This window comes from Macadamia integrifolia, chromosome 8 (assembly GCF_013358625.1).
Source record: "Macadamia integrifolia cultivar HAES 741 chromosome 8, SCU_Mint_v3, whole genome shotgun sequence".
NCBI lineage: Eukaryota > Viridiplantae > Streptophyta > Magnoliopsida > Proteales > Proteaceae > Macadamia > Macadamia integrifolia.
Genome location: NC_056564.1, coordinates 23,242,435 through 23,314,523, shown reverse-complemented (window position 1 = coordinate 23,314,523; position 72,089 = coordinate 23,242,435). Strand labels below are relative to the sequence as shown.

General features: G+C 40.9%; 2 protein-coding genes across 12 annotated transcripts in view; one reads left to right on the top strand and one right to left on the bottom strand.

The window, feature by feature from the left end:
• Nucleotides 1-13,664, bottom strand: part of LOC122086970 (probable enoyl-CoA hydratase 2, mitochondrial) — a 14,792-nt gene extending 1,128 nt beyond the window's left edge. For 2 of the 6 annotated variants that reach the window (XM_042655898.1, XM_042655899.1), the window contains exons 1-4: nucleotides 12,780-13,664; nucleotides 4,786-4,860; nucleotides 3,214-3,304; nucleotides 3,031-3,082 (exon numbers count right to left, since the gene is read on the bottom strand). In XM_042655898.1, the coding sequence (XP_042511832.1) occupies nucleotides 3,031-3,082; nucleotides 3,214-3,304; nucleotides 4,786-4,860; nucleotides 12,780-12,893 (332 nt within the window). In that variant the 5' untranslated portion in view covers nucleotides 12,894-13,664. Of the gene's footprint in view, nucleotides 1,121-3,030; nucleotides 3,083-3,213; nucleotides 3,305-4,785; nucleotides 4,861-5,410; nucleotides 5,529-12,779 lie in introns of all 6 variants that reach the window. The other 4 variants (XM_042655902.1, XM_042655901.1, XM_042655900.1 and 1 more) reach the window with 4 other exon arrangements.
• Nucleotides 13,665-28,681: 15,017 nt separating this feature from the next.
• Nucleotides 28,682-66,455, top strand: LOC122085820 (nuclear transcription factor Y subunit C-1-like). 6 transcript variants are annotated; one of them, XR_006142234.1, is made up of 4 exons: nucleotides 28,683-29,598; nucleotides 30,065-30,112; nucleotides 61,982-62,072; nucleotides 62,236-66,455. XR_006142234.1 is itself a non-coding variant. In XM_042654412.1 (3 exons), exons 1-2 carry the CDS (start codon nucleotides 28,958-28,960, stop codon nucleotides 30,087-30,089), a joined length of 666 nt encoding a protein of 221 aa, XP_042510346.1. In that variant the 5' UTR covers nucleotides 28,683-28,957; the 3' UTR covers nucleotides 30,090-30,112; nucleotides 61,982-62,219. The 6 variants fall into 6 exon arrangements, 3 of the variants coding, with proteins under 3 accessions (XP_042510344.1, XP_042510346.1, XP_042510347.1); XR_006142233.1 differs by having other exon boundaries at nucleotides 61,982-62,128; XM_042654412.1 differs by lacking the exon at nucleotides 62,236-66,455 and having other exon boundaries at nucleotides 61,982-62,219.
• Nucleotides 66,456-72,089: the final 5,634 nt, after the last annotated feature.

Here is a 72,089-nt window from a genome sequence, read left to right as displayed (position 1 = left end):
AATATATGCATTTATGTATTTAGGTAGCAATGCACGGCTTAAACAACTGTCAGGCCTTGAAATTGACCACCGACTCATTGAACTTAGTGTTAGGGATTTTGGGTGAATTCTCCTACCTAATTGAGAGACATCATGTCCAGAGATGAACAGACTGACAATGTTCAAAATCAAGTGATACTTCAGGGAGAAAAATGAAAAGCATTGAAGGTCCTGAGACCACACTGTCCAGACCATCCGTTTGTTAGGCCAAACCTAAGATAGGTCTCAAGCCAAGTATTTCACATCACATGATAGTGTTAAGAGTATAACTAATACTCAGAAATTTGTATGGACATCAAAGCGCACATTGATAGTCAAAGATAGAGAGCATTTCTCATGGAACATGCGGACCAACACAAGTTCCCTATTGATCTTATAGCAGACAATTCTCAGAGGGCATTTCATGACATATCTTCCCCAGGTCAGCATCTTTTAGAGGGAAGGGAAGAGAAATCAAATCAAACTGGCCCGGGCTGGGCTGAGTTTTTGAAAAGCCAGATCCAGCCCATGGTCCCCAGGGCTCAGCCCAGGCACGGCCCTGCAGGGTTTGGGACAGGTCGGGCTTGACCCAACTTTCGTCATTTTTATGTTGTTTTTTTAACAAAAAATGGGAAAAATTTTTTTTTACCCTATATATATTGGTAACATTTTTACCCTAGATATTTATGTCTAATATATCAACACAAACATGCATATTAAATTTAAATTACGATACTTAATCCATGACCTCAGCTCAGGCCCCGACCCAGATTGACCCCTAAAGATTACCTTCTGATTTATATCTCGAGCAATTTCAAGAGCCCTCTGATAAGCCCAACCAGCAGGAACACAACAACTGACAAGACCTGTCTCAGATTGCACCTTCATCGTTCATGATATAGCCAATGATTAAATAGCACAGTTTTGGACTCATGGAACAAATCATACCCATTGAAATCGCATCTGTGCCATTAATCTTCCGACCAGTGAATATGAGTTCTTTGCAAATGTGATCTTCCAACTAGCCTAGGAAGGCGTTGAGTCCCACCAGCACTCCAGATAACCAGATATGTGTGATAGGATGATGGCTTCAGCATGAATGCTTCCAACAGAATATAATCATAACTCTAAGAAATTGAAGAAACCATACGGGAATCCAATAATACCATTCTCATCTTCAAGAAAATCAAAACTGCCCTTGTAAGTTACAAGAGCTCATAGAGCACCAGTTTTTGAAAAGCCAACGAACCTAAGAATTGAGAATCAATGCATAACTAAATGCATAATTGACAAATAAATTGACCAAGAGAAAAGCTAAAAGCATATAGCCCATTGATGTATATCCCCATCATGGGCTTCAATACCACAGGAGGAAGAAGAAGCCAGCAAACCAGCCTTTGGGCTGAGTTTGACCCATCCCTATGCTGAGTTCGGTCCAGCATAGGAAGCCCTTAATTTCCTATTTTAGTAGTTGGTTTTTAGGAAGTCCTTAGTAGTTGCTATTTTGTTTCTTAAATTAGAAGATGGATGTAGTTTCTATTTTGGAATGAATGAAATTGCTGCAGCTATTGCTTGGTCCCTCTCCTGAGAAAGGGGAAGACAAACAACTAGGATAGCTGTGGGTGAGATACCTAGGCTGAGATAGCCATTATCCCATCCACAACAACCCATCTTCTTCTTCTCTTTTTCTCTATTATTTAGTTTCTCTTATTTTTGCTTGTGAGAGAGAGACTAATGTAGAACTCAAATCACAAGTAATCCTAATCCCAGACAGGATCTGAAATTATGGCTGAATAGAGAAGATGCCCTCCTATAGGTTCGGTTCTAGCTCTCAAACACTCTCACAACAATCAATTAAAAGGAAAATAAGAGAAGAAAGAGAATTTGGTGGAGGATTGAGAAGGGGAAAGAAGAACTAGTGAATGTGCATCTCACCCAACTGCATCCCACAGCACAACATAAGCCATCTATTCTTTTTCATTAATAAATTCGTGTTCAATATTGTAGTCCCTTAAAAGCTTATATAGAAGACTCAAAACTGACTCAAACATTAAAAAGGAAATGCCTAACCCAATCCTTAACTAATTGGGAAACCTAATCTGATTAGGAAATTGAAATAACAAAAGAAATATACTCAAAACAGGACTATAACTAAACTAATGAATTAAATCCCGTTTTTCTACTTTCTACCCATATTTTAGGCCCCATTAAAGTGGACCATTACAAGGAAACCTCTGTGATCAAAGGCAAAACACATACATAACCCTACTTAAGGCTTATTTGCAATAAAATAAGCCCATTAAGTGACTTACCTACAACATTGACTTGTGAGCATTTTGAAGCATAGATTGAAGGTCCAACAGAGCCAAGTTGCAGAACAAGGATCTGCTACAGAATCAGCCATCGATTCTCAGAAGTTAAGGTGTTGGGCAGAATCAATTTCTGTCCAGTATTTTGGAGAATATTTGAAGGATTTAAGGACCATCCTAAGGAGGACAATCAACCAGTGCTTTAGCCACTGCAGAAGCGGTCAACTCCCACCGCAGGGTTCTCCCTGTTCTGGCCGAAACCCAGTTCTGTCTGGGAATTGTCTTCTGCTGTCGGATTTGGTTTCTGGGTTATTACGTGCTGCTGCAAGTAATTTTCTGCGTAAGTCCTGGTTCTCTTGGGACAGGTTTGGTCATCTAAATTTCAGGTTTTTGTTTCTCTTTTTTTTTCTGATCCTAATTTCTGGTTTCTGTTAAGGCTAACTTGAGGGATCAGATTTGAATTGGTCTGCGCTTTAACATATTGGGAGTTTGTTTACCTAGTGTAAACCTACTTTTACATTACCTATGAATCACAATCAATGGACAGGGCATTAGATCATGACCAAATATTACATTCCACTGTACTGAGGCATCTCCCAATATGATGAGAAGACTCAACTGGTATATTACTAGTTAATTTTCAAACAGTTCCTAGGAAAACCAACATACTTTTCCAAACTTTGGTGAAAAATTGAGTACATACCCAGGTATTATAGCAAGCCCAGTCTCTGGCATGGAAAATACTGCCTCTTCTCCTATCAACCTCAAAAATTATCTATCAGCCCATACTAACAGATACAAATCCAACAGATTTCTTTTTCTTAATAAGTACAAATTTAATAAATCCAACATAGTTGACAGGAAATACTGTTCAATCAAGGGATACCACATATTCGTAGATCACATGAGAGTGCCATTTCCAGTCCTCCGCCTGGTGCTGCTCCTTCAATTATGGCAATTGTAGGAACATGAAGTGCCTGAACACAATGGAATGGCCAAAAGCGATCAAGTATGAGGAAGAAAAAAAAAATGTGAAAGAAACAACGAGTTGAAGCCACTAATATTGAGATATACTGGAAGTCCTAGAAATATGCATTTGCATATATCTGTGTGAGACTAAAGCTGAATGGAGGGCAAGGATCTTTGTAGTGAACTCCATTTAGTTGGGAATTGGGATAAGGCTAAGTTGTTGTTGTTGGCCTTGTTGTATATATCTGTGTGAGAATGTGTGTTGCTTCTATGTGTGTGTGTGTGTGTGTGTGTGTGTGTGTGAGAGAGAGAGAGAGAGAGAGAGATCATACTTGAGGGAATAAAAAATGACACTAGCATCAAAGGAGACCATGGTTTCAACAATTGGTATTGGATTGTCAAATCCTTACCAATATCAATCTTGAATCATAGACAGTATCCATCCAAAATGATCAATCCGTACCAATCTTTAAATCCTTTAAGCGAGACTGGAGGCTTTTCCTTTGGCAGTATCCAGACAGTTACTTTGTAGCCTCTTTAAAGGCCTCACAAAGTATGGTCAACCTTCTTTTAATACCAAAATCTCTTGAATTTTATTAAAAAAATGGCATTGGCAGATGATGTATGGCATCAGAATGGAGCTGCATAATTGGAAAACTTGGCTCGACTCAGTATAAAATTGATACTTTAAAGCATTTCTTGTAAGGAAGGAAGCTGGATGATTGAAGTGTTATAAAAATTTCCTCAATTCAGCCAACTAAACTTAAGAAATTAAATCAGAGGCTGCCAAACTTTCTCTAGTCAGCCTAGTCTCAGGGGAAAAAGGCATTTCAGTAACTCAACAGTGATTTTTGAATCAAAACCCCAAATTTAAGGCCTACGATCATCATTTTCCATGCCTCCTCTCATAAGCTCTCTCACTTGGATTATTGTCAAACCTCTCCCACATTGTCGTGCCATTGATACTTCCCTAAAAACTACAATCATTAACACTTTTTGGTGGCTACTAGCCTTGGAACTTTTTGTGACTTTTTTGCCGTGAATATAGCTTGGTGATGTCCAAGCAGATAAAATGATTACTTTTATTTTTTCCAATCCTTCCCCTTCGCCCTACCACCGGAAAAAGTTATTCCATTCTTGTTAAGGATACATATTTTTATAACTGTGTGGGTCCCACTGCACAGGAAGATATGATCAGTATGTTGTGAATGATTGTGCAGTGCTGGCACTTCCCAGAGCGAAAGTTTGACTTGACATGTCCTGGCTTGCAAGGTGACTCACCAAGTCACCCGTACTGAAGTCAGACAAGTAATACCGAGTCCAGGTTTTCCAACTAGGAAGACAAAACCTAAGAAATTTCCAATAATTGGTTCATGCTTACCTATATTTGCAACTTCCCCCACTCCCACCCCAGAAAATATTTGCAAAAGAGATTGAGAGAGAGAAAGAGAGAGAAGCACATAGAAATAAAATTCCATGTAGAGCTAACCTCTAGAGATGAAAATGTTGATCGCAAAGAGTTCACAAAGAACTGGACCTCAGATGCATTCATCGTCTTGCATTCCTGCCAATTTCATATAAAAATAGTTTTAAGAAAATGTAACTGGTATTGTACAAGACACTCGAAAACAGGTTGAGAAAAAGACAAGAAATAAATAAACAAGTCCATAATTACAATGCAAATATGGTTCAAATTCCACACTGACCTCATGTCCAATGTGCTATATCAATAGTTTAGTTAGTTTTCCAGTACTGAGATTTTTTTATTGTCACTTTTGTATTAGTCCCTCCAAAGGAGAATGTAGGAGTAGATTACAAGAAACTAACTCCCACAATTTATATACTCCAAACATGACAAATAGGGTCAGGAAACAAAAGAATGAGGCCATCAAATAAGCCCCCAAGGATACAATAGCAATGCAGGAGCAAAACCAGCCCAAAACCCAACCCGATAGAAGAGAGAAAGGCCTGTAATATGGTTAGAGAGAGAGAGAGGTGCGGCCAGATCTATTAGACTCCAATTAAGCTGCACTCTTGGGCGTAAGTAGCCCTTAGGGAGTATACAAAAACCTACAAAATTGAGACTTTTGACGGACGGTTGATGAGATATTTACCTTCTTGATTTTCAGACCTAGGAGAGAGAATCTGAAGATTTTTGCAAGAACAGCAACTGGGTGATCTGAACAGCTTCAAGAAGAGGATTGGGTAATCCTATCGTGCCTTCTGAACAACCTTAACAGTAGCTCTTTGATTAGATTCACAATAGAGGAGAAGAGAGAGATCACATAAAAAAAGAGGGGGGGGGGGAGAAGAATCACACAACCCTCAGGCTCTCAAACATTCAAATTGAATTCATCTTTTTTCAAATCTGTCTATTGAAAGTACATATGCTTCTCTATATGTAGAGGGCTGAACAGGAATCATAACATAACTAGGAGCTAGCCTTCAAGTAGGACTAGACAATACCTAATAGGAGTTGGACTCCAAATAGGACTAGGACTAAGACTAGAACTCCAACATGGAGTAGGACTAATTAACTAGTCATTCACTAATAGGGAAACCTAAACTGACTCAAACTGAAATAACAAAGGAAATAGATTCAAAACAGGACTCTAACTAAGCTAATGACTTAAATCCCGTTTTCCTACTTTCTACCCATATTTTAGGCCCATTACAAAGAAAACCCATAGGATCAAAGGCCCAACACATACATAACCCAACCCGAGGCTTATTTGCAATAAAATAAGCCCATTAAGTGACTTATCTACATCAGGAGATCTATCACAAGAGTACACTTCCTAGACAGGGTGCTAGAACGCTCCCTGGTCTCTCACAGCTCTAGCGCCAGGGTGGGGGCCAATGAGAGGGCGCACAAGGCATCAACAAAGGGTAGTTTTCTTGGGGGTTTCATAGGGGTGGGGGCATGGTTTTGAGTATCGGTACGTATTGTATTGCACTGTATCGGCCCTTACGGCTACGATACTACCGATACAATACATGAAAAATTTCAAATCCTTTTACATCTGTATGTATCCTACAATACATACCGATACACACCAATACGATACGATACGATATGCACTGATACTATGGAAAATAAAAAATCAAGGTGAAATATACGTTTCAGTGCGTATATATATACCGATACCGTATGATACGTACCGGTACGGTGTGGTGCATTATGGTCATATAATGGCCAAGATGGGTCATTTAAAAAAAAAAACACGATTTTTTAAGGGGTTTTTGTTCTAAAGTTGCTGCCAGCCATTTTTCTCTCTAACTAAAGTGGAAATCAAGGTTGGAAACAAGGATTTTACATTTATGGGACAACTACAAACCTTGGATTCTTAGTGCAATACTCTTAATTTAGTGTTTATCCATAATACATGCTGTCTATAGCTTTTTTTAACAATTTTTTTTTAATACAAAAGTATATAAAAAAGTGTTTCCTATCCATTTATGTGCGTATCTTTAGCGTATCATAGCGTATTTCTGATATGATACGATACCCTCTGATACGTACCTTAATTTTGGCCGACTGATAAGGCGACCAATACCCAATACTTTAATCTTTGGGTGGGGGCATCATTTCTCTGCCCTCTATGTTTGGGCGCAGTGGCCACATGACTAGGGAGCATTCATTTCCCCTAAATTGTTTTAATAATCATTATTACAAAAAAAAAAAAGAGGAACAAAGAGCCCCTAAATAAAAGAGAAGGAAACAAACGATACAGAATAACAATACATACAAAGCAAAACCTAATCCTCAAAGAGAGGTGATGTAGATAAGTCACTTGGGCTTATTTTATTGCAAATAAGCCTCGGGTTGTGTTATGTATGTGTTGGGCCTTTGATCCGATGGGTTTTCTTTAAAATGTGCCACTTTAATAGGCCTAAAATATGGGTAGAAGGTAGGAAAACGGGATTTTATTCATTAGTTTAATTAGTTGCTATGTAATTCAATAAAGGCCCATTAGGCCATTAGTTGGTTGTAAAGTCCTATATGGACTATTAGTTAGTTAGTCCTACTCCATGTTGGAGTCATAAAGTTAAGTCCTACTCCTATTTTGAATTCCTAGTTGTAGTAGGAGTGTCTAGTCCTATTGGAAAACTAGCTCCTAGTTGTAGTAGGAATGTCTAGTCCTATTGGGAAACTAGCTCCTAGTATTAGTATGATTGTAAACTTCCCCTCTATAAATAGAGAGGCATATGTCCCATTATTGGGGAGATTTGAATGAAAGAAAGTTTGCATTTATGAAAGAAAGTTTTCAACTAGATGCTTAGAGCAGCTGAGATAGCTGTGGGTGAGAAGCCCAGGCTAAGATAGCCACTTCCTTTATTCTCTTTCACCCTTCTCAACCCTCATCTGTTTTATTCTTCTTTTTTTATTTTATTTGTTGTAACATTCAAGAGGAACAGTTCAGATTCTGATAAAAGTCTCAAAAAATAAGAACCGATCAGCAACCTAGTGGGAATAGGAGAGAGATCGATCTCCTCTCTTTCTCTCTTCTGTACTCTGTTCAGCCAGGTCTTCAATCAGGGTATTCTAGGCCTCATAAGGGTCCCACAATCCTTACCTAGTCACTGTTGGAAGCATTCAGCTACTGTTCTTGAAGGTTCTTCTCAATTTTCTCTCCTAGGTCAGAAGATCAAGAAAGCTTGTAACTTCACAACCAGCCGTCAGAATCCTTTCAACTTTGGGGGTTTTTGTACCCTCCCTAGGGACTATCTACACCCAAGAGTGCAACTCAATCGGACTCCTACAGCCCTGGCCGCACCTCTCTCTCTCTCCAGCTCTATAACAGGTCTTTCTCTTTCCTATCGGGTTAGGTTTTGGGCTGGTTTTGCTCTTATATGGGTATTGTATTCTTGGGGATTTATTTGATGGTATTATTTCTTTGTTTCTTACTCCTATTTGTATTGTTTAGGGTTATAAACTGTGGAGTTAGTTACTTGTAATCTACTCCTGCATTAAGTGGTATTAGAGCTACGGTTGAAGAAAGCTCCAACAATCTATCAGGGCCTAACCGAAGATGGTTCCATCAGTTCGTTACTTCGCTGGACAAAGGGATACATTCTACATCCTTGATTGGTTAGATTCTCTGGAGGAATATTTTGACTACTATTACTTGACAGAGACACAAAAGCTTCAAGTTGTTTGTTTCCGGTAGATTGGTCATGCTAGAGATTGGGGGAGAGTCCATGAAAAGCGACTCCGAGTTGAGGACATGAGCCTAAGACTTGGGAAGAGATGAAGTACGAGTTAGTGACACAATACCTCCCTGTATATTTCCAAAGAAGGCTCTTCCCTCCACAAGATTCTCATCAGAATACATCCACTGCTGCCCAATCTAATGATCAGCCACGTTATTTTCATGGGGAATTCCTTGAATGGATGTATGAATTAGACATGTACTTTGACAACTATAACTTAACGGAGACACAAAAACGCCAATATGCATGTTCCCAGATGAGTGATTATGTTCGAATGCAATGGAAAGTCTGTGAAAGGCAACTTCAAGCTCAAGAATATAAACTTAAAACGTGGGACGAGATGCAGTATGAGTTGGCAAGCATGTACCTATCTGAGCATGAACGAAACATATACTTCCTTCCACCAGATGTCCAAAAGCCACCCACACTTGACAATAGCACGAAGGAATCATCGGCCTCTATTGCAAAGGAGCAACAAGAGAAGACACCTCTGACCAGTGAACTAGAGTCAAAAGTTAAGGTTAGTGTTAAAATTTTTCCAACCATTCCTATTGTTGAGGAAGAACTAGTCATTGATGTTCCCATCAACGAGACTCATGTGGGAGAAGTAGAAAGCAACAAGGTTGCCACAATGGACAATGAGATTGAGACTAGGGAACTTGACACTACAACAACTGTGATGATTGTGAATAGCCAAGAGGAAGATCCTAAGGAGTTCAAGAATGAAGTTATGTTTGAACCATCAATGGAACCGATTAGGAACCACTAGGTAGATGAATCAAAAGAAGCTTTATGTTGCATTGAAGTTAGAAGAGATCAAAGGTGCATATGTAGATGACCCTATGGATACATCCGAAGATGTTGAAGTTGAGCATGTGGAGTTTGTCATCCTATTAAAGTATCTTGAAGATCGAGTTCCTCACATTTTAGACTACATCTTTATAATCAAAGAGCTACCTGAATTTTTCTACGGCTTGAAGAGGGACGTGCAACATGATATAATCACCCTCACACTCTACAAAATTCGAGGACGAATTTTTTCTAAGAGGGCGAGTTGATGTAGATAAGTCACTTGGGCTTATTTTATTGTAAATAAGCCTTGGGTTGTGTTATGTATGTGTTGGGCCTTTGATCCCATGGGTTTTTTTTGAAATGTGCCACTTTAATAGGCCTAAAATATGGGTAGAAGGTAAAAAAAACGGGATTTTATTCATTAGTTTAATTAGTTGCTATTTAATTCAATAAAGGCCCATTAGGCCATTAGTTGATTGTAAAGTCCTATATGGACTATTAGTTAGTTAGTCCTACTCCATGTTGGAGTCATAAAGTCAAGTCCTAGTTCTATTTTGAATTCCTAGTTGTAGTAGGAGTGTCTAATCCTATTTAAAAACTAGCTCCTAGTTGTAGTAGGAGTGTCTAGCCCTATTAAGAAACTAGCTCCTAGTATTAGTATGATTGTAAACTTCCCCTCTATAAATAGAGAGGCATATGTCCCATTATTGGGGAGATTTGAATGAAAGAAAGTTTGCATTTATGAAAGAAAGTTTGCAACTAGATGCTTAGAGCAGCTGAGATAGCTGTGGGTGAGAAGCCCAGGCTGAGATAGCCACTTCCTTTATTCTCTTTCACCCTTCTCAACCCTCATCTGTTTTATTCTTCTTTTTTTATTTTATTTGTTGTAACATTCAAGAGGTATAGTTCAGATTTTGATAAAAGTCTCAAAAAATAGAACCGATCAGCAATCCTAGTGGGAATAGGAGAGAGATCGATCTCCTCTCTTTCTCTCTTCTATACTCTGTTCAGCCAGGTCTTCAATCAGGGTATTCCAGGCCTCATAATGGTCCCACAATCCTTACCTAGTCACTGTTGGAAGCATTCAACTACTGTTCTTGAAGGTTCTTCCTAGTTTTCTCTCCTAGGTCAGAAAATCAAGAAAGATTGTAACTTCACAACCAGCCGTCAGAATCCTCTCAACTTTGGGGGTTTTTGTACCCTCCCTAGGACTATCTACGCCCAAGAGTGCAACTCAATCGGACTCCTACAGCTCTGGTCGCACCTCTCTCTCTCTCCAGCTCTATAACAGGTCTTTCTCTCTCCTATCGGGTTAGGTTTTGGGCTGGTTTTGCTCCTATATGGGTATTGTATCCTTGGGGATTTATTTGATGGTATTATTTCTTTGTTTCTTACTCCTATTTGTATTGTTTGGGGTTATAAACTGCAGAGTTAGTTACTTGTAATCTACTCTTGCATTAAGAGGAAGAGAATTGCAGAAGGGAGAGAGACAAAGCCCAACACACAACAATATGCATATTCCTTAGGGAATCAACACAACAAGAGGAGACCTTAGATAGCTTGCTCCTTACATCAAAGGAGATGTTGTCCCAAATCTGTTGGAACGATCTGGAACTTGAGGACCATTTCTAGAGATTACGCTCCATCCATATATGTCTGCTAATGACACCAAGGAAAGTTTTCCCACCACATCACACGAACAAATTACCGGTAAAGGACATATCCACCCAGAACCATTCCCACGTGAATCAAAGTGAATGGAAGAATCCTTCGTCTCCTTGGCCAACATTTTTCCAAGAGCCCCTTGCAAAAAGAAGAGGAAAAGGGGCACACAAAAAGAGATGGTCCACATCTTCTATAGGGTTCCTGCAGAGACAGCAGGAAGGAGAGACATGAATTTGACACTGAATCAAAAAATATTGTGTTGGAAGGCAATTGGAAAGGGCCCACCGAATAGTGAAGTTGTGACGAGGGATGTGGCTCTCGCGCTGGACTAACTTGCACCAAGGGGACGAGAGGCCACAAGATCTAATGAAGTCCCAAGCCACTTTGGAGCTGAATAGGCTCGAAATGGAGACCAAACTACATTATCTCCTCAACCATGAGACCATCTGGCCAAGGTTTAAAGTATAATATCGAATCATATCTACCATGAGGCCTTCTGGCCTAATGGCTCAATTCTGTTTACAGTTGCTAATTTCTCCATAACAATGGTTCATTTCAGTTTTGGAATCTATTTCTGAACATTTCAATAAAAAAAAATTAGTTCAAACAAACAACAAATTAAAAACCAAATCCATTAGATTTGACAAAGAAAATATTTTTTTCGGGAAAATAATAAATTATATTACGAAAGGAGAGGAAAGAATATACAAGGCCGTAAACAGGGAAAAGAAAAGAAACAATGAGGAGGAAGAGGAGGCGCAGAACACCAAGCCCAGGGGCACCCGAACAATCTAGAGGCAGCAAAGGGAGGGGGGGAAGAGTGGAAGACCCCAGGAGACAACAATGAGTCTATCCCATAGTTGTCACGGCGCCAAGGCGAACCAAGGCGAACCAAGGCGGTGGAGGGTTGTCTAAGCGCTTAGGCGAGAAGGCGCCCGCCTTTAGGCGAACTAGGCGAACAAGTGTTATTTTTTATTTTTTCAATTTTTTAACATTATTTAGTAAGTTATATATACCTTGTATCATAAAAAATCAAGATTAAGCCACATCAAGTCATTAAAAATCAACATTTAGCCACATCAAATCATAAAAAATTAACATTAAGTCATATTAAGTTATAAAAAATCAACATTTAGAAAAATGCTCTAATTCTATAATAAGTTTGACTGGTCAAATGATTTTATTTTTACACGAGACTTTTTGTATTAGTTATAATATAAAACCAGCTTTCTAACAAGTCTAAAATTACTTAAATCTGAGTTGCAATGACAAAGTAATGCTTTAGTCAAACTTATTTTTAAGTGCGCGAATACTGTTAAAATCGCCTGAATGAAAATAATTTTATGAATATCAAAACAAAATATTTTTTTACCGAACTTTTGGTTTTTAGCAATATTTTAACATGATAGAATTTATAAAATTTTCATAATTGAGAAAAACCCTAGCATTTAAAAGTTGAAAATCGTCCATATAACCAAAATCCAGTTTTTGTTCTTGGACTGGGGGGTTGACTTTTTATCCTTTTGGAATTTGATTTTTAAACTATTTTTATTGAATTCAAATAGGGGGTATTTTCTTATTTATGAATAATATCTTAAGTAAATGAAATAACAAATATTATTTCATTTACTTGAATGTTATTTGGCATAAATAAGTGCCGAAACAGAAGGCAACATGCAGTGCAACAAGGCGGCTGTCGTCTAGGCGTGGAAGACCCCAGGAGACAACTATGGTCTATCCTCTGGGTATCCATGCCGGAAGGGGAGGGGAGCATAGCTAGCTTAAAGTGAATTATAGACAATAGCACTTTACCTTCAAATCAGCAACGGTACAAAACACTCTTGGAACTAAGCTGCAGATCATTGCAACATTAGCAGAAGTGTCTTTATTTATGGCTTCAAGAATGAGCTGTAAGCCTCTTAGCATATCCTTGCCAATGGCATTTCTGGCTTCAGGTCAATCCAATTTCACCTCAATAATTCCTGAAAGACAAAAGTGATTTTCTATTAGAAACTGCATGGTGATAAAGACTACAGGATTTTAATCACACAAAATTTCCGGTGAGCAAATGATAATGACAACTGAATGCAACACATTTAGCAGAATGAATCAATGAAAGATATTATATGATATGAAAATTTTTAACAGTTCAAAGAGAAAACTTGCAAGAATGATATATTGTAAGGATGCAGTGCAAGATGTGATCTACATACAAAGGCACAAATAATATCTCCATACATCCATACATAACATAAATACATACTTACATTTGTACTTGTATGTCTATTTACATATACTACTCATGATAACTTATTAGAGTCAGGATTCCTATACCAGACTGAGGAGGAATAATGTAATAGAGTGAAACTAATAGTTAAAATCATTTGGAAAGATAGTATATTTCCAGAAAATATGGTTTGACGATTCAAATCTAATTAGAACTGAAAACAAATGCCAGTTAAGTTATTTGTGCTTTAAATTTTAAACATAAGTGCAGATAGGCATGTTTAGAAATCTAAAACCTCACATTTTCCACAAAATGGTGAATTCAAGTAAATCAAGTAAAAGTTAAAATGTTGAGATTCTTTCCGAAAGTAACAGAACAATGATGTGTGATGGTGCCCTTTCCAAATAATTCACACTGTAGATTCTCTTTCCCACCAAAATGATGTCTTCATCATTAATTGCTCATGCTCTCACAGCTGGGTAGGATAGTCTTCTAGAATTCAAAAACATATATACCAATAAAAAAATCAAGAGAAAAAAAAAAAGGTTTACCTTACCCAGTGCACGAGGCTCCCGCCACTACAGGGTTTGGGGAGGATCATGATGTACGTAGGCTTACCCTTGCTTGGCATAGAGGCTGTTTCCCAACAAAAACATACATACTAGGGGTGTAAGTTGGCCCTGTCGGCCAAGACCTGCCCTGAGCCCGAACAGGGCCAGGGCTGAGGCCTTGGGCTGAGCCCGGCCCGCCCCAGCCTGACCTTATATCTTCTTCCTCCTTTCTTCTTTTATTTTGCTTTCAGAAGATTGGTTCTTTTCTAGCTCTATGAACATGTCTGTCAGTTCAGTAATTGTTTTCCACTACTTTAAATCCTTATGCTGCAGGGTCCTGAGTTCGCCACTATTGTCAATTCCGTAACATCCAAGAAAGTGGCTGCTTAATTATTTTTGTAGTTTCAGCACCTAGGAAGGTCTAATAACCACAATCTATGACCAAGCTGTATTCAACATGGTTAATTCAACTCTCCTTACTATTAAAAAATAATAATGATAAATAAAAAAAAAAATTGATTGTGCCCAGTTTTCTCCTTCATGGGAAAAGCAGATTGCTTTAGCTTTTATGTTGTAAATTTTATCTTTGTGTTATATATACTATACTAATTTCTTGGTTGAAATTGAATTAATAAAAGATGATTTAGTGGCATGGCATGATGAAAGTCCAGTGCTGGTCTCATTCAGTTTCAGATTCCTGAAGCTAAATTCAATGTTTCACGGCCGAGGCGGGTCAGGGAAGGATATTTCAGGCCCTGAGTCAGGGTCATCTGGGCCAGGCCGGGCCTAGGCCCAGATAAAGGGACTCAAGCTTGGGTTGGGGTTTTCAGAAGCCTGGCACAACCTGACCCTGTTGCAGCCCTAATACGTATTAATGCAAACAAATATTCTATGAATCATAATTCTCAAAACAAAATTGATTCTGAAAAGCACAATTTACTGTTGGAAACTGTGTCTAAATAAAGAGCAATCATCAGACTTGAAGGTAGTTCAATATTGGATAATATTTGAAGATTTTAAATAAGCAAAATACATCTTTATTGACAAGTGTCTTTCAGTTGAAAAGTAGTCGCTTCGAAGCTAGAAATTAAAGTTTTTCTAAGAGAAAACCTCAAAAAAGAAAAGAAAATATGAGCCTAATTTGCCACTAACATCAAATAACAAAATCATGTAAGCCACAGTGACAGAATAGGATTATAGAAAATACTTAACAGACTCATACCTAGAAAATTGCAAATTAGTTATTTTCAAACCAGACAGTAGAATAAAGATGGGAAATAAAACAATTTAATGGTGTCACTTTAACGGTTGTACCAATAGCCTTCAAATAGAGTAATCCAGCCAGAACTCTTAAAGTAAAATTCAACTGATACCATATTACTATTAATAACTAGGAGTTAGAATAGAATTCAACCGATACGGCAACACCATTAATAACTAGGGCCAAGTCTAATTTAGCAAGCTGACTCCAAGTAGTTAAAGAAAGAGTTGGTTGAGTTTGAGCTCAGCAATCAAAGTTCTAATTTGACCACAACCTTCAAAAATGTAAGAGGCCTATCACAAATGAATGGCTTACTTAGTGAAACTGCCATATGTGAATGTTAAAACTAAAACCTGAACACATACCAAGTGAAGTAACAAACCAGGTAATGATAGTTTAAATGTCAAAATGTCATTTAATTTCATCCAAGTTTGAACTGAAAATGTCATTTATAGAGATAATTTTTGTTTCAATAGGTCACATTTAGTTCAGACAAGGCTTCGTTAAGATGAATTGAGTATTTTATGCTGATAGGTGGTAACCGAACTCCCACTATTATAATGAGTAGAGCTGTTAAAAGAACTGGAGACACAAACTTTTGGTGAAAATATGGTAAAAGCAATGTGATGCCACATCAATTTACAAGGAAGCATTGTCAAGGTGCCGCATTGGCATCCAAGCGGTTTTTTTTGTGTGTCTAGGTGACTATCGTTAGTGCATAGCGTTGGTTTAATCTTGGGCTCAAAATGGTATTGAAACAGATTTGGCACTGATTTATGCCAAATATCATTTAAGTATCATTTACTTAAGATATTACTCATCAAGAAGCAAAACACCCCAACTGAATCTAATAAAAATTGTTAACATTTCAGATTCCAAAAAGATAAAAGTCAATCCCCCAATTCAAAGACAAAACTGAATTTTCGGTTGTAGGGGTGTTTTTCAACTTTTAAACGAAAAATGAATTTCAGTTGTAGAGGTGATTTTCAACTTACAAATGCTAGGGTTTTTCTCAAATCTAAAAATTTCACAAATCTTATTGTAATAGAACATAACTAAAAACAAAAAGGGAGGCAAAATAATATAATTTTAATGTCTAAAATTTAATTTCCATTTAGAGCAATTTTAAACAGCATTCATGCACACCAAACAACGTTTGACCAGAACATAACTCCTTCAGTATTAATCAAATTTAAGCCATTTTGGATTTATTGGAAAGCTGGTTTTGTGCTCTACCTAATACAAAAAGCCACATGCAAAAATAAAATCATTCGACCTATCAAACTTATTAGATAACAAGAACATTTCTCTAAATATTGATTTTTGATGACTTTATGTGACTTAATGTTGATTTTTGATGAGTTTAAGTGGTTTATGTTGATATTTGATGACTCGATGTGGCTTAATGTTGATTTTTATGACCTAAGGTATATATTGTAGCATACTAAATAATATTAGAAAATAGGGAAAATAAAAAATAATACTTGGGTGCTTTGGTCGCCCATAGTTAGCAAATTCGGATTCGGGAATTATTCGGACGGAGAATTATTCGGACGATTAATTTAAGGATTCGGTCAAAAAAGCGGTCAAAAAATCTTATTGGGGTTTTTTTTTTTTTTTGCTTATTTTAAATACTATCAATTGATAGAGTTATGATAAGCAAACATTTTTTTAAGACTAATTCTAGAGAATCCAACTAATAGATTAGGCTAACCAAAAATTTTCTAGAATTGATTCCATAGAGACCGCAATTTTCAAGCTACTACATTGCAAATTTGAGGTAATTTCACCTTTACACATACATTCACGACTACCATGTCACCTCTATTCACACTCTAGGATTTATTAACTATGAAATATTATGTCTCAGTTTCATTTTTTTTTTCTCTTTCTTTGGTCCTGATATAGCCAAATTGACCTCTCGGTGGGGGCAATGACACGTGTCGCCTCTGAGACACGTGTCCTCCGCCAGACGAAGGTTCCAAGAAATCACTCACGCTCAAGCACGTTCAATCACTGAGGCACACTCACAAAATCACACGGGATCACGTCGTCTGCATGAAGGGAATATTCCCCCCCAGAAGGATGGACGTATTCGAGTGGGACTCTAAGAGGGAAGAAGGTGGACCCGAGAAGGACGCTGGGAAGGAAAGGGAAAACCCTAAACCCTATGAGCTATACAAGGGGGGCCGAGAAGAAGGAAGAGGGTAAGCTCTGATACCCTCACCATTACTCCCTTATTGAACTGTGCGGCCGACCCTGACTTGAGTGTCGGAGGACTAACCCTAGACAAAGCTCCGGGCCTCCGTCGTCTGTGTTTGTGTAAGTTTGACTAGCGGGGTTTTTTGGCAGCAACAGATTGGCGCCGTCTGTGGGAACGATGGTAATGGTGGGGAGAACCTACAACCGAAAGAGGATAAGAGCGACGTCCAACATAGACATGGGGGAAGAACCTTCAGGGGAGCTTCCTCCCTCGACGGAGATAGGACGAGAAAGGGGCCATGATGACCGGGAACTGTCCGTCAGATACCAGCGTTCGGCTGGATATTCAGTACGTGAAGGCAGTGACCATCAGCCTCCTGCAGCCCAGGAATACGTGACGAGGCAACAGTTCGAAGACCTCCAGGACAAATATAACCGGATGGCCGAGACTATGAGGGAGGTCTCCAAAGTTGTTCCCATAGGACCGGCGGAGCACCCCCAGGTCCCCACGTCCAGTTTGAGAGAGCTCGAGATGAAGACCGAAGCAGTACGGGATCGATAAGGGCCGATCGTGACCCTCAAAGCCGAGCGAGGGAGAGTCCCGCACCCCGAAGTAGGATGCAATGCGCCGCCAGAGACCCACATGGGGATCCGCACCAAGGAGACAAACAGAGGTCCGAGGACTCGGGATTAAAGAGGATGATCCTAGACCTGAAGGACGAGATTAGAAAGGTGGCAGAAAACCAGACGGGAAACCGCGAGCCCAACCTCACCAATGACACGGCCTTAGCTGACGAGGTCATGAGGGACCCGCTCCCGGTCGACTTTCGTCTGCCCAAGTATGACACTTATGACGGGTCAGGGGACCCTGTCGATCACCTGGAAGGCTTTAAGGTCGCCATGCAATTCCATCAGGTCTCAGAAAATATCATGTGCCGTGCCCTTCCATTGACATTCAGAGGAGCGACGAGGCTGTGGTACAATCGACTGCCGACGAAGTCGATCCACAGCTTCAGCGACCTGAGTTACTTCTTCGTGAAGGGATTCTCTAGTAGCCAGCCCATCCAGAAGACTACGTTGAACCTAACCAACGTCAAACAGCAAGAAGGGGAATCGCTGCGGAACTACATGAAGCGATTCCAACAAGAAAAGATCACAATCAATGGCCTAGACCCGAAGGATGAGTTCACGGCCCTGTTAGGAGGCGTTAAGGACAAGGAGTTGAAGAGGTCCTTGGCGAAGCATACACCTAGGAACCTGACCGAGCTGAGGGCACGATGCGATAAGTACATCCAGATGGAAGAAACCCTCCAGCCTGATGAAGAAGCCGAAAGGAAGGCGGCGAGGAAGAGGCCCTCAAGGGTTGATGATAAATCCGTCAAAGAAGGAAAAAGATGAAAGTCTGAGCGCAGTCGGGGCCCCCAGCCCACCAAGGAGGTTTGAGAAGTACGCACCCCTGAACCGAAGGCGAACAGAAGTATTAATGCAGATAAAAGATTTCCCAGATGCCAGAGCCATGAAGTGGCCAGGAAAGATGGGGCGACACCCTGAGAGACGCAATGTGGACAGATATTGCCACTTCCACAGAGACCATGGCCATGATACCGAGGACTGTTGGCATCTCAAGGGGGAGATAGAAGGAATGATCAGAAGGGGATACCTAGGCAGATTTGTAGACCGGGAAAAAGAGGTGGCTCCAGATGGCAATGGCCGGAGGGAAAACTGTCGGAGAGATGGCGGAGGTCGTTATGAGAGAAAGGGGCTTGCCCGCAGAGGCAATCAAGAACCGCGAAGGAACCAGACACCCGAGGAAGATGAGCGCCGACCCCGAGAGGAGAATAAGAGCCTGACCAGAGTTATAGCGACCATCTGTGGAGGCCCATCCGCAGGAGAGAGTTCGGTCTCTGCCAAGAAGGCGAAGGCCTACGCGAGGAGCGTATATGTGGCAGAATGGCCGACAAAAAGGCGAAGACGGGGATGGTTATCTCCTTCTCAGATGATGATCTGGAAGGGGTAAAGACCCCGCATGACGATGCCTTGGTTATCACCATGACCATAGTGGATTGTAAAGTGAAGAGGATCTTAGTGGATAACGGCAGTTCAGCTGATATCCTGTTCCTTAAAGCTTTCAGGAAGATGGGCCTAGACGAGGGAAAATTAAAGAAGGTTGAACACCCGCTGTAGGGATTCTCCGACGTCCCGGTGAGGGTGGAAGGGTCGATTGAGTTGCTAGTAAGAGCTGGCACCGGAGATCACCAGGCGACGGTCATGATCAACTTCCTGGTGGTGAGCATTACATCGGCGTACAATGTCATACTAGGAAGGGTCGGGTTGAACCTGTTAAAGGCTTTCGTCTCCACTCCCCATCTCAAAATGAAGTTCCCTACCAAGAATGGTGTCGGGGAGTGTCGGGGCGATCAGGAGACATCCCGGAGGTGTTACGCCACTACTCTATGGGGAAAAGAAAAGGCGGGCGAGGCGCTCCCGATAGAGGATCTATGTGATGATGCCAGTTATCAACGGGGGGAGCCGGCCGAAGATTTGGTGCAAGTTGAAGCTGAAGAAGGGGATGACACCCGGTAATTCCAGATTGGGGCTACCATGCCAAGGTTGCAGCGAGAAAGACTCATCTCATTCCTACGGAACAACGCTGACGTATTCGCCTGGTCGGCATCGGATATGCCCGGGATAGATCGAGAGGTGATAGAATATCATCTGAATGTTAGCCCAATGAAGAAGCTGGTGCAGCAGAAGAAGAGGACGTTTGCCCCCGAAAGACAGAAGAAGATAGACGAGGAAGTTGAGAAGTTACTGAAGGCCTAATTCATCCGCGAGATCCAGTACCCGGAGTGGATATCTAATGTGGTAATGGTCCCGAAGGCAAACGGGAAGTGGAGGATCTGCATCGACTTCACCGACCTGAATAAGGCCTGCCCGAAGGACGCATACCCCCTACCAAAGATAGACCTCCTCATCGACGCCACGGCAAGATACGAGGCGCTGAGTTTCATGGATGCATACTCGGGGTATAACCAAATCAAAATGTCCGAGGCCGATGTCCCAAAAACATCCTTCATAACCGAGGGTGGGCTGTACTGCTATGAGGTCATGCCTTTCGGACTAAAGAACGCAGGGGCCACCTATCAAAGATTGGTGAATAAAATTTTCAAAGGGATGATCGACAAAACCATGGAAGTATATGTGGACGACATGCTTGTGAAAACCCTGAAGGCGGAAAGATACATCCAAGACTTGGAAGAGGCGTTCCAGGTGCTGCGACGGTACGGCATGAAGCTGAACCTGGCAAAATGTGCATTCGGAGTAGCCTCGGGAAAGTTCCTCGGCTTCATCATCTCGGAGAGAGAAATTGAAGCCAACCCAGTCAAAATACAAGCCATTCGGGACATGAGGTCACCCTAGAACATGAAGCAAGTCCAGGAGCTGACGGGTCGGGTCGCCGCCCTTGGAAGATTCATGTCTCGGTCTGCAGATAGATGCCTCCCCTTCTTCAAAGCGCTGAAAGGGACCAAAAAGTTCGAGTGGACGGAGGAGTGCGAAAAGTCTTTCAAACAATTGAAGGAATACTTGGCTGCACCCCCGCTGCTGACAAAGCCGAACACCGGGGATGCCTTGCAGTTGTACCTTACTGTATCGGTAGTTGCTGTAAGCGTCGTACTGACGAAAGAGGAAGGAAGGCAAAAACGACCAATATACTACGTCATCCGAACCCTTCTAGATGCTGAGACAAGATACCGAAAAGGCGGAGAAAGTGGCATACGCCCTCGTGACGGCAACAAGAAAGCTGAGACCATATTTTCAGTCACATACGGTATGCGTACTCACCGACCAGCCCCTGAAGAAGATACTGCAGCGACCAGATATGTCCAGTCGCTGGTAAATTGGGCCATAGAGTTGGGAGAGTTCGACATCCAGTACAAGCCGAGAACCACAATTAAAGCACAGGCCCTCGCAAACTTCATAGCAGAGACGACGATCCCCGATGACCCACAGGAGTCTGCCAAGGAACGAGGAGATGAGGCTTAGACATTGTACGTGGATGGGGCTTCCAACAGCGATGGAAGCGGCGCAGGAATCGTGTTGGTAAGCCCCAAGGGTTTCAAAGTAGAATACGCCCTACGGTTTGACTTCAATGCCTCCAACAACGAAGCGGAATACGAAGCGATAATAGCTGAAATTAATTTGGCTCAGGCTTTGATGGTGAAGGAACTGATAGTGCATAGTGACTCCCAACTCGTGATGCGACAAGTGAATGGTGAATACGAGGCCAAAGAGCAAAGGATGGCCGAATACTTGAACACGGTGCGAGACAGGTCAGCGGCTTTCAAGGAATTTGAGGTAAAGCAGGTGTCACGAGAAGAGAATGCTAGTGCAGACGCACTATCACAGCTGGCCACCTCCGACTTCACAGAACTTGGACGAGCGGTGTATTTTGAAGTACTACCACAGCCAAGCATCGAAAAACCCCGCGAGGTATTACCCGTAGGTGAAAACGGCCAAAGCTGGATGGACGCCATAACAGAATACCTCAAAGAGGGAAAGCTCCCAGAGAATAGGGACGAAGCAAGAAAAGTAAGAATGAGGTCAACGCGCTTCTTCCTGAAGGACGACACGCTATACAAGATAGGGTTCACCTCGCCATACCTCAAGTGTCTGGATTCTTCCGATGGCTAGTACGCACTCCAGGAAGTGCATGAAGGGATATGTAGCCAACACCTTGGAGCCCGGGCCCTAGTGCATAAAGTACTAAGGCAGGGCCTGTACTAGCCGACAATGAGGAAGGACGCAGAATCACTGGTCAGGAAATGTATCAAGTGCCAGATGTTCGCCCCCGTGCCTAGGCTACATTCTACCGAGCTCTCGTCCTTATCTAGCCCAGTACCGTTCGCCATGTGGGGGATGGACATCCTAGGCCCGTTCCCCCAGGCCACGAGACAAAGGAAGTTTACCGTGGTGGCAATCGACTACTTCACGAAGTGGGCAGAAGCCGAAGCCCTAGCGATGATAACCGAAAAGAACATAAGGGACTTCTTCCAAAGGGTGGTAGTATACAGATTTGGAATCCCCCAGGTTGTGGTAACGGACAATGGAACTCAGTTTGCCAATCCAACCTTCGTTGCGTTCTATGAGGCCCTCGGCATCAACCACAGGAAAACCTCCGTCGGGTATCAACCGACCAACGGGCAAACAGAAGTAACCAACCGTACGCTACTCCAAGGGATAAAAAGAGGCTAGATGATGCCAAAGGACTATGGGCAGACGAGTTGCACCACATTCTCTGGGCTTACCGCACTACTGAGAGGTTAGCTACCGGAGAAACACCCTTCATGTTAACATACGGCACTGAATCCGTACTCCCAGTAGAGATAGGGGCCATTACCCATCGGATTCGATACTACAACGAAGACAAAAACGACGGAGGGCTCCGGGCGAATCTAGACCTCTTGGCAGAAACCAGAGAGGCTTCGCAAGAAAGGATCGCCGCCTACCAGCAGAGGGTCGCGAGGCACTACAACACCAAAGTTCGGAAGAACGAGTTCAGGCAGGGCGACCTTATCCTGAGAAGGGCGGAAGTGTCAGACCCAAGACATCAAGGGAAGCTAGATCCAAACTGGGAAGGTCCCTACAGAGTCTCGAGGGTAATACGACCAGGGTCCTATCACCTAGAGACTACGAGGGGAGGAAGGGTACCCCGATCGTGGAACTCTCAGAATTTAAGAAAATTCCACCAGTAGTGAAGTGGCGGGCACACACTCTTGTCATTTGTAGTTTTTCCGTTTGTACTTTGCAATTATCGCCCTTGTGCACCTTTAAGTTGTAATTCATCTTAAAATTCGGAAGATTTCATTCATGGATAATACGAGAGCTGGTTTACGGCAATTGAGACGTTCTCCGGGCTGATAACCTTTAACCCTGCTGAACGGATGACTGAAGGTCCACACCTCCATCGAGGCACAAACAAGGCTGGGCTGACCTGGCCGAGTCCCCCCGTCGGTTGGGAGTTCGGCCAAAGCCAAATGGACTTAACCGAAGGTCACCGTCGACCTGAGACCTGACTCGGGGTCGAAGGAACTTACCAAAGGAATAGACCCATCTACTGGAGCCGAGGGTGCACACTTGGTAAAAATTGCTTGGTGATTGCAAGGTCGGCCTCCGTCTAACTATCGAAGGGTCGGCCTTCGGCCAAGACCTAGATCCATGCATCTAACAGACCCTTCGGCTGGAGCCGAGGGTGCACACTTGGTAAAAATTGCTTGGTGATTGCAAGGTCGGCCTCCGTCTGACTATCGAAGGGTCGGCCTTCGGCCAAGTCCTAGATCCATGCGTCTGACAGACCCTTCGGCTAGAGCCGAGAGGGAAAACACTTAGAAAAAATTGCTTGGTGATTGCAGGGTCGGCCTTCGTCTGACTTTTGAAAGGTCGGCCTTCGGCCAAGTCTTGGGGCCATGCGCCTAAGAAGGTCAACTAGGGTTTCGGCTCTTTGCACCTATCTACGAATTAAAAGACAACAATAAAGGGACAGAAGAGATGAAAAAAGACTTGTGCATTCATAAAGCCCAAAGGCAAGGATTACATTAAAAGCTTGAAGGCTAATTACATAAGGCATAATGCCCGAAGCTACAAGAAGCCCGAAGGCTGGTTACATAACAAAAGGGGGGGCGGTCTGAGTTGAGGCCCGAGGTGACCTCAAGGGGCGTCTGTCGGGTTCGCAGCCTCGTCTTCGGCTGGGAGGGTCTCCTGATCCGAACCTCCATGGTCGGGAGTCAGGGGGACTTCTCGATGCAGCTGGACCTTGCCTTCCTCGCTGCAGCCTCGGCCATCAGCATCGGCAACCTCAGTGGCCGATGGGGTCACCTCCACATCGTCGTCCTCGAAGATGAGGCCGCTATCCTCAAAGGAGACCCCAGGGTAGCGCTCGAGGACCCAATCTTGGACCTCGATGGCGCCCATTGTGTACCCCGGGGCGATGGCGCGTTTTATCTCCTCCCTGAAGTCCTCGGAGGACCGATAGTCCTCGACCCCTCGAGCCACGGCTTCCTGAATTCGGGCCTTCACCTGCAACTTTAGCTCCGAGAGCTTCCGATCGCACTCTCGGCACTCGAAGACTAGCTCTTTCTCCAAGTGCTCCACCTTCTCGAGGAGGAGGGTGCGCTCGTTGTCCAGGGAGACCCTCTCCCTCTCGGCGACCTCAAGGTCTCGGCACATAGCCTCGGCTCGAGCCGCCAGCTGACCCATCTGATTCTGAGCCTGCACGAAATACCGAAGGTCAGAATGCAAAAAGAAAAAAGAACAGTAGAAGAAGAAGGTAGGGGGACTGAAGCTTACCCCCGCCATGAAGATGCATGCGGACGTGATCATCGCCGCCGTCCCTTGCTTCTGGGCCTCGGTGGCATCTCGGGGAAGACTCCCCTTCATCACCAACTCTCGGGCGACCCGTCCGACAGCCAGCGTGTCGTCTTCCTTCACTGACCATTGGGGGACAAACCCCACCTCAGCCCTCGTCGTCGCAACCCTCGGGCCTAGGGAGACAGCAGCAGGGGAGGGGTCTTGGGCAGGCCCGTCTCAGCCCGGAGCTGCGAGGGCTTGGACAGCCTCGGCACTTGGCCCTTCGACTCTGGGCCTCTTCTTTGGGGTCTCGGAGGATGGTCCTTTCTTCTCCTTCCGCTTTGGCCTCGGCTGTTGTTGGGCGTCACGTGCCTTGGCCTCCTTGATCTGTGCCTGCCTCGCTGTGGCGGCTGCCTTAGACTTGGCCCTAGTGACTTGCACTGCAAGTAGAAGAAAGGAATTAGCATGAAGAACCGACACTCGAAGGAAGCAGACGGGGGCTAGCCTAACTCACCCGGGCTAAGCCCGAACTTGAAGAGTATGGTGTCGGACTTGAGGCAGTCGGCCTCAACTGGAGAACAACCTTCTTACCGCCTCGCCATTGCCAACGACTCCGCGTCTGCCCCGAATAGGGCAGGGGCGGAGTTCACATCCCTAAGGTCCGGGATATCCCAGACCGTGCCGAAGGGCACCCCCTCGGTCGACTTCACGAAGAAAAACTTTTCCTTCCATCCGTGGATGGAAGTCGGGTAACCCTTCAGGAGCCGAAGGTCCTTTCGGGGGTAAAAATAATACCAATCCGTAAGCCCCTTGCAGGCTTGAAGAAGGAAACAGTTGATGAAGAGGGGAAGGGAGAGGGGCCTCTTGTGCCGTACGAAGAAGATGACGAAGCTTAACGCTTGTCGCCACCCGTTCGGCGTTAGCTGGGTCGGGCATACCCCATAGTGCCGAAACACTTTGGTAAAGAAGGGGTGGAGGGGCAGCCGAAGACCGGCCTTGAAGGCCTCCTTGTACAAGCACAGCTCCTCGGAGTTCCGATAGCTGGCTCGGTCAGAGGGTCTGGGCAGACGGAGCTCAAAAGCGTCCGAAACACTGAAGGAGGCCCTCAGCTCCTCCAGTTCTGGTTCGTCCATCGTAGAGACGATGTTGAGAGCCTCCACTTCTAGGGGCTCCTGGGTCTAGGCTCAGGCATCGAGCACCCTCTCCTTGAACCCCTCGCCGTTGGAGCCACCCTTGGACCCCGACGGTGAGGCCGCGGACAATGAGTCGCGGGAGGAGGGAGAGTCGGTGGAATCCAAGGACATCCCTCGGACTTCCCCAGGACTCCTATACCTACGTTTTGGCCTTGACCTCTCGCGGGACGATGGGCTATAGCCCGACGAGGAAGACATCACTTACTTGTGGGTGTTGCTAAACTAAGGGAAGATGAAGGCGAAGGCTCAAAGGGACACCGAGGCCGAAGGTGAGCTCTCTGAAGGGAAAAGAAAAATGCCCCACAAATGGCCCCCCACACTATATAGATGGGGGAAAGGCGGTATGACTTCCCGAGCATTAATGGCACCGCCACGTCAGGATACGAAGCCTCGAGGTTTGTGCCCGAACGGACCTAACAGAAGGCCTCCCCTCGGCTGGGAGTTCGGCCAAAGCTGAACAGACCTGACCGAGGGTCCCTCCTTCGGTTGGGAGTTCGGCTAAAGCCGAACAGACCTGACCGAGGGTCCCTCCTTCAGTGGGTAGTTCGGCCAAAGCCGAACGGACCTGACCGAGGGTACCTCCTTCGGTGGGGAGTCGGCCAAAGCCGAACGGACCTGACCGAGGGTCCCTCCTTCGGATGGGAGTTCGGCCAAAGCCGAAAGGACCTGACCGAGGGTCCCTCCTTCGGTGGGGGGTTCGGCCAAAGCTGAACTTACCTGACCGAGGGTACCTCCTTCGATGGGGAGTTCGGCCAAAGCCGAACGGACCTGACCGAGGGTCCCTCCTTCGGATGGGAGTTTGGCCAAAGCCGAACGGACCTGACCGAGGGTCCCTCCTTCGGTGGGGAGTTCGGCCAAAACCGAACGGACCTGACCGAGGGTACCTCCTTCGGTGGGGAGTTCGGCCAAAGCCGAACGGACCTGACCGAGGGTCCATCCTTCGGTGGGGAGTTCGGCCAAAGCCGAACGGACCTGACCGAGGGTCCTCCTTCGGATGGGAGTTCGGCCAAAGCCGAACGGACCTGACCGAGGGTCCCTCCATCGGTGGGGAGTTCGGCCAAAATCGAACGGACCTGACCGAGGGTCCCACCTTTGGTTGGGAGTTCGGCCAAAGCTGAACGGACCTAACCGAGTGTCCCTCCTTCGGATGGGAGTTCGGCCAAAGCCGAACAGACCTAACCGAGGGTCCCTCCTTTAGTGGGTAGTTCGGCCAAAGCCGAACGGACCTGACCGAGGGTACCTCCTTCGGTGGGGAGTTCGACCAAAGCCGAATGGACCTGACCGAGGGTCCCTCCTTCAGTGGGGAGTTCGGCCAAAGCCAAACGGACCTGACCTAGGGTCCCCCCTTCGGTTGGGAGTTCGGCCAAAGCCGAACGGACCTGACCGAGGGTCCCACCTTCGGTTTTGAATTCGGCCAAATCCGAACGGACCTGATCGAGGGTCCTCGCCTCGGCAGGGAGCTCGGTAAGGCCGATCCGAATCGATCGAAGGTCTCTCTCTCGGTCGACCCCAAGCCTCGGTCGCTAGTAATGCCAAGGCCGAAGGAGCAAATCAACCAAAAAAGAAGATGTTGGTTACTCCCGCAGGAATAAACTCTTAGTGGGAGTAAGGGGTCTCCTGATATAGCCAAATTGACCTCTCGGTGGGGGCAATGACATGTGTCGCCTCTGAGACACGTGTCCTCCGCCAGACGAAGGTTCCAAGAAATCACTCACGCTCAAGCACGCTCGTAAAATCACGCGGGATCACGTCGTCTGCATGAAGGGAATATTCCCCCCAGAAGGATGGACGTATTCGAGTGGGACTCTAAGAGGGAAGAAGGTAGACTCAAGGAGGACTCCTCCGGGGAAAGGGAAAACCCTAAACCCTAAGAGCTATATAAGAAGGCTCGGAAGAAAGGGAGAGGTAAGTTCTGATACCCTCACCATTACTCCCTTATTGAACTGTGCGGCCGACCCTGACTTGAGCGTCGGAGGACTAACCCCGGACAAAGCTCCGGGCCTCCGTCGTCTGTGTTTGTGTAGGTTCGACTAGCGGGGTTTTTTGGCAGCAACAGCACCTATCGGAGAAATCTAGCCAATAATTAGGCAAAAATCTTTATGTGAACCCCCATAACACCCAGGGAATCATTAAAAGAAAAAAGAAACAAGAAAGTAAGTCCATTAATAAACCAGAAGTAGTTGTAAAAAAACCTAGATCTAAGCGGTGGCGAGAAAAAAATCAGAAACATTAGAACTGAGTATAACCAAAATCATAAAAAATCTTCACTGGAGAGGAATGCAGAGCATAAGCGTTGTTCACGTCGGTTGGAGAAACACCACCTCTCGGGAGGGAGGTCCTTTGAAAGAGATAAACCGTAGACAAAAGAAGTTGAGATCCTAAAAAGGTTAAAAATTATTATTATTATTATTATTTTTTGGGTAATGAGAAATCGCCTTGTGGAGCATGGAAGAGAAATGACAGACCCGCAGTCCCACCCACAAAAGCAAGAAAGATTGAATTGAAGGGTTTGCTTGAATAGCTTCCACAAAACCCCGGTTTTCTATATTTTTTTTTGAAGCGGTGGTTCTAAGCGACCTGACCGAAAGAGAACGCCTCGGTTTATGCAAAACAGCCCCTCAATTAAATTATGGCGCGAAACTTGGAGCTTGAAGTTTAAAGTTTAAAGTTTAAATTTTGAAGTTTAAACCAGCAACACCCTATAGGCTACAAGTCGGCAAACTCAACCCCACCAACATGCTGAAATTCGAATAATTCACCCCAAGCTCAAGGTCTACTTTTAAAATGTGACGTCATCACAATTTCTATTGGTAACCTTATATAGATATACTTGACTCAAGATATCAAATGATATTATTTATTTATTTATAATATATATATATATATATATATATCAAAATTGATTGATTGATATTTCCTGGTTAAATAATTCTGAGGGAACTTTCACCCAAAAAAAAAAAAAAAAGAATTTAGAGGGAGACGCTCCGTTGAAAGGCCACGCATTTTTTTCAGAATCTGCCCCTTATCCTTTCTCTCTCACTGTGTATACATTTTTGAGAGAACCCTAGAAATCTGAAACGAAATTAGAGAAGCGAAATTTGGGTGAGGAAATTGAGAACCCATTTGAGAGAGAATTGAGGATTTCCCATTTTGAAGGACGAGAGCCAGAGAAGCAGAAAGCAGAAAGCAGAAAGCAGATAGAGAGAGAGGAAATGGAGAACAGCAACCAGCAAGCTCAGTCCTCATCATACCCAACAACACAGCCCCCTTTTAATCATCTTCTACAACAGCAACAACAGCAACTCCAGATGTTTTGGACGTACCAACGTCAAGAGATCGAACAAGTGAACGATTTCAAGAACCATCAGCTCCCCTTAGCCCGTATCAAGAAGATCATGAAGGCCGATGAAGATGTTCGCATGATCTCTGCTGAAGCCCCAATCCTCTTTGCCAAGGCTTGCGAGCTCTTCATTCTGGAGCTCACAATCCGTTCATGGCTTCACGCAGAGGAGAACAAGCGTAGAACATTGCAGAAGAATGATATCGCTGCCGCTATTACCCGTACCGATATTTTTGACTTCTTGGTTGATATTGTTCCAAGGGATGAGATCAAAGATGAAGCAGGTCTGGGGATTTCTGGGACTACCACAAGCGGAGTGCCTTACTATTACCCTCCGATGGGGCAGCCGGCGCCTGGCGTTATGATCGGCCGACCGGCATTGCCTGGAATCGACCCTGGGTTGTATGCTCAGCCCCCATCGCAGGCGTGGCAGTCGGTGTGGCAGACGGCGGAAGATGGATCCTATGGGAGCGGTGGTAGCAGTGAACAAGCCAATTTGGACGGGCAGGCGGGGTATGTGGTTCATACTTATTCTTTCTGACTCTTGGTGGGAAATTAGATTCTTCATAAAATGAATTGATTATGATTTGGTTCTGTTGTTAGTTTGTGGCAATTAATTACTCTTCTAACATCTATAATCGCACTTTAAAAAAAAAAAACACTGATCTTTGAATTGGAATTTCACTGAGACTCAGAGAAAATAGTGGAGGAAATGAATTGATTATATCTGATGTTTCTTTTTAGACTATTAAATTCTTCTTTTCTTCGACAGTGATCTACAATTATAACTGATAACATCTATTTTTCCTCTGTGTGGGTTACAAAAATATGGTTTCACTCTGACTATTAGTGAGAAAATAAATATTTGAGGATTAATTCAATTATAATTTGCGTCTGTTTTTTTCTTTTGACAATAACTCTATGTTTTGTTTGCAATATTCTACAATTTGGACTGATGATATCTACAATTGCACTCAAGACATAAACAGAAGATTGATTTGTGAGTTGGGGTTCCAAATTTCCAGAGGTGAGCCTTCCGACTGTTAGTTTAGAACAAATGATGTTATGTCTCTTAGGTACTTCTTCCTCTTCTTTTCTGAGTAAAATATTGAAGCTTTATTACTAAAATAAAAGAGGAATGAGATATTTTTTTGGAAAGAACACCCCTCCTAGGACCTCCTTCCTGCCCCTAAGAAAAAAAAAAAAAGATAAAAGGATATGCAACAGCCTAACCCTAGGAATCAGTGTTCTCTTGTCCACTTGGAAGATTCACCCAATTGGATGCAACCTGATGTAGTCGTAGAGGTCTAGATGGATAAGAACCATCCAGCTTGGAAGCCCAAGCCTTAATTTGGCCATTGGTTCCTATAGGGATATATTGGGAATTTTAGTAAAGTTGGGGGCTAACATTCTAATTAAAATTAAGTTGAAGGGGCAGGTACGAGTCTAGTTTCAGTTATTAGTTGGAATATGGGTCCATACAGGAGATTACATAGCTTGACCGTAGAGTAAGTTGGGTCCAAGAGAGTTTTTGATTTCAGTTTCAGGTCATGAAAAGGAATCTATGTCGGTATTGGTTTTGTCAGTGACTATAAGTATCTACTTAACTCCCACATCTGAATTGATAGAAATAATTTCTTAAAAGTTGCTGCTGTTGCATTACTGCTGGTCGACTGGTTCTCTTCTTCTCTTCTTCTTGTTCTGTCTGTTTGATTCATATCCAAGTCTCTTTTTTCTCTGGTGTGATTCACCCTTCTCCGTTTCCTTTGTTCTTAATCTTTTTCTAATTTCGTTCTTCTGTTCTTTTTTTTTTTTACCTGCTATAGGTGGCTACCCTATTTCTGGTTAATTTTCTGAATTCTTATTCTCTCACAAGTCACAACTGTTTGGGTAGTGATTAGTTTGCTAGTAAAATTTATATATGAACATCTCTATTCATTCTATTGCAGGTTGAATCTTTGATTCATATTTCATTCAGATTGCCGTCGGTCTTGCAATGTTTTGGATTTTCTCTGCAACTGACCTATCGTACTGTCTAAAACTTCATTAAATTAATATTTTCTAAAATTGGAACTGTTAAGTTAAGTAAGCTTGGGTGATTCTGTTGGTGAAGCCCCCATCCTTAATTGTCTGAGTTTTAAAGAGTTGCAGTACTTATTTACAGTCTCTGTTTATTTGCCATTTATTCTTCCTTATTTTTCAAATCCCAAAGTTATTTACTCTAAGTACAGCCTCTGGAGTTGGTGCAGTTGGGTTAGCCTGGTTGGACCGATTCACCTTGGAGACCCAAGCCGACATGCAATAAGCCCAACACTGTATTTTGGTCAAAGGGAGGCTGTTAATTTACATTGGATGCAATCCTTTATTTTGTTTAATTTTATTATGTTTGGATGGATAGATTATGTAGGAGTTATTTGGTAGTTTCTTTGTTTGAGATATTGCCGAGTTTGTTAGTTTCTTATTTTGAGTTGGTTTATTACCTTGGTGCAACGGCAAGGTTACTCCATTTTGACCAAATGGTCACGGGTTTGAGTTAGGTAACTACCTCTCTGTGAAGTGGGGTAAGGATGCGTACATTATGACCCTCCCCAGACCCCACATTGGCGGCACTCGGTCCACCATCTTTTTTCTTTATATAAATTTTGAGTTGGTTTCCATTAATATATTTTGCCTTTCTATATATTAACTATGTAATGCGAAGGAGAATAAAATAAATGAAAAAATTTAGAGGTTGAGTTGGTTCTTGTTGGAATTTATGTAATAGGGGTACTTTAGGAACTATTTTTATGTTAAGTTGTCCTAATTTGTATTTCCTTTTTTTCTCTTTCATCTTCCTAGGGAGGAATATGTAATTTCCCAAAGAGATAATATAAGTGAGAAGAGCCAAGAGCTCTCTCACAATTTGCCCTTAGCTCTCTTTCTCCTCTCTTCTCTCTTTCTCCCACATCTCTAATCTTAATCTTCCTAATTTCCAACTTGGTATCAGAGGTAGAAGGAGTTTGAGATTCGACTAAGACTTCTCCCTCTCATTCTTTGAGTCTCTTTTGGAACCCTAGAAAGCAAAAGGGTCCAATAGAGACTATGCAATGTAGAGAGATTCAACAAGGTGACCTAATGGAGCTTTAGAAGCGCTTTGAAGACTCTTGGAGGGAGATTGAAGGGCTACAAGGACCTACTGAATCTCAAGCCAAGCTTCTATTCATTGTCCAGTATTACCGCCAGCTCCATCTTCGAGCTTTCTTTCTCTCTCCTCAAGAGAGTGTTGGGACGGGACTAGGTCTGTAAGAGTCACCCAAAGCCCCTTGTTTGGCCACCCTAAGCTGTGATTTGAGATTTGTGGTGTTGTTGGAACATAACTCGAACTTTACTTGCTACTAGGTATCGACAACATCCTTTTTTCGCATATACGGTATGAAATGACTAATATTTTGCTCTTGGGTTTTTTGATGAATGCATTCTATCTTATGATACATATGTGTGAGATTAAAATGAAATTTTATGATTGCTAGTGGATTTGATTGGTTTTATCTCATGTTTTATGGTTTTTTAACTTTTTGGAATTTTTTTTCTTGTTTCTGAAAAGACAATATTTGGGTATTGTGTTGTCGCTTGCTTTGGATCTCCAACTGTGGTTGTTTAGGAGTATCCACCCATCATGTCTGATCTCACTGAACCTTTGGAAGTTATATCGTGTGGGCCGAGTAGTACTAATCCTAGCCAAATTGTCTTTAATAATCCCAACACTCAGATTTCCCTTGTCAAGTTGGATAGCACCAATTGTTGGACTGGTCAAACTTTGTGAAGTTATCGTTGAGGAGTCAAGGGAAACTTGGATATATTATTGGGATATCAAAAAGCTCCGACTGTCTCTAACCCAGAATACCATAAATGTGAAATTGCGAATTCCACTGTTATGACTTGACTCCGTTTTTCCATGAAACCTGAGATCGACAAAAGATTTATCCGGAAGGAAACTGCTGAGGATATTTGAGATAGTGTCTCTAAGACTTATGACATGGTAGGTGACTCTGTTAAGGCCTACTAACTCCTTCAGCAAGCTCTCTCTATAAAGCAGGGAAAGAAGACTACCTTTGACTATTACAATACTGTTGTAGGACTCTGGGAGGAGTATGATCATTATTGGGACCTTTAGTTGTCTAATCCCGAATATGAAGCCAAGGTTTGCAGATCCTTTGAAAAGGAGCGAGTTCTGATCTTGCTAGGAGGGTTAAACTTGAATTATGAGCAAATCCGGATATGGATTTTGAGTAGGTCACCCCTTCCATCCCTTGATGAGGTGTGTAGCTACTTATTGAGTGAGGAGATCAGAAGAGGTGGTATGGATTCTGCTCTTCCACTTGAGTGATATTCTCTTTCTTCTATTGCTCATAGAGAATGTTGTGGAGGTGATTGAGGCCAAGGGTCATCCCGTGGAGATGATAGGGATAGACCTTGATAGTCTGATCATTGTGTGAAACCTGGGCACACTCGAGAGAGGTGCTCGGTTCTTCATGGCTGTCCTCATAGACATAGTGGATCTATGGTATATGTGGTGGCCGTCGAGGTGGGGCTATAGCCCATGCTACTGTGATATAGACTGATCCTTGAGGACCCTCAAAGGCAGATACCAACTCCTCTAGGGATGATATTGTAGTGCTTCTCCGGTTCATGTCTCAGCTTGATAGCCCATCTACCTCATAGGATGCTTCAGCTTCCATTATGTCACCACATCTGCACCTTCCACAGCTCCGTCAGGGTTATTGACTTTGGTGCCATTGACCACATGACTGGTACGTCCCATTATTAGGATTCTTATTCCATTTGTTCTGGTATGGATAAGGTTTGGGTGGGTGATGTACCCTCTTTTCTGTTTCCGGTAAAGTTAGTATTCTTATTACTTTTTCTATTTCACTTAAATCAATTCTTAATGTCCCTAACCTTACCTTAAACCTTTTGTTTGTGAGTACTTTAACTAAATCTTTGAATTGTTTTATCACTTTTTTCCCTTCCCACTGCCTTTTGCAGGATTTGGTGACAAAGAGGATTATTGGCAGTGGGCGTGAGGAGAGCGGACTCTATTGCCTTGAGCCACAATCATCTTTTTTGACTACACCACTCCTATGCATATGGTTATAGTGATAGTAGTTTTATGGATTCTGTGATGCTTTGGCATCAACTTTTGGGACATCCCTCTTTTGTTGTTATGAGGAAACAATTACCTCATTTATTTACATCTTTTCTTTCTTCTTATGTATTTCATTGTGAACCATGTACTTTTGCTAAACATTGTTGTTCATCTTATCCCTATTATGATTTTAGATTTGTTGTTCCCTTTCACATTATGTATACTGATGTCTGAGACCTTGTTCAACTACCTCCCTATTTGGCCATTGTTACTTTGTTTCATTTGTTGATGATTTCTCTCGTTGCACTTGGACCATTCTTATGAAACAGAAGAGTGATGTTTATGATGCATTAAAAAACTTTTATAAAATGTTCTACACCCAATTTGAAACCAGGATCAAAATTGTCTGGTCTGATATAAGGGGAGTACATGTATGGTGATCTACAATACTTTTTCACTAATAATGGTATTATCCATCAGCTTGCGTGTGTTGAGACACCCCAACAGAATGGGGTAGTTGAGAGGAAAAATCGCCATTTGTTAAGGTTGGTAGAAGCTTTCTATTTGGTATGTATATTCCTAAAACTTTTTGGTCTGAAGCTGTCCTTACTGCTGCTTTTCTCATCAATCGCATGCCTACCAAAATCCTTAGGTCTCAAAACCCCGTTGCACTCTTGTATCCTCAGTCTTTTGCTTTTTCTCTTCCTCCCTGTGTGTTTGGTTGTATTTGTTATATGCATATTAACAAATCTTCCTGGACCAAACTCGTTCCCAAGGCTCTTAAATGCCTCTTCTTTAGATATTCTTCTACTACCAAGGGCTATAAGTGTAATCACCATTCATCTCGTAGGTGATTTCTTTCCAAAGATGTCACCTTCCTTGAGTCTGTGCCTTTCTTTGCTTCTCATCAACATCCTCTTTAGGGGGAGAATGGGAGTGAAAGTAAAAAGGCTATTGATGCCATTCCATTTCTTATCTCTAGCCTCTTACTCCTTTTTCTTTTGATATTAGGAGACATAAAAATGTGGATGATGTTGACACTATGGATATTGTTGATATTGGTGGACTTTGTACAGAGAAAGCACCTGATATTGTATCCACAAGAAGGATAAAAAAGACCTGCCAAGAGTCTTCTTTGGATCCACATCTTGAGTTTCATCTTCCTCAGTCGGGTAATATTTTTTCTTCGTCTAAGTTAGACCTCCCTATTGCTATTCTAAAGGGTAAGAGAGCTTGTACTAATCCTATAGCCCAGTTTGTTTTCTATGATGCTCTCTCCTATAGGTGTTGCCTTTATTGTTGCTCTTTTTTCTGCTTCCATCTTTAAAACTGTTATTGAGGCTATGGTAGGCCTAAGTGGAAGCAACCTATGTCTGAGGAAATGATGGCCCTTGAGAAGAACTGCACTTGGAAACTAGTTGATCTTCCCAAGGGAAGAGTTCCAGTTGGATGTAGGTGGGTCTATACAATCAAGTACCGATCAGATGGTGTTATTCAGAGGTACAAGGCAAAATTAGTGGCCAATGGGTACAGTCAGGTCTATGGAATTGATTATACCTTTGTTCCTGTGGCCAAACATAACTCTATAAGAGTTCTTTTATCTATGGCGGCAAATAGAAATTAACCCTTATATTAGTTAGATTTGAAGAATGACTTCCTCCGTGGGGACTTAGAGGAGGAAGTGTATATGCAGCCCCCTTTTGGCTTCAAGTTTCCAGCAGCTGATGGTAAGGTGTGTCTCCTAAAGAAGGCTCTATATGGTCTTAGGTAATCACCAAAATCTTGGTTTGAGAGGTTTAAGCAGGCCATTTTGAAGAATGAGTATTCCTAGAGTCAAATAGATCGCACATTATTTACCTGGAGAGGTAATTGTACCATCACAACGTTGATTGTTTATGTTGATGATATCATGGTGACTGGAAATAACAACGATGAGATAGCTAGGCTGAAAGCCTACTTGGCCAAACAATTTGAGATCAAAGATCTAATACACCTAAAGTATTTCTTGGGGATTGAAGCGTCAAGGTCTAAGAAGGGAATCAATATTTGACAAAGTAAATTTGTGTTAGACCTGTTGAAGGAAACAGAGATGTTGGGAAACTGGCAAGTTCTCCTATTGAGCCGAATCACAAGTTAGGAGAAGACTGTGATTCTTCTCTTATTAATGCAGGAAAATACCCAAGGTTAGGTGGGAAGCTGATATATCTGCCTTTGACTCGCCCATATATTACTTATGCAGTAGCCAGTAGGAGTAGTGAGCTAGTTTATGCATGCTCCCAAGAGTGGACACTTGGATGCTGTGTACCGCATCCTCAAATACTTGAAGTCCTCTCCGGAAAAAGGACTCTTATATGCTTAGAACAATCACTTGAGGATAGAAGGTTATTCTGATGCTAATTGGGCTGGATCCATCTCTGATAGACGATCTACTTCTCGTTATTGCACATTTTTGTGGGTAGTAATTTGGTTATATGGTGGAGTAAGAAACATCCTATTGTAGCTAGATCTAGTGCAGAGGCAGAGTACAGGGGCAATGATTCATGGAGTTTGTGAACTCATTTGGTTGAGACGACTAGTTCTTGAGCTGGGATATGATACTGATGGACCTATGCATCTCTACTAAAGTAGCCATAAGAATTGCCCATAATCTAGTGCAACATGATAAAACAAAGCACATTGAAGTTGATCAGCATTTTATCAAAGAAAAATTGACACTGGCAACATTTGCACGCCCTTTGTGAAGACAGGTTATCAGTTGGCAAGCATCTTCACCAAAGGACTCATACCTCACCAGTTCAGTTCCCTCTTATGCAAGATGGGAATGTAAGACATCTATTCTCCAGCTTGAGGGGGAGTGTTAGAATTTATGTAATAGGGGATACTTTAGGAATTGTCTTTATGTTAAGTTGTCATAATTTGTATTTCCTTTTTTTCTTTCACCTCCCTAGGGAGAAATATGTAATTTCTTAAAGATATTAGTATGAAACTAATATAGGTGAGAAGAGCCAAGAGCTCTTTCACGATTTTCCCTGAGCTCTCTCTTTCTCCAACATCTCTAATCTTAATCTCCCTAACTTCTAACTGTTCTCATATTAGTGGAATTGCGTGTGTGCTCGCTCGATGAGTTGCAGACTTGGCTGATAATTACCCTTTTCCCTTCTTCTCTTTGGTACGATTCTTTTTCCCCCTTTCCTTCTTCTTTTCCCCTTCTTCCTTGTTTCTTCTCTCTCCCTACTCTGTTTGACACCGATAGTCATCCATGTAGTTGCGTCGATATCTCTCATCTTTGCTTCTTTCTTCCTAAGAGTCTGGGCATAGTTTGCCTACCTGTAGACATCCCAAAACCTTTGAGTTCCATCTTCTAAGACCTTTCCAGTTGGGAGAAATCGAACCAGCGATCAAGCTGTTTTTGAGTTCTCCACTGGAGCTGAGTAGAAGAGATTCAGTTATCCTTTTGATCTCTATTTTGTGTGCTGTTTGTGTGGAATTAATAGGCCTTAAAGTTTGCGAACTTCTCCCTGAATTCCCAACGTTGATCCATGGTGGGAGTTTGAGAGAATAACCTCCCAGTCAAGATTCCAAGCTAACCCAACTCAGATAATCAACCCAACAAATAATAGAAAATTCAACTCTCTCAGATAAGAATCAAACTCTAGGAAATGATCGCTAATATAGAGAATAAGGATTCTTCAAAAGCTGGTATTAATGGTCAGATTCAAAGTTAGTAGAAGAATAGTGAAATCTGAAACTGAAACCCAAAAATTAGGAAAACTCAAATTAATTCAAATGAAAACAACCGAACAGGATGAAACTTGGATTGAATCTCCTTTTCAGCAGTCCAAGACAAACCCCAAAGGATGAGACCAATTGGATGGTTGGATTTAAATTGTTTAAAAACTTCAAAGCTGGAATAGAAAATTTGCCGGAAAAGGAGATTTTCAATAGCAACAAATCCACAGGTCAGAAATACTCAAAACCCTGGTCGAGTTCCTCTTTTGGGGGGATGAATTAACTCCAAAATCTCACCCACGTAGTTGTGTCGATCTCTTGTCTTTGCTTCTTTCTTACTAAGAGTCTGGGCTGTAGGTTGCCTACCTGTAGACGTCCCAAACCCTTGAGTTCCATCTTCTAAGACCTTTCCACAGTTGGGAGAAATTGAACTAGCCATCAAGCTGTTCTTGAGTTCTCCGCCAGACCTGGGTAGCAGAGATTCAGTTCTCCTTTTGATCTCTAATTTGGGTGCTGTTTGTGTTGAATCAATAGGCCCTAAAGTTTGCAAGCTTCTCCCTGAATCCCCAACGTTTATCAGATTCCTATGGAGTGAATTCCCTCACTCAAACATGGGTAGCTTTGATAGTTTGCTGGGCATAGTGTGAGAAAGGAGAGTGGGCGAGCCTGTGGCGCAATGGTTAACTTGCATTATTGTAACATGTTGGTCACAGGTCCAAAACTTGGAAACATCTGCTGTGAAGCAAGGGGTAAGGCTGCGTATATTTGCCCTTCCCATACCCTGCAGTAGTGGGAGCCTTGTGCATTGGGTTGTTCTTTTATCATGAGAAAGAAGAAGTCTTCTTTGTTTGCTATTAAATATCTAAATTTTGGTTTGAAGAAATTGGCAAATTGGACTTGTGCATTAATGAGCACAATCCTCCTTTATTTATAATCAAATAAAACCCTAAGAGGGCTTAAGGGTCTGTTTGGATATAACCCCTAAAACCTATTATTACAATAATCCATTGCTCAACCCTCCTCCTTAAGTTGGTGCATGGATATCACACATACCCATGGTTTGAGAACTCGAGCGAAACATGTGAAATTTTGCATGTTTTGCAGGTATCGACCCAGGTCGAAACGAAACCTTAGGGGATTTTAAAAAATTACCTGTTTCGACCTAGTTTCGATATATTTCGATTAGATTTCCTATGTTTTGACCGAAACATAGGAAATTTCGACATTCTCTTGTGCATTTTTTCTCCCAAGTGTGGGAAACTTAGGGAAACAGTGGAGATTTTCATTTTTTGACACTTATTTATACCAAATATCATTTAAGTAAATGTTTTTACTCAAGATATTATTCATAAATAAGGAAATACCCCATATTTGAATCCAATAAAAATAGTTTAAAAATCAAATTCCTAAAGGATAAAAAGTTAACCCACCAGTCCAAGAACAAAAATTGGATTTTGGTTATAAGGGCGATTTTCAATTTTTAAATGCTGGGGGTTTTCTCAATTATGAAAATTTTATAAATCATATAATGTTAAAACATTGCTAAAAACCAAAAGTCTGGTAAAATAATATTTTGTTTTGATATCCCTAAAATTATTTTCATTCAGGCAATTTTAACAGCATTCGCGCACTTTAAAATAAGTTTGATCGGAGCATAATTATGTCATTACAACTCAGATTTAAGTAATCTTAGAGTTGTTGGAAAGTTGGTTTTATGTTATACCTAATACAAAAAGTCTCATGTAAAAATAAAAATCATTTGATCAGTCAAACTTATTATAGAACGAGAGCATTTCTCTAAATGTTGATTCTTTGTAACTTAATGTGACTTAATGTTGATTTCTTATGATTTGATGTGGCGAAATGTTCATTTTAATGACTTGATGTGGCTTAATGTTGATTTTTTATGATATAAGGTATATATAGCTTACTAAATAATGTTAGAAAAGATAACATTCGTGCGTTGAGGGTAGTGAGTCATTACTTGGATGGAACCACCTAAACACTCTACTTGGAATTGAGTCACTACTTTCAAGTGTTGAGTAATTGAGTCACTACTGTTGAGTGTTGATAGATAACTGTTGATGATGTAATATTTTTATCTATTTTGGATCATTTGGATTATGTCTTATGTTTTGATGTAGATTGTAGACTATATATAGTCATTATGTAGTAAAGTTTCAGAATTTAAGCCAACAAGTTAGTGCAATGATTATCGAACCTTCGGTTCACCACACAAGTAAGACTTTATGTTTTTTTTATGAAACTAACGATGTGAATGTGTTAGAAATGTTTAAAATATGTTGTGCACAAAAAATCAGACAAAAAAAAACATTGTTTGGGGGTCGAAACCTAAGTTTCCACCACATTGGAAAGAAATCCCCGGTATCCTCTAAATTTCCCAGGTTTCCACGAAATTTCGGTCTCTCTAGAGGTCGAAACCCAATACTATGAACCTTGCACATACCCGACTTGGACAAAATAATTTAAAAAGATTTACTACTAAGTCACTTTGTGAGAATATCTGCTAGTATCTTCACTTCGCACAAAAGGAGTACAGATAAAGCCTTGCTTCAACTTCTTAATGAAATACCTATCAATCTACACATTAGTACGGTCATGCTGAACAAGGTTGTTTGCAATGCTGATGACTGACTTATTATCACAATGTAACAACATCGGTTGGATGCAAGGTTCAAAATATCAAGTTTCGACCCTTGGGGAAACCGAAATTTTGGTCAAAATTTGGGAAATTTTGAGGAAACTTGGGAAATTTTCCCGGTTTGGTGGAAACTTTGGTTTCGACCCCCCAAATGTATGTTTTTTTTGCCTATTTTTTGTGTACATCCTATTTTAGACATTTCTAACCCATTCACATAGTTTCCTGGAAAAAACACCTAAAGTCACACTTGTGGTGTTGACAAAAGTTTGCTAATGTACGTTGAGTCATCGATTGAAATAATACTACACAAGTACACATATAAGTTGCTAACTAAAAATGTGAAATACATTATTAAAAGTTTAAAACAAACAAAACATAATGGAATGGATCCAAAATAAATATTAATATTATATAATTGTGAGTTATCTCTCAAGTCTCCAGTCTCAAGTCTCGACACTCGATACTCGACACTCGACACTCGACACTCGACACTCGACACTCGACACTCGCTTTTGAGATGAGAATTAGCCTCAATAGGAGTATCCTAGGGTTTACACCCTAACATACTGGTCTCTAAGAGGAGGTCCAAGGTATATTTTCTCTGGGAGAGAACAATACCCTTGGTTGAATGTGCCACCTTAATACCAAGAAAGCATTTCACCCATCCTAGGTCCTTGATCTCAAATTCCTTACCAAGATAGGCTTTAAGCTTTGAGATTTCAGCTGTATCATTGCCAGTAACGACAATATCATCTACGTACACTATTAGTACAGTAATCTGATCGCCCACCCTTTTAATAAATAGAGTATGATCAGTATTGCTCTGAGTGAAACTGACTACTATCATGGCCTTGTGAAACCGACCACACCATGCCCTGGGAGATTTTAATCTATACAGAGCTCTCTTCAGTTTACACACCTTGCCTTGAGTTTCTGAAGTAGAGTATCCTAGTGGAATGTCAATATACACTTTTTCAATCAACTCTCCATGAAGAAAAACATTCTTGACATCTAGTTGCTGTAGTTTCCAACCTCGGTTCACCGCACAGGAGATGATGACTTGAACTGTATTCATTTTGGCCACAGGAGCAAAGGTCTCCTGGTAGTCAATCCTATAAGTCTGAGTAAAGCTTTTTGCCACCAATCTTGCTTTGTACCTGTCCATAGTCCCATCAACATTATGCTTGACTGTGAACACCCATTTGTAGCCAATTGGTCCCTTTGGCAGGGGAAGAACAACCGGACCCCATGTGTTATTCTTGTAAAGAGCTCTCATCTCATTCATTGCCTCCTTCCATTTAGGTTCTACATTTGCCTCTTGCCTCCTGCCTCTAGTTAACAATTCGGCCGAACAGAATTTTTTCGAATTAAATAAAAAATTCTGACCGAATCCGAATTAAACCGAATTATTCAGTCCACTTAAACAATATTAAAAAAAAAAAAAGTCATATATGAAACCCACGGTACCCACCACCGAAATAGTTTTTTTTTTTTTTTTTCATCTTCTTCTCTCCCAAATTACTGCCTCCTTCCCATCTTTTTTCTCCAACTAATTCTTCTGTAACAATCATACGAATCTACTCTTTGTTTCATTTCTTTCTCATAACTTCATCTGTTCATCCTAAGATAGGGGAGATATCAAACCTTGATGGATAATTTGAGGTTCTGGGGGACCAGGACAGATTCATATCGCCGTATCGGTCAATCTTCTTTTATATTGTTGCTTTAATTGTGAAAAATTAGTGCATCTTAGTGCAATATGGGTCTTGTGAACCTAAGCAAAAGGATAGTGAAAATTTTTTGTGGTCAATTTATTTATTTGTTTTGTTGTAGTTGTAATCTTGCTTTCATTGTTTTAGGGCCTAATCTGTTTCATGAGTAGAAATTGGATTACAATAACCATTGCTTCCATCGCTCAATGACAATTTTTTCATAGTTTTTACTTTATTGTATAAAGTAATTTGCTCTTTCTAAGTATACAAATCAAGTTAATAACTTGATAAATAAAAAATATACAATAAACTATAAAAATAATATCCGAATTTTTTGCCGGACTTTTATTTTTTTAGTCGAATAATTCTCGAATCCGAATCCGACTCCGATTTTTATTTTGTCCGCTTTTCTGACCGCTTTTTTGACCGAATCCTTAAAGTAACCAATTAAATTATTTCGAATAATTCTCCGCCCGAATAATTCCCGAATCCGAATTTGCTAACTATGCTCTTGCCTCCTGCCTCCTGCCTCCTGCCTCCTGCCTCTTGCCAGGTTTTAAGAATAGAAACAGAGGACAAGGAAGACACAAGTGCACGCTATGGTGGGGAAAGGACATTATATGGCACGACATTGGAAATAGGATGCTGAGTACAAGTCCTATAACCTTCTCTATGAGAAATAGGAGCTTCAAGAGACTGATCAAAAGTAAGGGGAAAGGGGGAGGGTAGTGTGATGGAGATTTGCACTGGTAGAAAGGGTGGTGATGGGAGGGCGGCAGTGTAGGGTGTTGGCAGGAAGGTTGAGAGAGAGAGAGAGAGAGAGGGTGGCGGTGTAGGGGTTTGGCGCTAGAAGGCTGCAAGAGAGAGGGTGGGCTGCGCAATAGGGATGGCGGATGGCAGTGTAGGGCTGTTGTGGAGAGGACGCAGCGGCATGGAGAGGGTGGGCCGAGAGAGAAAGGGCTCCGCAATAGGGTGAACAGCGGCGTGGCAGCGACTGGCAGGCTAGATGATGAAGAAGAAGGGGAATGGTTTTGGGTTTGGTAATCAGACCTGCTCTGATACTGTGAAGAACTTGGGAAATTGGACTTGTGCATAATGAGCACAGTCCTCTATCTATAATAAAATAAAATCCTAAGAGGGCTCAAGGGTCCGTTTGGATATAACCCTTAAAACCCATTGTTACAATAATCCATTATTCAACATGGTTATTCAATGAAGCCCCTCTAATCCTTAGTCTCTTTTATTACTTTCCTATCATTTTGTTAGTTAACAAAAGAGCCTCCTACTTCTAAATTTCAATTCCTATTTGATCCCTTCACTTGTTACTTTGCACATAAGGTGTTGTACTGTTCATCAGCCCTATTATTGGAGTTTTTATCACGGTTGGGCACATATTGAACCCAAACAGGGTTTTTGAACCACAGTATCACACCAGTAATGGTTGTAATCACCTGGAAAACTGATTTTTTTCTCTTAATATTTCATTAATTCCAGATTTTTCTGTATAACTCTTCAAATTTCTTCAATCTGATCCTGGTTCTACTTCTCTCTATGGTTCCAGCATCTTTGTCCTTCTAGATTTTATTCTAGACTCTGAACCATACTGCAACCTATCAAAGGAATCTGAAACTAAACTATGGTTGATTTACACCATTGCATGATCATATAGCCAATCCAGTGGAGGTCCCTGTGGAATGTATGGCAACCCAAGAGAATTGGGATTTACGACCTTTTTTTTTTTTTTTTTTTTTTTTCTAAGTGAGGATGAACTAGTAGATGTGATTGAACAAAACAAAAGGGAAGACACAAACGATGTAGAGTAGTTCGGCCTCAACCGTGCTTACTTCCATTACCAAAGACCCTCCTGTTCTTGGATTTCCACTAACAAATTTGGCTTCCCGGTGGCAAACCTCTAAATAACTGCTTCACACTTGTGGAGAACACCCGTCCCGCAAGAAAATTGGTGCCGAACCTGGATCACAAAACCGTATTGGGTTCGCTATGGGCCCACCTGATACAACAATTGGAAAAATAAGAAGATAATGGCAATCTTGTAAATAATCCAAGTTTACAAGGGGATGGCTCTTTGGTAATTTAAACCGAATCTTAGAGGAGAAAACTGGTGGATATTAGGAGTTGGGACATATAAGGGATTAGGATTAAGAGGATAAAGGTAGACTTGGAAGAGAACTAAAACAAAGGATAAAGAAGGATAAAGGAGAGAGGAGGGGTAGATTAGGTAAATAAAAAAAAAGGGATTGAAGAACAAGCGAGAGGTTGTCTTCAACCTTGGGCTAATGAACAGAAACGTAAAACCAGAACTTACGAAGCAAGATAACTCCTTCAGTAGAGATTGGTTGAGCCTGAAATTTCAGGCGTGGCTCTGTCCATGGATGGGTATTGGACTCCCACAGTTAAGAGGGAGGAAGGAGAAAAGGGGTGAAGGACTGTTCAACTTTACACCAACGGAATCAGCACCGAACTCAATTCTGTGGCTCATTACTCCGACCTGATTTGGTGCTCAAACTCAGCAGGATGGGTCACCCTAAGGCAGTAGTTGATTCTTAATTCTGAGGACAAAGGGGAAAGGAATTAAGAAGATCGCTGACAACTCTTTGGCTGCAAATCATGTCAGAAACAGAATATAACACAGAAGAAGCAGTAGGAATAACCATATAGGACATCGTCTTTGACCAATCTGGTCTGACAACTCCATAACTGGGAGGTAACCACTCAAACTTTTATTCCATTATCAAAACTATTGTACTATCATCAGTTACAAGCCAATATATAAAGAAAACTCCAAACAACAAATGGAAATGATCTCAACTAAAGAAACTAAGAAAACCAATTTAACTCAACTAAGGAAACTACTATCTCCGTACCTATGTATCTATCTCCTTCCAAATAAAGATAAAATAAAATTGCTATAGCAAACACCAACAAATACGAAAATAAACAAACACAGATCTGTACAACACAGAGATTTAACGAGGTTCACACACCGATGTGGTCTGCTACGTCCTCGAGTAAAGGAAAAAGATGCTTCACTATGTAGAAGAGGGATTACACCCAAACAACAGTGAGAAAACTCGCTCTAAAACCCGAGCTTGAAACCCCCCCCCCAAATTACAACTGCTTGCTTAACAAGACAATAGTACATTATATACTCCAAGTCGCGGCTGGTCCATCCTGTCGCTGTCGATTGGGTTGAACCTATCGGCCCAACACCTCTCCTTTCATCATAGATCTTAGAAAAAAAAATCCCATTCGGGTCGCCACCAAAATATGTCGGAGTGTCCTTCAAAACAGGTCAAGAATTCGAGACAAACTTAACAAAAATAATTTAAAAAATACATATCATCTTAATAAAAGAATAGGGAAAAAGAATGCTGCCTAGCAACATCCGCTTGTGCCCTCTCACTTGGGGTAATAAAATTACCACCCTGCCCTTCCCTTGGATGCCCATGCTTGCGTTCCCATTAAGCCCTTGGCAGCAAGCCCTTCACTAAAGAAAATATCCAATTTATCCTTTTAGACCCAAATCCCAATTCGGGCCTGGTTTTTGGTCGGAGCTCTCAAACATATATGGCCTGGTCCGAAGAACTGGTCTTGCATCCCAATTACACTTCAAATGAAGAACAAAGAAAAAAGCTCCTTGAAGGCTAGACATGCAAATGAAGTACAATGTTCTCTCTGTCAACACTCCCAAATGATCTAATTAAAGTATACCAATAAATGCTCAGCAAATTGGATGAGTTGAACCGTCCCAAAGTCCCTTATTTATTAACCAAGGCACCCCTCTTACAAGAACTAGCTGTTATGGGCTGTTGAGGAAAAGACAGGTGTGATTGTTCCCTGGAGTGCAAACTAGGTGTTAATAGTATGAATGGGGAGAACGCTTAGATCACACAAGTTTTTTTGGGTGAATAAATAAATTCATTACCAAGAGAGAAATATACAGACCCCAGGGGGGAGGGAGAAGAAGACAACGGCCCCAGACTTCAAAGGAGATCCGGGTTCTTGATCACAGATCGAGGGAGGTCCCAGGAAGAAATAATGTGACAAAGGGAAGGGGGACAAGATAAAGAAACTTTCAAAATCTTAGCTTTTACATAAAAAAAGATCGAGCTCCAAATCTTTTCAAGAGGACGGGAGTTGGAGTTCCATTTCCTATGATTTCTCTCCATCCAGATTGGTTGATGGTTGCATAGAAGGCGAGCTTGGCCACGAGTTTGCAAATGGTCTTCCCTTGGAATGTCACATTCATTCAAATCCACTCTCTTTGAAAAGGAAGGATTCTTTTACTAACCGGCCAACATTTGGAGAGAACCATTTTCCAAATAGAGGAAGACACAGGGTTGTCAAAAAAGAGGTCGATTTCTTCAGGATCGGAACCACAAAGGTAGCAGACTGACGTGACAAGAATTCTTTGCTGTAAAAGAAAGCTCTGTGTGGGGAGGCATCTCAAGAAGACCCTCCAAGCTGTGAACCTTTGCCTAGGGATATGATGCTTGAACCAGACAAGCTTGTGCTAGGGAGCAGAGAGGCCATGGAATTTGACAGAGTCCCAAGTAGCCTTGTACTAGAACAGCCATTCCAGGAATGGTTTCAAACAATAGTGTCCTTCCTTGGCCGGTGAAGAAGAGGGCGGGCAAAGAGTTCCAGTCATCTGCTAACTGTTCTGAACCAAGGGGAGGGTGGTCCCAAGCAACAGAAGATGTGATGGAGGAGACCATGGCTTAGGAGCCCGGAACTGTAGATGGAGCGGGTGCTGATAGCAAGAGAGAGAGTCCCCATTAGGTGCCATGGATCAAGCCAGAGGAAAGGGTGGATTCATCCCCAATGCGGTAGGAAATAGTTTGGATGCCAATGCTCTGAAGGAGATGATCTTGCGCTAGACCCAAGAGGCATCCGAGGGGATTCTAACCGTCCAGAAGGAGTCAGCCTTGAGGAGATTTGAGTAGACCCAATCAACCCAAATGCTGTTTTTCTTAGTAACAATTTTCCAAATAAGCTTCAGGATTCTTATAGTATTGTCATCTTTAATGTGCCTCAAGCCCAGGCCTCCTTCCTTCCTGGGAAGACAAATAATAGCCCAACTAAGAGGGTGGAGAAATCTAGAGGTCTCGCACCCTTTCTAGAGAAATGAGGCAATAATGGATTCCAGCTTAGATATTATGGATTTGGGCAATCCAAAAATTCCAGACCAGTAAATGTAAGAGGCTTGGAGGACAGATCTAATCAGCTCTAACTAGCCAGCAATGGATAGAAGTTTTCCTTTCCATAATTGAAGGCGCTTTTTGATAGATCAAGCATGGGAGAGCAGTGGTGGGCAGTAAGCCGAGCCGGAATTAGAGGCAGCCCCAGATACTTGACAGGAAGAGATCCCAGGTAAAAACCAGTCTTCTCCATAAAAAAAAAACTTTAGTATCATCTCAAATCCCAGCCAAGAAAATGAGAGATTTCCCTGGGTTGATCTGGAGACCTGACATCAAGGCAAAGAGATCGAGGCAATGCATAATAGTATCCAAGGAGGGGCCATCAGCTTTGGAGAATATCATCAAGTCGTTAGCAAAAGCAAGGTGGGTCAGCCTTAAGGCCTTACATTTTGGGATGGGGGTGATTTGGTTCAAATCCGAAGCTGATTGCAAACTTCTGAAGAGGACTTCCATGGCAAGGCAGAAAATATAAGGGGATAGAGGGCAGCCTTGTCTTATACCTGCAGAAGAGGAGAAATAATCAGCCGGGCATTAACCAAAATAGAGAAGCGGGGAGAGGCAGTGCAATGGTATATCCATTTGGTGAAGTTCGGTGGGAATCCCATCTTGTTGAGAACTGAAGTTATGTAGTCCCATCTAAGGTTGTCAAAAGCCTTGTGGATATCAATCTTCATGAGGGTTGCAGGGGGATGACCCTTTCTGTCAAAACCTTTAACAATTTCATGATAGAGAATAATACTGTCCCCAATACTTCTTCCAGGAATGAAAGCAGACTGATTGTCACTAACTAAGGAGTCCACCACCATCTTTAGTCTATTTGTAAGGATCTTGGCGATGAACTTGTACAAGAGATTGCAAAGAAAGATCGGTCTGAAGTCATTCATATTATCAACCCCATCTTTCTTGGGAATAAGACATAGGAAGGTGTGGCTGATTCCCTTTATTTGATCCGGATTGAAGAAGAAACTTTTAACGGCTTTGATCAAATCTTCTTTAATTATATCCTAAGCTGAGTTGAAGAAGCCTATACTGAATCCATCCGGGCTAGGGGATTTGTTGGCTTTGTGGGACCAGATAGTAGAAGTAATCTCCTCATCAGAGGGAATTTCCTAAAGCAGATGGGCCATGTTCTCAGGAATGGGCATGGCCGGAGAAGAGATGGGATTAAACAAAATTTTGAAAACCTCTTTGATCTCATCAACTTTGTGAACCTGGACTCCATTTGGGGAGGTGAACTTGGGAATGTGGTTGATGTTATTTCTAGCCTTCAAAGAGTGATGGATGTAAAAGGAGTTGGAATCCGCCGATTCCAACCAATCGATGCAAGATTTTTGTTTTAGTAAGCTTTCCTCACTAGCCAGCAGCCTTGAGAGGTTTTCTGATTCCAATTTCTCTTCGGCCGCCAAATCAGAGTTGAGAGGATTAGATTGAAGATGGAACTGGACAGAAGCCAACTTATTCCTGCAATCTGAAACAAGAGAAGAGATGTTCCTGAAGGAGTTAGTATTCTAAATCTTGAGGGTCTCCTTAACATTTTTGAGCTTCCTTGAAAGAGTAGTAAAAGGGGTTGAAAAGGCATGGATAGGCTTGAGCCATGCAGTTTGGACAATGGAAAGGAAATCTGGGTGGGAGGTCCATATGTTGAAAAATTTAAATGGTTTGGGACCAAAAGGGGTATAAGGTTGGATGAAAAGGCAGATGGGACTATAGTCGGAGATGGCTGGAGGCTAAAAAGTGGCATTGGAAGAAGGGAAAGTCAATAGCCAGGCTTAATTAATCTTCATCCTATCAAGCTATTAAGCAATGTGGAAAGACCCAGGTCTTTTATTATTCCAAGAAAGCTTTATACCGGACCATCGGAGATCATCAAGAAGGTCCTTAATACACTCGTTGAAGGCCTCGATACTAGCAGAGTTTAGATGACCCCCACCTTGCTTTTTATGGGCAAACCTGACTATATTGAAGTCTCCACAAATGCCCCATGGGCGAGAGCCAACTTGATTAGCAATGGAGCGGAGATCATTTCAGAGGATGTCCCTGTCCAGAATACGGTTGGAAGCATAAACAACAGAGAACAAGAAAGAGAAACTGCATGTAGGGTCGGAAATGGAAAGGTGAAGAAGATGAGAGGAAGCTGAAATGAGGGAAAAAAAGAGCTTATGAGGGTCCCAGAGAAACCAAATATGGCCATTTGGGTGGTGAGAATGATTAGAGATAAAAGACCATCCCAGGGCAATGGTGGAAGCCACCCGGGATAGAGAGGATTCTTTTAAATGGGTTTTAAGCAAACAACAGAAAGCTGGATGGGAATCTTTCATCAACAGACGAACAGTAGCATGCTTTTAGGGGGAATTTATGCCCTTGAGGTTCCACACGAGATCTTGAGACATCAGACCAACGGAGTAAGGGGCTTCTCATACTCTAAGGGGGAGGCGGCAGCCAAGCCAGGGGCTAGATTTCCTACGTCTCTAATAAGACTGAGAGTTGGGGGGTAGGGGAAGGAAGAGGGGGGTAATGGATGGGGCGAGCAAGGCATTCGAAGTTCTTTTGGATTTTTTGTAGGCGGAGGTAAGGTTCTTTTGGGGGATGTGGATTCTGGGTGAAGAAGATGGTTTCAAAGGATGCTTATGGGTCAGGTCATGGATAGAACCATGAGTAGCAATAGTTTTGGAAATGGGTTGACTTAGAGGGGGAAGCCCAGAATGAGAAGGCTCAGGGAGGGGGATTTGCTTCGTGGGCTGGAGGGGTGGAAATCAATAATGGGCCAGAGGATTGGCCCTAGACTAAATGGCTTGGTGGGCCGCTGGGAGAAGAGAGGCCAATAGGTTCGTTGCCAATGCTAGTGGGGCCCACCTCAGGGGAAGCTGACAAAGTGGTGGGGGAGATCGCAAACAAGCTTTCATCAAAATGGGAAGGCTCCAGAGGCGGCACTTCCAACTGATTCTCGTTATCACCAGCAAAGGCAATAGCAGGGGGTCTTCATCAGAACCCTTAGACGAGGACGAGGCCTCAGTCTCAAAAGACTCTACCTCTGAGGAATCTTTAGAGCTGGAGGAGTCTTCATCAGAGGAGGACGAATCCGAGGAGTTGCTTATAGCGGTGGTTTCTCCAAGAGAACTCTGAGATGGGACATCGCCAGTAGTGTTAACGGTAAGAGTCAATTGCTCCTAGTCCTCCACATCAGACTGCAAAATTGAGAATTGATTTTGCCCAGAAGGTAAAGGATCACCAGGGACCAGCTGGTCTTTTACATCAGTTAAGGAGGGGATCCACTTACGGCTGCGTCTCCGGTTAGGTCTTCTCTGGTCGGAGGAGGCAAGGAAGGGCAACGACTTGAGATTGACATAACAGAGCGGTCCCATTGGTATATGGGACCAATGGGGTTAGAGAGCATATCCGATCCATCTTCTCTGGCCGGAGGTTTTTGAATACACAAACTTGTGTCATGACCGAATACCTTGCAACAGAGGCATTAGGGTGGATGCCAATTATAGGCGATGGCCTGTTGGAAACTGGATGTTTCTCCATCTTGGATAGAGATGGAGGGGAGGGCCTTAGAGACAGAAACCTCCACCCAGATAAGAGTGTGAGCAAGCCGGTCTTTTTTGTTTGTTCTGGCATTTGAGCAGAGCAGGACACCTAAATCAGACCCCATGGTGCTTAATCCTTCGGCACACCATAAGTGGAGGGGGAGACCTGGTAATGAAATCCAGAGTGGGATGGTTGAATAATCTACTTGATTAAGCAGTAAACGCCTGTGCCAAGGGATAGGAATATATTTTTACGACCCACCAACAAAGGGCCTCCTTCTAGGCATCGAATTTTGTCACTTTCCTAAAAAAATTTAAATATGAAGAAACTGTGATCTAGGAGGTAAGTTTCCACAGTTCCAGATGGCCTCCATTGTTTAAGGAGGGAAAGCTTCACAAGATGGAAGGGGGTCTTTTACCCAGAAAATGACAGATCAGAGAATTGTTCCATCGGGAAGCTTCGGAGTCCGGAAGGCCCTCCGGGCACTTTGCAATTAGAGAATCCCCCAGTTGGGATGGCGGGACAAAATGGAGAGGAAGGCCGTCAGTGGGTTGGGGAACAGAGTGTTTTAGAGGGGAGGACCAGGCATTAACCTGAGTTTGGGGGGGTAAAAGTGGGGAAGAGAAAAGGGAGGAGGTTGGCGAAGGATTGCAGAGGGAAGAGGGACCAAACGGAGCAAAGGTAGTCCCCTCCGAGGGGGCAGCCATGGTGGGCAGAGCTCAAAAGGGAATGGGATGGCTGAACATCAAAAAGGAAGGGCGAGGGGAGAAAAAAAGCAACTGAAAAAATATCTACTAACCACTATCACCATGGGAACTTGTTAGATCACACAAGTTACGTATTTATAATAAGCAAAAGAGAACAAAATTACAAGTTTGCCCCCATTAACCGACCCATACTCTAACTAGGACAGAATAGGTTGGCCAAAGGGGGAAATATCCAGTGTACCCCTATGACACACTTAAGTAGCATATTCTAACACCCCCTCAAGTTGTTGCATAGATGTCACACATGCCCAACTGGACTAAACTAGCATGAAACATCTTCCCAACCAGCCTCTTAGTAAACATATCAGCTAGTTGATCACCAGACTTCACAAAAGGAACACAAATCAACCATCATCCAACTTTTCTTTGATGAAGTGTCTGTCGATCTCCATGTGTTTGGTTCTTGCTGTATTGGATTATGAGCAATACTAATAGCAGCCTTGTTATCCCAGTAGAGCATCATATGAAGATGAATAGGTATACCAATATCATCCAAAAGTGTATGCAACCAGAATAGCTCACAAATACCTTGTGCTATGGCACGGAATTCTGCTTCAGCAGTAGATCTAGCCACCACATTTTGCTTCTTGTTGCACCAAGTGACAAGGTTCCCACCTACAAAGGTACAATGGACTTTGTGTCAGGTGAACCAGTCCAATTAACATCTGTATGAGCTTCAACTTGGAGATGATCATGAGGAGATAAATGGATCCCTTTCCCTAGAGCTGATTTCAAGTACTGTAAGATACATAAAACTGCTTCCATATGAGAGGAATATGGATCATACATAAACTGACTAACCAAACTCACAACCACAGCAATATCAGGTCATGTATGAGACATATATCAATTTCCCTACAACCATTGGTAGCGGCCTTTGTCAACTGGTTCACCCTCCTTTTCCTTGAGCTAAGTACTAACTTCCATAGGAGTATCAGAAGGATGACAATCCATCATACCTGTCTCGGACAGTAGATCAAGGATGTACTTCCTTTGAGAGAGAAAGATGCCTTTTGAAGACCTAGCAACTTCAATCCCAAGAAAGTATCTTAATTTCCAAGATCTTTTATCTCAAATTCTCTGCCCAGAAAGCCCTTGAGATGATCAATCTCAGTATTATCATTTTTGGTTACCACGATGTCATCCACATAGACAATGTGCATAGTAACTTTCTCATCAGACCTCTTTATGAACAATGTGTAGTCAGCATTACTCTGCTTATAACCCACATTTATCATAGCCTTGTGAAATCTTCCAAACCACGCTCTAGATGACTACTTCAAACCATAGAGAGCACGCTTCAACTTATAGACCTTGCCTTGAGTTCTTTTACTAGAGAAACCTGGTGGAATATCCATATACACTTCTTCATCAAGCTCTCCATGGAGGAAAGCATTCTTTACATCAAGTTGTTGGAGTTCCCATAGGTTTATAGTACATGAGCATAACACTCGCATAAAGGTAAACTTGGCAATTGAGGCAAACGTCTTTGGGTAGTCAATTCCATATTTTGAATAAACCCTTTAGCCACAAGCCTTGCCTTATATTTGTCCACAAAACCATCGATCTTCTGTTTTACCACAAACACCCACTTACAACCAATTGGTCTCTTCCTAGCTGGAAGAGTCATAAGTTCTCATATAGTATTCTTTTTTAAGGCATCCATTTCTTCCTCCATTGTAACCTTCCATTTTTCATCTACAAGAGTTTCCTGCCAATTCCTGGGAACACAAATAGAGGAAAGAGAAGACACAAAAGTACGATAGGAAGGAGAAATGGACTATTATGAAACAACATGAGATATAGGGTGTTGAGTACAAGTTCTAGTGCCTTTTCTAAATGCAGTAGGTTGGTCAGAAGGAGAAATTATACCTGAAGTATGAGGCTTAGTCGGTTTTGGATCCAGGGTTGGCAAAGGGATGTGTATAGGTGCTACAGTAGTAGCGATGGTCTGAAGTTGCTTGTTTCTAGTATACTTAGCTGATCATGGGATTCTTCATCAGACAAGCTATGTCAGCACTCGTGCTCAGAATGGGGTGGCGGAACGCAAGAATAGGCACTTGCTGGATATTTCTCGAGCCGTTATGTTTGCTAGACATGTTCCATTTTAGTATTGGAGTGTTGTCCTCACTGCAACTTACCTATTCAATAACATGCCAACTCGTGTCCTCAGCTCTCAAACTCCTGTTGAGGTTCTTCAAGGGATTACATCTTTCTTGGTTCTTCCAAAGACTTTTGGGTGTACATGCTATACTAGGGATTATCATTTACCAGGAAAATTGAGAGCTCAAAGTACTAAGTGTATCTTTCTGGGATACTCTCCTGTACAAAAAGGATACAAGTGTTACCATTCTCTTACCCGTCGTACTATGGTAACAATGGATGTTGTGTTTCATGAATCTATTGGTTACTACTCATCATCACCTCTTCAGGAGGTGTCTGGTATTATTAGTGAAGAAGAGATGACTCTGAATCTGCTTGCTGCACCAGTGTACCCACCATCTTCCCTTGAGGATCCTCATGCTCCACAAGACAATGAGGGGACAAAGCCTATGATAGAGACTCTTGTTCCTATTGTTCCAACTTAGGGGGAGATGACTCCAGTCTAGAGAGCAATCGGTAAATTCCAGTTAGTTTGTTTTGAATATATCAACTGGATTATTACTCTGTTTTTCTTCAAAATATGTATTCTAGTTCATATTCATCTATTCCTGAAACCTGAAATTGTGATGCTAATTAGTAATCCTAATAGCACTAGGACTTCTCCGCAGATCCCTATTTTGTTATCAGAATTCTGTCAAATTTGGCAGGCCTAGTCTTCTATTTGAATAAACCACTCAACCAAGTTATTGAACTTTCTGAGTTCTCAGTTTTGAGATATAAACTTCTCCATTTTCCGGTCTGTAGTCTCTGTTCTGTGATCCTATCAGTGTACTTGTTTCTTGGTAGATTTTTCTGGCTCAGAATTAGTTCACACTGAATCCGAGTTGAGGTCAAACAATTTGCAATATCTACACATGCGTGTTCGATGAGATTCGAGATCTGGTCTGAGTGCAGATTTCAGACGAGGAGATGCATCCATGCCCAAGGTATGGATAAAATGTGCAACCTGGTTTTCCAGATGCATCATATTTAGTGTATGTGTATCACAAAATCTATAGTTGTTAAGTTTGATTAATTGTACAAATAATGATGAAATATGTTTTTTTGGAGATTTGAACTTAAACCTCATAAACAAGTTGAAGGACCTCTTATTACCAACAATGCTATAACTCACATGAACTCAATGCAATATAAATGAAATTAGACCTATGCAAATCTAGGACACAATCATCAAATAAATCCACGATTTTTATCAACAGAAAGCAACATATTACGGACTAACCTCAGAGAGGTTTTGAAAGCACACGTAACAGTAACTAGACAAAGGATAAATGATATTTAGACCTGCTAGACAACAATATGGTTTGGAAATTCAAACACGAATTTTATATATTTTGTTATGACTTGCTAATTAGTGCACTGTATATCTGGTTTATCGAATAATTTGTTATACTACTTTAGGATTTTGGTTGTCAATTGTTTTGGCCTTGAAGATAATTGCTTGTTTTAGTGGTCTATGCTCCCTGTTTTCTCTGTTGGTGCATTATGAACATTTGTATAATGACTGTTCTGTATGGTATAATTGTTGCTTCTGTTTTCTAGTGGAACTGGTTTAACATGGCCTCTTGTAAAATTTAGTTTCTGTTTGTACACAGGCTTTATTTGATATTCAACACCTAAGTTTCATGCTGTAGAACTAGTAGAATGTTTCTCCATCTTTTCTCATCCATCGGGACATCCAGGTCTCCCTTGCATGCTGCCTTTGTTGGAATGGTCTTGAGGGCACAGATCACTTGTTCTTCTCTTGCCCCTTTGCTGCCTCTATTTGGAAGAGTCCTTAGTATGTGCTGGCCTTTAGGAGAAAAATCCTCTCCATTCAGAGAGAGTGGATATGGGTGGATTTGACGTTTGCCTTGGAACTCCATTTGTGACATTGCTGAGCTTTGTGTAGTGGAGGGCCAGTAGGGGAAGGATTAATCCCTGAGATGGGTCTCAGAGTTGCAGGGGGGAGAGAGGAATTGCACAAAGAAAAGAGGGAGGGAGGGAGGGAGGGAGGGAGGGAGGGAGGGGGGGGGGGGGGAAGAGAATCTTGCACACAGCTCTCAGGCTTCAACCAACACAATCACTAATTCATTCTTTCAATCTGTCTTCTCAATCAGTTGCAAGCAAGTATTTAAAGAGAAAATCAAACTACTAAAACTAGAGACCAACTCTAAATAGGAAACTATCTCAAACTAGGAAAACTAAAAGAAATTAAGAAACTAATATCTACTACGTATCTTACTTAAAATAAAAGATTACATAATTTTTCCAAATAATTTAAACTTACTAAAGTCCTACTAAACCAAGGACTCAAATATGGATCTGTTTTATCTCTGTCTGGATACACATGGATTTGGATTGGTCCACGGGTATGTATTTGCATCATTGTGCTTCTATCAACCATATCTGGATGGAACACAATCTCTGAAGATGGACCTCTAGTTCTTGTTCCTTCGATAGGATTTGGGAGGCCATCTTCAATGTTGGCTCCAAGCTTGCTATGCCCTCCCATTCTTTTGTAAGGGACTCCCCAAGGAATAGGCTCATTGTTGTGTCTTGGGGTTTGCCCTCCATTTTGTAGCTGTCCCCCCCCCCCCCTCTTCTCTCATGGATAGGCTTTGGTTTTGGCCGCTTTATTAGCTTTGTTTCCATACCATTTGAGCCTATATGTTCTTCCTTCTTTTTAATGCAATTCTTATTCATCCAAAAAAATAAAATAGATAAATAAATAAAATGACTTTATTTATTAGATTTGATGGACACACTTCCAAGAGTTACCTCACTGTGTCAAGTTGCCATGCGTGTGCTCTGCCTGTCGAAGTTGATCAACAGTTGTTACTTGATATGGATTCAAGTTCCAAAATCTAGGATCGGATCGCTTAGGGCCCACTTAATTGAGAAATAGCAATTTTACAACCGAACACTAAGAATAATGGTAGTTTTTGTAAATAAGTAACAGAATGGTAGTTTTGTAATTAAACATGAGTTATAAAGAGAGTGGCAAAGTTGTAAATAGTTGGAAGTTAAAATCAAGGAACAAAAGTGTTATGCAACGAATAAGGTGGGAGGGATATTATTGGAATAAGAAACAAAGAAACTCAAAGGGATTAAAAGGTAAAGGCAAGGGTATAATAAGAAAACAGGATTAAAGGGAATAAACAACCTAACTCACGATTGAGTGTCTTCTTCCTTGGACCAAAACAGGGGAGACGACTGGGAAGAGTTTCCGTTTGCAAGAGCTTCTCAACTAGGCCTCAGTTTGGCTTGAAACCAACACAATCGCTAATTCATTCTTTCAATCTGTCTTCTTAATCAGTTGCAAGCAAGTATTTAAAGAGAAAATCAAACTACTAAAACTAGGGACCAACTCTAAATAGGAAACTAACTCAAACTAAGAAAACTAAAAGAAATTAAGAAACTAATATCTACTATGTATCCTACTTAAAATAAAAGATTACATAATTTTTCTAAATAATTTAAACTTCCTAAAATCCTACTAAACCAATGACTCAAATATGGATCCGTTTTATCTCTGTCTGGATACACATGGGTTTGGATAGGTCCACGGGCTTGTATCTGCGTCATTGTGCCTCCATCAACCATATCTAGATGGAACACAATCTCTGAAGATGGATCTCTAGTTCTTGTTCCTTCGATAGGATTTGGTAGGCCATCTTCAATGTTGGCTCCAAGATTGCTATGCCCTCCATTCTTTTGTAAGGGACTCCCCAAGGAATAGACTCATTGTTGTGTCTTGGGGTTTGCCCTCCATTTTGCAGCCGTCCCTCCCCCCTCTTCTCTCATGGATAGGCTCTGGTTTTGGCCGCTTTATTAGCTTTGTTTCCATGCCCTCTCCTGTATATTCTTCCTTCCTTTTAATGCAATTCTTATACGTCCAAAAAAATAAAATAGATAAATAAATAAAATGACTTTATTTATTAGATTTGATGGACACACTTCCAAGAGTTACCTCATCGTGTCAAGTTGCCATGCGTGTGCTCTTCCTGTCGAAGTTGATCAACAGTTGTTGCTTGATGCGGATCCGGGTTCCAAAATCTAGGATTGGATCGCTTAGGGCCCACTTAATTAAGAAATAACAATTTTACAACCAAACACTAAGAATAATGGTAGCTTTGTAAATAAGTAATAGAATGGCAGTTTTGTAATTAAACACGAGTTATAAAGAGAGTGGCAAAGTTGTAAATAGTTGGAAGTTAAAATCAAGGAACAAAAGTGTTATGCAACGAATAAGGTTGGAGGGATATTCTTGGAATAAGAAACAAAGAAACTCAAAGGGATTAAAAGGTAAAGGCAGGGGTATAATAAGAAAACAGGATTAAAGGGAATAAACAACCTAACTCACGATTGAGTGTCTCCCTCCTTGGACCAAAACAGGGGAGACGACTTGGAAGAGTTTCCGTTTGCAAGAGCTTCTCAACTAGGCCTCAGTTTGGCCTGAAACTTCCAGCGAAGGGTCGTAGCATCAGGTCTTCCATAAATCCAGCACCAGAAAATCTCAATGGCCCAGACCTGATGTGTTTCGAGCCTGCAACTGGATCTGAAAATGGCAAAACTCATATCTCGGTCTGGTTTTGATATATCACCACTAAAGCCAAGTTTTGGAAGGGCTTCTCTTGGGTTTGTGTTGCCAACTGGTAGAGAACTTTCTACCAAAATCTCAGTCCAGAAACCTGAGAAAGAGGTCAATCCTCTAAACTTGGGCTGTATCTACCACCCAGAACAGGGGTTCAGCCAGCAAGGGAAAAATAATAAAAGGAGAGGAAAAATAAGGAGGGAAGAAGAAATAAGGAAGAAGTAGAGTAGTGGATTTCAGAGAGAGTTGGGGTGAAAACAGCTCACGGCAGCCATGGTTTTCATAGCAAATTTCAATTCTTCAAAAATTCAAATCTAAACTGAGTTCCTCCATCCATTACATATCTAATATAAAGGAAAAATCAAAACAATTTATGGAAAATTACTTGAAAGGACACTACCCTAAATAACAACTGAATTAAGATCTCCTACTAAACTGATTTCTAACAAAAAAGGAAAGCAAAATAAAAATCAAGTCAAAAGATAGTTCCCTAAATCCATCGCTGAGCTGCATCACTGCCTAAATCCATCGCTGAGCTGCATCACTGCCCTTCCTCTTCCCCATCAATCTGATCTTCCCTTCTCAGGTTATCCTCTTCCCTACCTGGTGTAATCCTTATATTTTCCATTGTTGATTCTTCCTTCCTATTTTCCTTTTCTGTCCTACCCTTTCTTCCTTCCCTGCTCATCCGCCACTCTTCCTCCCCTGCGTGCTTTTTGCATTCTCTTCTCTTTTCATTGTTAGTTCTCTGGTTACCTGGTTCTAAAATACTTTCGGACTATCCCCGTTTTGGGCGATACTTGCAGCCATCAACGTTGGGATCGTGCTCCCTCACCTTCTCTTCTTTACTCTTCCTAATCTGGGAATAGATTTGCCAAGCTAGGGTGACTCGAGCCCTAGAGTTTCATCCCCAAAACCCCCCTCCTGCTGTGAGATTGAACCAGGAACAATCGTTGGGTCTAGAGGTTATTGCTAGTCTCTGTTTTGGGTTCACCTCCTTGATTTCCTGCTTATAGTGGCTAACTATGGGAGTCGATACAGCTTTGAGTTGCGAACCTAACTTGAGTTTTCTGATCAATTGTAGCATAGTTGTTAAGGCATCGCCTAGCATCCAGGCGGTTTTGTTTGGACTGGTGCCTTGGTTGCCTAGGTGCCTTGCTGGCGTCACCTTAATTTTGGCCCCCCCCTGACCGCCTTGGTTTGCCTACGCAACTATGAATTGGAGCTTTCCACAGGGAGATTTCACTTCTGCAAGAGGGCTGCGTTCTGCCTGGTCTTTCAGTAGTCTTCTCTGAAGGTAGAAGATGACTCCTAGCTTCGTCTGTTTTATTATCCTCCTATTGTACATTCTTTCCAAAAGTACCCATTATCTTAATCCTAATTCTGTTTAATCCTTTATTTGTTATCATTTTCTAGTTTGTTCCATCTAATTTTAATTCCTTTCTAGTCCTTTCTAATCCCTTCCTCCACTTTATCACTAAGGGCCCGTTTGATAACGTAACCAGAAACGTGTTTCTGTGTTTTCTTGTTATCAGAAACAAAGAAACGGCATAAATACCGTTTGGTAAAAGTGTTCTGTTCCACTTGTTTCTTGAAACATAAATTGAAATTTATAACAATTTATGCTTCAAGAAACATGAATGACGAAACAAGTTTTACTTGTTTTGCTCATTTCTCGAAACAAAAATGGGGCACAAAAAATCGATATTGAAGACGGAGTTTGGCATCACTACCATCACCACCGTCTCCGCCACTGAATGTAGGGTTTACGGACCTGATCCTGGTCTTCTTCTTCTTCGTCGTGGTTCCAATCTTCGGCCTCGGCTTTTTCATCCATCCGTTGCTCTCGTTGCAAGGCTGTGAGATACTGGTTTGTTTGAGATGATCTTTAGGGAAATAAAAAAAGAAATAAAAACCTCAAAACCCTCTTTTCGTAAAACCTCCCGTTTCTCACGCAGCTCTCGCCATTAACTCCCGTCGCTCAGGCAGTTGTCGTAGGTATGTCTTGCTCTCTCTCTCTTCTCTCTATCGCTCGCTCCCTCTCTCAGGGTTCTGTTTTAGGGAAGTCTTGAAAACCAAGGTGAGAGAGGGGACAATTGCAGGAGTACCTTGGTGTGGATTCTAGGGATGTTTCTTGTTTTCTCTTTGTTCTATCTTTGGATAACAGAGCTCGCACAGGTAAGAGACGTAATCCAAGAATCATTCTCCATGCCTGCAAACAAAATTTTGATCTCAGCCATCTCTCCTTTATGCTTGACTTCCCTCACCTACCTTTCCTCCTAATAAACTGAAATCGAAGACGAAACCAACGTTAGGGAGACTAGTTCTGTTCATATCTAAGGGGGAAAATAATTGAAATCCTTCTAGTTGTTATTATAATAAATAGAAAACGACGACGATTAGTGTCGTTTCTGATCTAGTCGGTTATAATCAGTCTCAGAAACCCCAGAATTGACCCTCCGATCTGAAAACCAAACGAGCAGGTGAGAAAAACCATAGAATCGATTGGATCGGAGCATCCATCACGGGAAATTCTGATTTGATGATGCAATTCCAAATTTTTGACTGACAAGGAATCTTCCGGTTTGGAAACATGTCATTTTTTCAAAAACCCCTCTCAACATCGGAAGAGATCCCTTCAGTTGGAACCTTTTTGTTGAAATCCCTGCTCTCCCATCTCTTTTGTCTCTCAGATCGTCAAGGTACTGAAATCGTCTCAGTTATTTTGGTGAAATCGTTTCCTATTTACAAAAGAAGAGACAGAGAAACGTTTCAAGAAACAAGGTTTATCAAACACCCAAAATTCTGTCTGTTCCCAGAAACAGAAATTTCTGTTTCTGTCGTTTCTTGAAACAGAAACAGCAGAAACGTTATCAAACGGGCCCTAAGTTACCTTTGATATTCTGGTTATTTACAGTTCTGCCACTTTTTTTGTTAGCTTGCAATAAATTACAGAATTTCCACCATACATATGATTTGAGTTGTATAACCCTTGGGTGGCCCATAGTGATCCGAAACAGGGTTTCATAACCTGGGATTGCACTAAGCCACCGTGTCCAGATCATCCACTCTCCTTGGTAATTCAACTCCTTTGAATGATCCATATTACTCTTTGTGGTACAGAAAATAATTTTTATTGTGGTTCCTATTTCCACTTTTATATAATAGATAGATATGAGGAAGCATTATGGCATGATGTTCTTTGACTGTGATGCAGTGAAAGTTAGATGGGCCTCTTCTTTCTCATGGCAAAGATTTGATAGATTGGTGTGACATTTTTTGGGATTTCACTATTTAAAAAAGAAAAAAAAGAAAAAGAAAAATAGATAAGGTATTTTGTGTAGTTAAATTTTGATGGTGCATTTGACACTACTACATTTTAAATAACTTGGCTCTTTATGTGCCGCAGCATGTGAATTCAACCTGTTAAGGACAAAGATCAGCCTGTAGGAAGGGAAATTGATGCTGTTCATCAAGAACTGCAGCAAATCAGATTGCAGGTGTTGCAATTTGTCCACAACTTTAAAGGATTGACAAACTGTCTATTCATCACCCTGTATGAAATTAAGCATTGCTAATAGTTTTGATTTTCTTTCATCTCAGCATGTGGATAGAACCTATGTATTAGAAGTTCATATGTTGGCTTATTTTGCATTTCCACAGCAAATCAGGAAGCTATGAAGTGACTAAACTATCACAGCTATATGATGGACAGTCTGTTATTTGCTATTTGAAATGATGAATGCTCTGGATAATTTTATCCAATCCCCCGCCCAAAATCGGATGAAAAGAAAAGGACTTGAGCAAGCAGAATAGCTGAAGTTTGACCGCTGGATAGTGGAGACTAATTCAAAAAGGTGAATGGTCATGAGCTGAGAATTTTGAAGATTATCCCTTTTGTTTTAAGGTTCTGTTAGATTTGGATGCGTTTCAGTTGTTTGTGTTTGTGAAGTTGCTTTACGTTCCTAGAAAAGCAAATGTGGTACACCATTTAGGTTTGGCGAAAATGGATTCTAAAGAAGGAATTTCGAAGGTGTAGTACAACTTGGATCTCTCACCATGAGTCCTTGTGTTCGTGGGGAGATACTCATAAGAAATTTGGTTATAGCTTAGACTTCATTTGGTTGCAAGGGAAATCGAAAGAAGGGAAGAGAAATTTTAAGAACTTTATAAAAAGAAACTTTTGTAATTGTTATTAACATGATTGTATACATTACTTAAATTTCTTATCATGCTTGAAATGATATTTTTTAGATGTAATTTTTATTTTACTTTTCAAATCTAACATATTTAAATGCAAAGTAAAGTGAAATTTAATAACCAAATATAGAATGATTTGGAGTTGGTGACAACCATGTGGGGTAATGGGTTTTTTGGTTTTGGTAATTCATGTGAGCTAATGATTACAAAAGTTTGTTTTTAGGATTTTTTCATTTTCCTTCCCTTCAATTTCCTTTGCAACCAAACAGAGCAAGGAATTTATAAAGGAGATGAGAAGTGCCTTCCAATGGTGGGCGTAACATGTAAGTGTTGGATATGTATGTCCATCAAACCTGGTTTATTAATAAGACTATTATTTTTTATGCATGGCATTTATTTATTGGGTTTGTAAGTTGTTCTATGGGTTTTCACCCAAACTTATTCTTGGCTAGGGATATGACCGAACATCTTGTTCACATGATCGTTACATTATATGTCACCAGAGATGTGATTACAGTATATAAATGTAAGTATACATATTGTGTGTATAAAAAAGAATCTGGTAAGAATCTCGCATGTGTTATTGCCAGTTGTGTGAGGACGAAATTCGTATCTGTCACTTGACCTTTGACCTGAGAGACCCAATTTATTGTAGTGGTGTATAATGTGTTTTGGTAAACCAATGCTTGATGTTCAACGGACTATATATTAGTATGTTGAACATGTGGTCCCATATTGTTAATAAAAAATATCATCAACATGGAATCCACTGGCTTTAATTGGGAATATCAAGGAGAGAGAATGTTTGTGTTTGATCGGATGGAAATCTGGTACTAGTGTTGTTTTTGTAAATTGTTTACATCGTTAGTTTTTAATATGAAAAATAATGTTTTATTTATTAAATTTTATTTGAAATATTTTGTCAGCGTCCGATCATGTTCACAGAATATTTAAAATAGATATGTATAATGAGTTGAGGTTAGGTAGTATTAAATTACATTCCCTATAGCTCATTATGGGATATTGAAAAAGTAGGTTTTATATGCATGACAAGATTTTGGGAATATTAAATGGTTAATTATTTTTTTTATTTATGGTAATGGATAAAATATAATTTGATTATATTTGTCACCCATACTAAGAAAGATAACAATCCGTTTTAGATTCTACCTCTTCCCACTTTAGAAGCAAATTAGTTGTTTAATTTTGAAAATTGTTCTCTAGTCTCTATCACTAAGATTTGGATTTCTTTGTTTTGTGATTAGATCATATTTTATACACCCATGACCGTTTTAATTGAACATTTTGATACTAGATTGATGATAAAAGTGATTACATTATGTGATTTTCTCACATTTGCAAGTTATATGATCATGTGCATAAAAGATGCTAAATGGGAGGGTCCAATGCAATTTAGACACCGGTTTGCCCATGGATCGATTCACATATGATCAAGGGCAAGATGGGAAGAAGTTTCACTGAAGCAATCCAAGGCAAATGAGGAATTTCACTTTAATTTAAAAGTTTGACCAAGAGATTGAGCAACAAAGAAGAATCAGACACGGAAGGACTTGAACAAGTGTGGGGGCATAATGATAATTTTGAAAGATAAGGATTTCGTCGGAACATATTGGATATTGGGCTCGTTGTGTTCGTAATTTAAAATGATGCATCTTTAAATCTCAGTTTGAATCAATCCGGGGTCAGGATGGAGAGATATAGCCTAAAAACCGCTTTGAGTTAAGTTGGAATTTAAGTTGAATTTTAGAATTTTTAAAAATTAACTATATTATCTCTCTCCTCTTGTCTCTACTATACCTAACTCTCTATTTCTACACTCTATTGCCTCTTGGTTTCATTCTTTCTTTCCCTCTTTCTTTTATAAGTATCTTTCTCTTTCCTACTTGGTTTCTAACTCTCCACTTCCTTATCTTACAAGTATCTTTCCATTTTCTGAACTACTTCTAACACTCTCTTTAGCTTATATATAGACACCTAATTCACAACTTGAGAAACACAAATTTTTAGAGAGCTTTTTCTTATTAGTTTTTTCTTTTCTTTTGAGTTGTAAGTAAAGATTGAAGTTGAAGTTCTTAAGCTTGGAATTTGCAGTACATATTTAGTAAAATACTTCTTTTTATTTTCTTTTCAATTTCAGATTTAATTTTATATAATGTCTTATCCATTTTCTAGTTGTTTTTCATCTTTCCTCATCCCCATGGTTAACTAAATTCTGCAACTGAGGAATTGGATGAAACCACGAGATGAAGAGCAACTTGTAAGCAGTTGATACCCATTTTCTTAATTCCATGTAACCAAATTGCAAAGTCAAAATTATGTATGCCATTGATTGCCTTTCGTATTTGTGATTATCAATTTCTAATATAGTCTTGCTTATAATCTCATGTTATGTATGTGTTGAATAACTCATGGGACATATTAGATTTAAAAATCCATATTTCTTATTGACCTATTCAAGCATGAGATATAGGGCTAGATTGTTTATAGATTGTTCTTAAATCTCTTGGTGGATTCTAATTCCTAAGTGTTTCCCCACATCATAATTTCACATCTCTCTAGTACTTACATAATTTTAGGTTCATTAATTCATTCTAATTTTAATATTAGGTTCACTTTATTATTGCATGTTTAATTTAATTCTATGGTTAATTCTTGTCTTTTTCACCATTATTAGTTTAGTTTACTTTAATTTGTGATACCCATTAGTTAGTACATTCTACCTAAGTTGGAACTGAATTTTTCATAGAGCTCACCTCCCTATGATCGACCCTTAGCTACACACGACCCTGCAGTTGCTTAAGTATGGAAGAACTATACTCTGAAGGAGGAACTTCAATTGCGGTTCTAAGATAAACCATTTCATTCCCATGTAGTTAATTTTTGTATAGTGATTTCGAATGCAAGAGATCCCAATCTGATCACTTCCATTGCAAATGGGTTCCAACCAACAGTAAGAATGTTGGATCTCTCTATCAAACTATGTGTCAAACCTTTCACATGATTTTTTTACTTGAAAAAAGTGTTTGGGAAAAGGTTTTTTAAGCCATCGGCGTAGAGTATGCCAACACCTTTTTGTGTATCTCTCTCCTCACATTAAATGACTTCACTGCACTATGAAGTATGATTCTGTTTTATCGCACCTCCTTGGTGTGTTCACCTTATATTGTTTGCTTAGAGAACTCTCACCCAAAGAATATTACATATAATTGGAGAACACACATTTTCTCTCTCTCTCTCGACCTCCCTCTTTTCATGATCTCATTTTTCTTGTATTAAGGAATGTTGAACCTAAATGCTCATATTATTTTGAATATGTTTCGGATATAAAAACTATTGATTGATGTGCGTTGGTGTTCTAACATGTGATGTGTGTTGATGTTTTTCTAAGAAAAATGGAAGTCAAAGCAATGAGGAGAATCCTATGGAGCAAAAGAAGCATATTACGTTGATGAGTAATTGTTGGATACAGTTAACAAGGGAGAGTTGCAATTGCCAGTGAATAAGAAAGACGAGAACTTCAAGACAAATTATTTTGAAGAAGATGAAGTCTTTCAAGGATAAAATTATTTGTTTGGTAGTGTCATCTATTGTAATCTTGATGTTGATAACCACACTACATGATTGTTATTTCAATGTTAGTGTAGACTCAAATTTATGTACCATATACATGATTTTTTATCGTTATCTCGATGCAGAACCGCCTACACGGTTATTTTTACTTGAACAACCTTGATTGATCTATCAATTGAGGGTCCTCTCAACTTGGGTGAACCTTTAGTTAGTGCGCCACTAAGTTGATATTACTTTCATTTGAGCTAACCATTCGTTGGTATGGTCATCCTTTGCTTTAATTGTATTCAGGGAGAAAGTGTATTTATTACTATCTCATTATTTCATTTGTCCATTTTCTAGTACCATTGGCGTGATATAAAGTTTTAACCCTCTCTGAATATCCACCAGCTTTAGAGTCTAGACACCATATTATTGTTAGGCAAGTCATTCCCTGCCCTTGTAGGTCAAAGATAATGTAAGCTCACTTGGGCCTTGGTCAGCTGGTACCTTCCTTAAACCCCAACGGTTGCTCCCCATCCCAATATGTTAAATGATAAGGATGATGTTGTTATTGATAATAGCCCTCCTGTTGAGTGTAGGATTAAAATCTCTAACGAGATATAAACCTTAGACCCATAGATCACCATAGATAGATTAAGAACACTAAGAACAATGAGACAGAAACTATAATTAATAAAAGTATACCTTGTTTGTGAACCATAATAAAGTAAAGCACAGTGGAAAACATTCTGATCCACGTAGCAAGGTATTTCTCCTCTATTCCTGTATGATCACTGGCTACATGAGGAATCTGAAAGCACAAGGGAGGAAGCCACAAAAAACCTTATATCTTTCTCTTTCTCCCTTTCTCCCTTTCTCTCCAGAATGCATGTTGTGAATAAGATTAGGGTTAAAGGAGGGACCTAGCTCTCTATTTATAAAATTTTTTAATGGACTCACTCATCACAAGTCCAATAGTTAACTAAAACCCACAATAGCCAGCCCATATTAAACTAATTAAAGCTTGTATGTCTCACTTAATTAGACCAAATAATTAGCTTGGTTTTATTAAAGTACAAAACCCCAATTAGCCCATATAGAAATATTCTAACATTAATCTACTTGGGCTATATTAATTGCTATCAAAATTTTAAAAACTTATTTTGTCCTTAAAAAGTAATCTCAGGCTAATCATCACCTTAATGCACGTGCCTTTATAATGGTCTAAAGACATCTCTAATAGTTAATCATGTCCCATGGAGTTTCAAACACCGAATCATGGTAGTAACTACATCTTATAAATGACACAGGACCTTCCATGGTCAGGGGAGCTCTCAACTCTAATAACATGATTCAATATGGTAGTGTGGCAACTGGATAACACCCACATAATAGTTCCATATGTGTTATCCCCTTGTCAGTCCAATTTTCTCTCCCTTAAGTGATACAACCACATTAGAGAAAATTCTTTATGGTTCTAATGAACCTATATGTTTTATCTTCAATAACTCGAGTTATGCTTAATGTGTTATAAGACATACCTTAAGGCTAATAACTGAATGCCCTAACTTTTGCTCAAGGTTAACACATACCTTAAGACTTCAAACATTTATATATATAACTTGCCAAAATATATAAAACACCCACGTGTTAAATACAACAGTTATAACAAAACTGCATTTTATTGAATAGAATGACAGTTAATATATAATCCCAAAAATTACCAAAAGGTAGAAGTACAAATGAAAATTTTATTACACAATAGAGCAAGATAAAATATCTCCCACTAAACAATCACATCCGATGATGCTCCTAATCCCATGCTAATGACATGTCTCTCAAAAACACAAGGCCGAAGGACTTAAGTCAGGGGATCAACTACCATATCATCTGTACCAATATGCTCCACTATGATGTCACATTTCTTAACCTTTTCCTTTATGGTCAAATATTTGACCTCCATATGCTTAGACCTTGTGATACCCTTATTGTTGTTAATAAACAACACAGCAGAATTGTTATCACAATACAACTGGATGGGTCTAGCCACAAAGTTAAATATTGTTAACTCCTTTATGAGGTTTTTGAGCCAAATTACATGAGTAGCTGTTCCATAGCATACTACAAATTCTTCTTGCATAGTTAAAGAAGTTATCAGTTTCTATTTTGCATTTTCCCATGATAATGCCCCACCTGTCATTAAGAAAATATATCCTGATGTGGACTTCCTGTCATCCTAACAACTAACAAAGTCAGAGTCTGTATAACCTACTAGCTGTAGGTCCTAAACATGTCTGTAAATCAACATATAATTCTGTCCCTTTTAACTACTTTAAGCCTTTTTCATAGCAACTCAGTGATCGTGATAAGGGTCTGATTGATATATGCCTAGAACTCCTATTGAAAAAGCAATATCTGGCCTAGTACAAACTTGTGTATACATGATACTTCCAAGTGCACTAGCATAAGGTACTTTCTTCATTAAATCTCTCTCAATATTATTTTTAGGGCATTATAATAATCTCAATTTATCACCCTTGAGAATTGAAACATTCTCAGATTTGCAATCTAGCATACTGAACCTCTCCAGAACACGATCAATATATGCCCTCTGAGAAAGACCTAATAGTCGGTGAGAACGATCCCTATGGATCTCAATGCCAAGGACAAAAGATGCATCACTAAGGTTCTTCATGTCAAACTCCCTAGATAACAATTGCTTTTTCTCATGCAACAACTCTAGATCACTCCTTGCAAGCAAGATATCATTCACATAAAGTATAAGGAAAATAAATATGCTCCCATTGACCTTGTGATATATACACTGATCTACCTAGTTCTCAACAAAATTGAATGAAGTCACAACACTGTCAAACTTAAAGTACCATTGCCTAGAAGCTTACTTGAGCCCATAAATAGACTTATTAATTCAACATACAAGATGATCAGAACCGTTCATCGCAAAACCTTCAGGTTGAACCATATAGACCACCTCATCAAGGTTTTCATTCAGAAAAGCAATTTTTACATCCATCCAGTACAACTCCATATCAAAATGAGCTAATGCCATGATTACCCTGAAAGAATCCTTCGAAGAGACTGGGGAGAATGTCCCATTATAGTCTATTCATTCTCTTTGAGTAAATCCCTTGGCTACTAGTCTGGCTTTAAATCTCTCGATCTTCCCTTTGGAATCCTTTTTAGTCTTATACACCCATTTGCAATCGATGGGCTTACAACCTTCAGGTAATTCAATAAGCTCCCAAACACCATTATGTTTCATCGATTGCATATCATCTTTCATTGTATTTGGCTACAAATCTGACTGAGGACTAAAAATAGCATCTAAATAAGAAACTGGATCAATCAGACAACTGATGTCGTAGTCATGTTCTTCCAAATAGACCATATATTCTGGTGGTATGGTTGACCTCCTCTCCTTAGTGGATCTCCTAAGTGGAGTCTCCACAACCACATCCTGAACCTGAGGAACCTTAGTAGGAGCTATATCAGCAACATGCTCCTGTATCTCAATAGGTACAATAATTGGTGTAGTTGGCTCTATATCCATCTGAATAGGTATAGTAAATGATATAGTCATCCCAACCTCACTACTATAGTTTGAGAATAACTACCCTTCTCAGCCACATCAAGTTTCAGAAACTTTGCTATCTGTGATTCCACAATTTTGGTACCTCAGCAAGGGTTATAAAGTCGATACCCTTTCAAATGATCAGGGAAAGCAACAAAGTAGCAACGAGTAGTTTGGGAGTCCAACTTGCTCAAAGTTGGATTATACAACTTTACTTCTGCAAGACATCCCCAAACTCTAAGATGGTTCAAACTAGGTTTCCATTTAGTCTATAACTCAAAAGGAGTTAACAGCCTTAGTAGGGACTCGGTTAAGAATGTAAAGGGTTGTCTTTAAAGCCTCACCCCATAAAAACTGAGGTAAATTTGTCCTACTAACGATACTTCTCATCATATCTATAAGGGTGCGATTACGCCTTTTGGCCACCCCATTTTGCTCAAGACTCCCAGGCATAGTTAATTGACCTACTATCCCAGAATCCTCTAAGTATTTAGCAAACGAGCCTTTAAGTTGTCCAACATCTCTATGTCTACCATAATATTCACCACCCCAGTCAGATCTAACAACTTTGATAACTTTTCCCAACTATTTTTTGACTTCAGTCCTAAAAATCTTAAATTTATCAAGAGACTCAGACATTTCCTTAATCAATAATAGATAACCATATCAAAAATAGTCATCAATAAATGTGATGAAATAAAATTTTTTACACAATGTAGCTGCATAGGGTCCATTGATGTCAGTGTAAATAACCTCCAACAGGTCAAAACTATGGACTGTCAACTTCTTCTCTATCTTGGTCATTTTTTCTTTACAATAGTCTACACATGTCTCTAGGTCACGTTCAAAAGTAGGCAGAATGTCAGAATTTATCAGCCTTTCAACTCTTTCCTTAGAGATGTGACTAAGCCTTTTATGCCACAACATGTAAGCCTGTTCCTTAGGTAAAGGCCTTTTGAAAATAATTCTTTCAACATTATAGAGACATAAATATCATGAGGAGCTAAACACAATCTATATAATCCATTAAACATAGTACAATAACCAACCTTATTTGAATTGAAGAACAAATTAACCATAGCGTTATTTATTTCAAAATGGTAACCACACAAGTTTAAAACTGAAATGGAAATAAAATTCCGCCTAAAGGATGGTATATAAAAAGTGTTTTTTAATATCAATTTAAAACCAGAGTCTAGAATTAAAATGACATCTCCCACGAATTCTTTGTCAGCTTATTCGTTGTTCCCCACAGTAAGCTTTGATTCATCATTATTTGGCTTCCTCATGTTTATGAATCCCTGTGTGATAAAAGCAACATGGTTAGTTGCACCACTAAGAACTGGATGAGGCTTCTGATAAGTTGGATTCACAAACAAGTGCCAAAGAATCATTACTTGCATGCTCTCGTTTATATAATCAAGTTGTGTACTTAGGGCATTCCTTCTTCATATGACCTTTTTCTTATAAATGAAACATTGACCATTTTCCTTCTTAAAAGAGGAATTCTAATGATCCAAATTGCTAGATTGACTAGACTCCTTATTGGTTTCCTGAGCAACTTTACTAATATGAGATTTAAGCTATTTACCTTTATGAAAACTTGAGCTAGAAGTAAACAAGGTTGTGTTGGGAGTTATAATTGGTTTTGATGATCCCAAATTCAGAAAGAAGGGTATTTAAGGCTTAATGAATAATGCAAGGATCAGGAAGAGAAATAGTTAAGGCTTTGAGTTTGGTTTGGTAATCCACCATCCGAATTACATAGTCCATAACACCTCTAAAACCATCATACCTCAAATTGAAAAGTTCTTACAGAAGAGTTCCTATTTTAGTATTCGATGAAACTCGGTATCCGAGTGCCACTGCATTCATCATCTCCTTATTAGTGCAATTAGTAGATAAATCACTTTTTAGGTGATCTTTAATCGACCTCTTTATGGACAGTAAACATATACGATTGCTCTTTACCCATGTAACATCCACGAATTTCTTATCGTCAGTGCTCTGATTAGTGAGATCCGCTGGTTTATTCTTAGTAAGGGATGTGTGAATATCTGCCATTTTCATTCCAAACAATACATACTATTTCCATTTCTTACAATTGGACCCAGTAAGAACCTTAATAGTAACCAAATTATTATTGACAGAA

Coding starts and splice junctions, on each gene's coding strand:
- LOC122085820 (XM_042654410.1), top strand. CDS start 28,958: ATGGAGAACAGCAACCAGCAAGCTCAGTCCTCATCATACCCAACAACA. Junction 29,599..62,235: donor AATTTGGACGGGCAGGCGGG/GTATGTGGTTCA, acceptor GCATTTCCACAG/CAAATCAGGAAGCTATGAAG.